Source organism: Phacochoerus africanus, chromosome 2, assembly GCF_016906955.1.
Source record: "Phacochoerus africanus isolate WHEZ1 chromosome 2, ROS_Pafr_v1, whole genome shotgun sequence".
NCBI classification, from domain to species: Eukaryota; Metazoa; Chordata; class Mammalia; order Artiodactyla; family Suidae; genus Phacochoerus; species Phacochoerus africanus.
In genome coordinates, this window is record NC_062545.1 from 62,838,145 (window position 1) to 62,910,233 (window position 72,089).

At 34.7% G+C, this 72,089-nt stretch overlaps 1 protein-coding gene across 2 annotated transcripts; it reads left to right on the forward strand.

Moving 5' to 3' along the window:
- Window positions 1-2,778: 2,778 nt before the first annotated feature.
- MANEA (mannosidase endo-alpha) lies at window positions 2,779-57,237 on the forward strand. Of its 2 annotated transcripts, none has more exons than XM_047761283.1 (5): window positions 2,779-2,947; window positions 13,550-14,128; window positions 27,374-27,483; window positions 50,738-50,814; window positions 51,908-57,237. In XM_047761283.1, the coding sequence occupies exons 2-5, from the start codon at window positions 13,588-13,590 to the stop codon at window positions 52,581-52,583; spliced, it is 1,404 nt and encodes a 467-aa protein (XP_047617239.1). In that variant the 5' UTR covers window positions 2,779-2,947; window positions 13,550-13,587; the 3' UTR covers window positions 52,584-57,237. The 2 variants fall into 2 exon arrangements, with proteins under 2 accessions (XP_047617239.1, XP_047617246.1); XM_047761290.1 differs by lacking the exon at window positions 2,779-2,947 and adding an exon at window positions 24,041-24,121 and having other exon boundaries at window positions 14,057-14,128.
- The last annotated feature ends 14,852 nt before the right edge of the window (window positions 57,238-72,089 follow it).

Consider the following 72,089-nt stretch of genomic DNA (forward strand, 5'->3'; position numbering starts at 1 on the left):
TGTCTACATAGACCTCAGTAAATCTTTGCCAATTCTATTCCAATTAAATCCAAATAGGGTTTTTTTTAATGGATCTTGGTTGACTCATCTTAAAATTTATATGAAAAAGCAATGAGCCAAGAATAGTTAAGGCAATTTTAGAGAAGAATCATAAAGAAGAGGGGCTTGCAAAATGTTTGAATACATAGAGTTGAATGCAGGGGAATTCATTGTTATTATCTGTACTCTCTTGCTTCTACAATGTTTCATAATTAAACTTTAAAACTTTTAGAAGAAAATAAAAGAGAAGAGCTTCTGGTGTCTGGTTGGGAAGACTTTTGTGAGCAAGAAAGAAAAAAGCACAAAATTATAATTTAAAAAATCATCAAATTCAACTAGCAGTACCTTAAAATATACAGCTTTTGGTCATCAAGACACCATAAAAAGTAAAAAGACATGCTACACACTAAGGGAAACTATTTGTAACACATATAACTGACAAGAGGAGAAGTATTTCAACTTTTAACATATATTAAGATTATCTACAAATTAATTTTCAAAATTATCCAGTCAATAAAAAAATGAGCCAAAACTGAGAACAGGCATTTTACAGACATCCAAAGAGTCACTAAGAATGTAAAGATTCATAACCCTATTAGCAAGGGGGAAAATGCCAATTAAAAGATCAATTGTGTGCTACCAACAGGCAAAGTTTTTAAAGTAACAATAATTATAATAATAATAATAAAGCATGGCTGTTATGATAACTATGTGCTAGCCTCCATGTGAAATGGATTTGTGTGTAAATGAATCTCAAAACCTGAATGTGTAGTGAAAAGATGTTGGAAAAAAATTCAGTATAGCTCATTACATAAAAGACAACAACAGCATACTTATGTTTTTAGGGAATTATACATATATACCTATTTTCAAAAAATCAAGGAAATGAGCAATATAAAATTTAGCATAACAATTATTTCTGGCTGGTAGGGAAAGAAATACTTTGGAGCATTCTTAGCTGGCTTCAAAAATGCTGATATTTTTGTGAATCTTCAGCTCTGTAGTGGGTACATGAGAATTTTATTATTCTTTTTAATTTTTTGAATTTATTATATTTATAGTTGTACAATGATCATCACAATCCAATTTTATAGGATTTCCATCCCACACCCCCAGCACATCCCCCCACCTCCCTAATTACCTCCTTTGGAAACCATAAGTTTTTCAAAGTCTGTGAGTCAGTATCTGTTCTGCAAAGAAGTTCATTCTGTCCTTTTTTTAGATTCCACATGTCAGTGAAAGCATTTGATGTTGGTGTCTCATTGTTTAACTGACTTCACTTAACATGATAATTTCTAGGTCCATCAAAGTTGCTAAAAATGCCAGTATTTCATTCCTTTCAATGGCTGAGTTATATGCCTGTGTATATGTACCACATCTTCTAGATCCACTCCTCTGTCAAGGCGCATTTAGATTTCCATGTCTTGGCTATTGAAAATAGTGCTGCAATGAACATTGGAGTACATGTGTCTTTTTGATTCATGGTTTTATCTGGATAGATACCCAGGAGTGGGATTGCTGGATCAAATGGTCGTTCTATTTTTAGTTTTCTGAGGAATCTTTGTACTATTTTCCACAGTGGTTGCACCAATTTACAATCCCACCAACAGTGTAATAGGGGTCCTTTTTCTCCATACCCTCTCCAGCATTTATTGTTTGTAGATTTTTTTGATGATGGCCATTCTGGCTGGTGTGAGGTGATACCTCAGAGTGGTTTTGATTTGCATTTCTCTAATGAGGAGTGATGTTGAACATCCTTTCATGTGTTTTTTGGCCATCTGTATGTCTCCTTTGGAGAATTGTCTATTTAGATCTTCTGCTCATTTTTTGATTTTTTTTTTTTTTTGGTATTGAGCTGCAGAAGGTGTTTATAAATTTTGGAGATTAATTCCTTGTCAGTTGATTCATTTGTAAATATTTTCTCCCATTCTGTGGGTTGTCTTTTCGTTTTGTTTAGGGTTTCCTTTGCTGTGTAGAAACTTTTAAGTTTAATTAGGTCTCATTTATTTTTATTATTCTTTTTTAAAATGTGCACATATGGGATACATTCATATATGTATATTTCAGAATTAAAATTTGTTTAAAAAAATCCACCGAGATTTTAAGCAGAGCCTTTAACAAAATTGTTTACATCAGCAACTTTATACTGTGAGCGAGGATTTCCTAATTACTATGTAACCAAACAAAACAGAGAATTCCCTTGGCTTCTGAGGCTGATGCAAGGTGAAGACCTTCACCTGTAACCCCTTATTTCAAGAGTTGTTCTTCACAGCTGCCTCACTGTTCTCAACGATTTAAGTATTCCCACAGAAATTCGATTTTATACATTTGCAAATTAAAACTGTCCTCTCTGTCGACTTTTAGCTTCCAAGTAGTTTCTTTATCCTCTCTTTTTTTTTTTTTTTTTTTTTAAGGCAAACGGTTGCTTAATTTTAAAAGTTTGAAAACATCCAGTGTACTCAGAGCTTTTGCAACTTTTGGACACCTCACATCAAAAAACAGCACTCCTCTATTAGTGAAAGCTTCTGAGCGGAACCTTAGAAGACTTGGTTTCTAAGAGAGGAATGGGTCATTTCTAGTTGGGGAAAGAGAAGAAAGTCCAGCCCAATGCCACCCTGCCCCTCTGCTCCACTCCTTGGATGCTCAGAAAAAGCTCTCCCCCTTTCACGCATTCGCATTCGTGTTCCTCACAAACCAGAGGCGCCTGTGCCTTGAAACCAGTGCCCCACCCACTCAAAGTCCCGCCCCTCCAGGCCCCGCCCTTCGAGGCTCCCGAAAGCCCTGCGCGCGCCCTTTGGGCGGCGGGGCTGGCTGGGCTCGCAGAAGAGCGGCCGCGGCCTCTGTGTGTTCTTCGCTTTCAACGTTTCTGGCGGCCGAGTCTCTACCGGTGGCTGGATTCCAGACCCTGGTGAGTAGCTGGTAGATTCAGGGCCTTGCAGACGTGTGGCGGCCGGCATTGGGCCCACCCGCAGCGCCTGCGCGCTCACCTGCCTATCAGTCTGCCAACGGCCTTTGACCCCGTGCCCAGAAGGGCGGCTGTGGGCGGAGTCGCGCTGGGAGCCTTGGGACCTCGGGACTTCCCACTCTGTCACTCTTACCCCGTATTTTGTCTGGGTTATGTTTATTGCCTTATGTCCTACTTTATCCCGACCCCTCCGGCCTCGTCTCCACCACTTCTTTGTAGCTGAACCTCCTGTCGCCTTGGTTTTCCTTTCCTTCCCCAAGTTGGGAAGTTCCGGAGTCACGGAAGCTTTTCAGCACCCAGTCCTTCTGTCGGCAAACTCGGCCTTGAGCCTTGGGGCGAGTGGAAAGGTCGAGGCCTGTTGGGCTGCAGCAGGAAGGTGGTGATGGCCGGTCCCTAGACACCTGTGCACCAGGAGAGAGGAGATCGAGGATGGCGAGACCGTCGCATTGATAGTTTTTCCATTCACCTGTTCACGTTTGGCACTATCGTCTTAGACTTATCTTTTACTAAGTCTCAGGATGCATCCATACTGGAATAGTACCTTTTCCCTTTTTTCCAAAGGACCAAATTGAATTCAGGCAGTTAGGATAGTTTGTTTTTGTTTCATTTTCGCAAGACCCTACGGATAAGATTTAAGGGAAATTGGAAGTGCTTAAAGAAATAATTAAAACAAGGGAGGCTAATGTTAATTATATGACTTAAAAAAAAAAAAGCAAATGGAACAGGGATGAGTACATTAAACTATTTTTTTATGTTTGTTATTTAGACAGTAGTTTGGAAGAAAAATACAAAATAACATCTAGATCTTGGTAATATTAAGTCACGTTGTTTGCACATCATTTTTATGACACTGTGTTACTCCATTCATATTGAGCTATATGTAAACCTCGAAAAAATAGTTTTGTGCAGTGAATCTTGTGGGTTTTCAGGACCTACACATAAAACATTACCAGAGCTCTTGCTGTTAGTCACATGATGAATAGTAAGTGTATAAGAAAATAAGATTTCTTCAGATTAAATGTGGACTGCAGTTTATGAGTAGGTAATGGATAATCATTGTCTTCTAAGCCCATAATCTTTAAATCAAAACGTGACCACATGTCACCAGTTTTCATTTGTCACACAATTTACAGTGTTAATAATCTCTATAAACTTGATTTGTCTGAAATGTAGGATGATGGAATGACATAAGAGCAAGAGCTTGAGTTCTAGAGCGGTACTTGCTCTGCTCCACACTAGTTGCTTAACCTCAGACAGGTTACTTAGACACTTGTTAGCCCAGAGGCTTGGAAAAAGTTCCCAACTGCTCTGTACTTTGGTTCTGTCATCTGTAAAATGGTGTTGAAAAGAAGTTCTACTTCATAGATTGCTAAAATTAAAATGGATGAGATGAGATTATGCCTAACTCATTTCTGTTGACAAAAGGGTACAAGTGTTTACATTAAAACCAATTTGGGAAGGAACCCTTGGTACAGAAATTGATTTTGAAAATTCCAGGTGTGTCTTCTGGTATTAGTTATGTTTATCTTCAGTGGTTTCTTAGAAAATAATATTAGGAAAAGGGAAAAAAAAATCACCAGAAATCTGTATAAGAACAGGATAGCAGCAAATACTTTTTGAAATTGTAATTGATATCACACTGATTGTGATCACTTATACCTCACCAGGCCTCCAAGTCCAAAACAAACTTTTCAAAGATTAAAAGACCTCCGAGTCACAAAGCACAGTGTAGAAACCACAGAGTTTCAAAAGAACCTATTATGTATTACTTCTCTGCATTATTATGTCATGTAAACTGCCCTTTGAAGATAACAAATTTTCGTTATCTAATACCTTGGGTAGGTTACTGCGTTGGGAAACTGTCTATCTGCAGTTAACTTGTAACTGTTTTTTTTCTTTCAAGTGATTGCTGAAACTTTTTTGTTGTTGAAGCCAAATAAATAGTTGCTCCACTCCTTTCCTACTAAAGATCATTAGACCTGTTAGGCATCTTAAGTTTCCTAGCTTTGCTAAGTTGGACTTGGTAATATTTTATTGAAATGGGTTTTTGGTATTTTTGGATCTATTTATCTGTAATTCTTCCTATATATGTTCAGTATAGACTTTAAACATGTCCAATGTAGGTATAGTTAATAGAATCTTATTTATATGCATACTTCCCAGAGAGATACCAATATTAAAAATACATATAAATAAGTAGCATGATACAACACATAAAGAAAGAAATGCCAATTTAAAAAGTAAGTAATGCTGTTACAGTAAATTATATGGGAAAGTGAGTTCTTTTCACTTTGGAATCATTAGGCGAGGTGTCACGAAGAGACAACATTTCAGCTTTGTCTTGAAGAATTAGAGTAGTATTTCAAAAGGTAGCCATATGGAGATGAAGTATTTATTTTATGATTTTTATTTATTATAGTTGATTTAGTGTTCTTTCTATTTCTACTATATAGCAAAGTGATGAGGTTATACATATATACATACCTTATTTTTCTCACATATCCTCAATCATGTTCCATCATAAGTGCCTGGATACAGTTCCCTGTGCTACACAGCAGGATCTCATTGCCTATCCGCTCCAAACTCAATACTTTGCATCTACTAACCTCCAAATTCCCAGTCCATCCCACTCCCTCCCCTTTCCCGTTGGCAGCCACAAATCTGTTCTCCAAGTCCATGTGGTATATATACACAATGGAATACTACTCAGCCATAGAAAAGAACAAAATAATGCCATTTGCAGCAACATGGATGGAACTAGAGATTCTCATACTAAGTGAAGTCAGAAAGAAAGGCAAGTACCATATGATATCACTTATATCTAGAATATAATATATGGCGCAAATGAACCTTTCCACAGAAAAGAGATATTTAGAGAGAGTAAACTATGCATTGGTTATTGATTGCTTGCCAGATACTCATCTTTAATAACAATCATCGGAAAAAATAATCGTTCATATTTATTCAGTGTTACAACAAGCCAGAAATGATTCTAAGTGTTTTGCAATACTAACTTCTTTCATCCTCACAGAAATCCTATGGGTGAGGTAATGACTCATTACAAAGGTGAGAAAAGGAGCAGGGAAAAACCAGGTCACATAGAGGTGAAATAGCTGAAAGATGCCCAGCGAGAATTTGAACTCAGGCATTTGACTGCAGAGCCCATACTTTTAATCACAATGGTCTGCTGCCTTTATTTAGGTTGAGATGACTTTCTGTTCATTGAGATCTGGAGGTGGGGTTGGGGCCAGGGGATCCCCTATAATGATGTGATAAACAGTTTTAGTGAATGAATTAAATAAGTAATGTAAAAGGAAAAGAGCGAGCAGCTTAAGAAATTAGATTTATAGGCAAGAGGGCGAAAAAGGCAGCTTTTATAAACAGGTGTTTTGTGTTCATCCTGTAGCTCTGAGGAATAAATATAAAAATATCTCACAACTATTCATTTCCTACATTTCTTCACTGTTCATTTTTAAAAATCCAATTAGTATTTACATTTGATTTAAAATTACCCTTTTGCATTTTATTTCACATATATTTCTTGTGTGATTTACAGAGAACTTTTTAGGTAGCAGGTAATTTTTTTTTTTTTTTAAGATTAAAAAAAAAAGAACTCAGGGTCACAGAGTTAGGTCAACATAGCTGACTTGAACTTAGATCTTCAAATTCTAAAATCAATATACTTTCCACTGTATATATCTTGACTCTTGCATGCATTTCACTCCTTTCAGGTGATCAACATTTCAAAAATCAATGTCTTAGTAATTTCTAAATCCAGTAATTATTTCTTCTGTTCTCTGTGGTTTGTCATTATTCATTAGAATTAATTGTTTCTTTATGAAATACCTAACCCCCAAAAAACTTCTTCCTTAAGAAATGTTCTAATTTTAGAAGACAGCGTAAGAAAATATCACTGAAAAATGATTGCTCAGAGGTAATCATTCTATGTGTTTAAGTAGACTTCCTCTATATATCTTTAATATAGTTGAGATCATAATTACGTCCCTTTTTTTTTTTTTCTATTTCATGGCTTGTCAAAATTCTCACTTTCTTTAAGCAAAGGAAAAGATTTGTTTATATCTTGACAACTTGGAGATTTTAGGACTGCAAATCATAGTAGCAGGGCAGAATGTTTATATCATCTCTTTATTCCTCTGCACAGGGCTGTCACATACATACATAGGCTGTCACTTTCTGCATTCCTGCAGTGCAGAGCTTGAGGGACTGTGGGAGTTTGCCCTTTTTGGAACTAAGCAGGTGTTATGTTAACTGTTCATGTTCTCCCGTTTGCTGATGATAATCTTTTTTTTTTTTAATTTCAATTTTCAAATAATTTTAGACAGTGAAGAGTTTCAAAAATAATACAAACATCTCAACAGTCCCTGTTTATTTTTCCTGCATATTCACCAAATTGTAATATTTTGCCACATTTGCTGTATTTTTACACACAGATTCATATATTACATTGTATATAATTTTACATAATATGTGTAATAGTTCTACATATGTATTTATGCATACATGTATATGTACACACATATATGTATGCGTGTGTATGAGAGTGTCTTAATATGGTGACTAATGTTTCCTCATGATTAGATCCAGATTAATTTTGATTGAAATATAACAGCAGTGATTCTGTTTTCTTCTTAGGGCATCCTCTCTGTAGACTCATATCTATTTATTCAGAATTAACTGATGAAGTTAATTTTGATCACTTGTTTAAAGTGGTATCTTCTGGGTTCTGCACTAAGTTACTGTGTCTCCCTTCATAGTTAATTAGCTATCTTGAGGGGAGATATTTTGCTGATATGTAGATATCCCGTTCCTCATAAACTTTTAATCTCTCATTTAATATCCATTTCCATTAATGAGTCTTTCTTGATACAGTTATTATCATGGTAGTAGTCACATAGTGATAGTCTAATTCCATTATTCTATCTAAATTTATAAGTTGATATTCTGAGTCTTCTTTATTCCATATATTTATTTTCACATTTAAAAAATCAATATAGAGTCATGAATTCCTATTTTAGTATCTGTAATTTATTATTAATTATTTTGATGCTAAAATTGTCCCAGATTTAGTCAATAATTGCCCCCTTGAAGTCGGCTCCTGTGTCCTGTGAACATATCTCTGCATTTTTTGAGTACTTACCAACTTTCAGGCAAGATGAGCCAGGTTCTTATCATACTTTCCTAGCCACATCTTTTGGGTTTTTTTTTGGTTTTTTTTTTTCTTTGGTCTTTTTGTCTTTTCCAGGGCTGCACTGCGGCATATGGAGGTTCCCAGGCTAGGGGTCGAATCAGAGCTGTAGCCGCCGGCCTACACCAGAGCCACAGCAACGTGGGATCCAAGCCATGTTGCAACCTACACCACAGCTCATGGCAACACCAGATCCTTAACCCACTGAGCGAGGCCATGGATTGAACCCACAACCTCATGGTTCCTAGTAGATTTGTTAACCACTGAGCCACAACGGGAACTCCCCTAGCCACATTCTTGAAATCAGCATTTCTCTAAGGAACCTGGTTCTGTTAAATAGAGAAGGGTATGTAAAAATCACAATCTTGGCATCAGATGTGTTCATTGTTGCCAAGGTTTCTTTGGTCGTATACTCTCTCAGCAGAGTTAGGAAATAATGTGAATATATTTACATGTGTGCACACAAACACATACCAATTTATCGATCTTTTAAAAGCTATACATCCATACTGATACTGCCAATTATAGTCTGACAACGCAAGTTTCATTTTAACCTCCCATTTTCTACATTTGTAATGCGTTTTTTTTTGTCAGTAAAACACCTGGGCCCCATTTCCCAACTTAGACTGCTTATTTTTACAATACTCATTATGTATTTAAGAATTGCTAACCAGTATCATTGCAAAAATAATCCACCTACTAATGGGAATTTAACATTTAATTTTTTTTTGTTTTGAGTATATGAAATATAACATGGTTCAAAATGACAGAACTACATAAAAAGGTATACTCAGAGAAAAGTTAACTTTCATTCCTCAGCCCTCTATCCTCTTTTCATCTTTCCATATCTTCCACATGGTTTCCCTCTACCCACTGTAGATAATCAACCTTATTATATTCTTGTTTTTCTGTTTCTTTTGCTCACTTTAGAAAATGTATCTTTTTATTTGCATTTTGCTTTTTTCAGTATATCCATAAAATCCCTTTATGTCAACTCAGAGCTCTTCATTTTTTTCTGAGTATTCAACATTGTACAATTATAAACAATGCTGTATATAAATTTATTTACTACTATGTTGTGTATTTTCAAGGTAAATTCCATGAAGTAGGGTTGCTGAGTCAAAAGAAAATGGTTGTGTAATTGTTAGATATTTTCAGATTCATAAAAAGGTTGTACAAATATGTATTCACTAGCAGTGTATGGGAATGCTTGTTTTCTTACTGTCTTGTCACCAAGATGTGTGTGTGTTTTTAAGATTTTACTGGAATATAGTGACTCACAGTGTTGTGTTAGTTTCAGATGTCCAGCAAGGTGAATCAGTTATACATATACATATATTCTTTTTCAGATTTTTTTTTTCCCATATAGGCCAGAGTATTGAGTAGATCCCCCCGTGCTATAGGTAGGTTCTTGTTACTTAACCATTATATATATAGCAGTGTGTATATGCCAATCCCATCCTCCCAGTTTATCCCTCCCTTCAGCATTTCCCCTTTGTAATCATAAGTTTGGTTTTAAAATCGTAAGAGTCTGCTTCTGTTTTGTGAACAGGTTTTTTTGTATCATCTTTTATTAGATTCCACATGTAAGCAATATCATGATATTTGTCTTTGTCTGTCTTACTTTACTTAGTAAGGTAATTTCTGTGTCCATCCATGATGCTGCAAATGGCATTATTTTTGTTCTTTTTATGACTAATATTCCATTGTATATATGTGGCACATCTCTTTTATCCATTCCTCTGTTTATGGACATGTAGGTTGCTTCCATGTTTTAGCTGTTAGAAATAATCCTGCAGTGAGCATTGGTGTGCATATATCTTTTCAAATTATGGTTTTCTCCAGATATATTCCCAAGAGTGGGATTGCTGGATCATATGGTAGTTCTGTATTTAGTTTTTTTAAATGAAAAGACAACTTATGGAATGGGAGAAAATAGTTACAAATGATGCAACTGACAAAGGCTTAATTTCCAAAATATGCAAACAACTCATACAACTCAACAATAAAACAAAAAACCCAATCAAAAAATGGGCAGAAGACCTAAATAGACATTTTCCAAAGAAGACGTACAGATGGCCAGTAGGCACATGAAAAAAATGCTCAGAACAAATGGTGGGGGAAAAAATGTAATTGTAATGTATACATGTAAGGATAACCTGACCCCCTTGCTGTACAGTGGGAAAATAAAAAAAAAATTATAAAAAAAAATGCTCAGCATCACTAATTATTAGAGAAATACAAATCAAAACTACAACAAGGTACCACCTCACACTGGTCAGAATGTCCATTATTAATATGTCTACAAATAATAAATGCTGGAAAGGGTCTGTCAAAAAGGTAACCCTCCTGCACTGTTGGTGGGAATGTAAATTGGTATAATGGCTATGGAAAACAGAATGGATATTCCTCAGAAAACTAAACATAGAACTGTTATATGATCTAGCAGTTCCATTCCTGGGCATATATCTGGACAAAACTGTAATTCAGAAAGTTACATGCACCCCTATGTTCAGTGCAGCAGTATTCACAATAGTCAAGACATGAAAACAACCCAAATACCCATTGACAGATGAATGGATTAACATGGGGTACAAATGTACAATGGAAAACTATTCAGCAGTAAAAAGAACAAAATAATGCCATTTTGCAGCAACATGGATGCTACTAGAGATCTCACACTAAGTGATAAAAATGATACTCTGTGCCAATATGAACCAAATAAAATCTGTTAAAGCTATACTAATATCAAACAGTGGGCTTTAGGTCATAACCTTTCAATAGAGAAGGAAAGGAACATTTTATTATAAAATAAGATTTAAAACTTTAGGAAAATAAAAGTCCTGAATTTGTTTCCACATAACATCAATGAAAATTATGTAATGTAAGCAGTTACAGACATGCCTAATGATAGTTGGTAATTTTTAACATGAGTCAAAACAAGATGGGTGAGGATAAGAAAAATATAACCAACATGTTAGCATATTTGGTTTGATAAACAGGTAGAACTCTGTAACACTAACTGCAGGATACATATTCTTTTCAGGTGCATGTGGGGTACTTAACAAAATTGTTTATTGTTGAGCCTTAAAGAAAGTCTCTACATATTTCAAGGGATTGAAATCACACAGGGGGATGTTTTCAGTTTACTCACACTAGAAATCAATAACAAAAAGAATCTCATGGGAGATTTTCCCATTTTTATAAATTTATGATTTATAAGAATAAATCATAATGAATATATTTTGAACAAAGTAGTCATGAAAATACAGAAGTGAAAAACTCATACTGCTGAAGATGTACTTAGAGGTAAAGTTGTAATATTAACTGCATTTTTAGGAAGGTACAAAGAAATTTGGAGATGATAGCAGTAGCAGAGGTATAGCATTTAAATCTTCCTGAAATTGAGAGTTCCCTTTGTTGCTCAGTGGGTTAAGAACCTGACATAGTATGCATTAGGATGTGGGTTTGATCCCTGGCCTTTCTCAGTGTGTTAAGGATTCAGTGTTGCCACAAGCTGTGGCATAAGTTGCAGATGTGGCTTGGATCCCATGTTGCTGTAGCTGTTGCATAGGTCAGCAACTGCAACTCCGATTTGACCCCCTAGCCTGGGAACTTCCATATGCTGCAGGTATGGCCCTAATACTAACAAACAAAAAAAACCAACTTCCTGAAATCATTAAAAGAATAAAATGAAAACAAAACTACTATAACAAAAACTGAAGTGAGAGTTGATCTCCACAGATCCCCAAAATACAAGTTAATGGGGTCAGCTTTCTAGTAACTAAAAAGGACATATTGTTTCTCTGTGCTGGTGAAAACAGAGGGAAGCAGTAGTTTAACTGCTTGAGATCTGAGGACAGTTCAACTTGAGTAGTGCCTGCAGTGGAGGATGGGGGCTTTGAAGTCATATTTCTTCATCTTTTTTAAAAATTTAATTAATTTTATTACATTTATAGTTGTACAACAATAATCACAAGCCAATTTTATAGCATTTCCATCCCAAACCCTAGCTCACACCCCCATCCCCACCCTGTCTCCTTTGGAAACCGTAAGTTTTTCAAGGTCTGTGAGTCAGTTATCTGTTATGCCATTTTCTCTATGAAATACAAGGCATGGTTGTGTGAAGAGAATAAAGGAAATTGGTAATGTAGAAGTAGGGTTGATGAAAAATGAGAAGGAATGAAATCATTCTTTTGAGATTAGGTAAGTGTAAGTACTAGGGTGTAGTAATAGATTTGTTAAGCTGTCTTAAATATCTGAAATTTATAATCATAAATTCAGAGGGAAAAGTCAGAGTGATGTGTGTTTTTCTCTAGTATCATTTTTTGGTTCTGGATCAAGGTCAAGAAGGGCATCGTTTATTCGAGATTCTACCAGGTAAGTATTAAGAAAGGAGAGAAATAAAGGAAATTATGGATATATTTGTCTCTTGGTATCTGTGAGGGGAGCTGGGATTAGTTCTAGGAGTGGGTACCAAAATTTATGTATGCTCAAATCACTTAGTAAAATGGCATAGTACAGTTGGTCCTCTGTATCTGTGGGTTCCTCCTCTTTGGATTCAGCAAACCCATGGATCTTGTGTGCCAACTGTATTTGCAAGTGAGGAATTTCAATGCTGGATTGTAGGCTACAAACTGCTTCACTAGAGATAAAACAAAACAAAACAAAAAAATAATGAAGAAGTGGTGGAATCAGTGGATTAGACATTTCAATAAGGTCAAGGAATTGATTGACTGAATAAGAGTACTAAAACAGAGAAGGTTAAAGCTTTGAAGGTTATGTTTAGAAAAATGTAAAAAAGTGAAGTACATATTTTGGAGTGGATAATTAAAAATGACAAGATCAAATTTATGTGTATGGCACATGAGTTGGTGAAGTGGGATGGAAGAACAACAGGTCATAAGAAATGAGAGGCAATAAAAGAATGAGTTTGTTGTAATTCCATTTAATGACTAAGCTTTTAATATACTTTTAAGCATTTCCTTTTTAAACAAAGTTTTAATTTTATATTTATATTTAGAAATCTTAGTCTCTCTATATCAAATATTCCCTTTTTACATTCAGTACATATAAAATCTCTCCAAATGATGAAAAATATATTTACTTAAATAAAATTCCTAAAATCTTTATCTGACAAAATGTAACTGTGGTATTTCCAAATAAAAACTATTCAGTCTAGCTGTAGATTCTTTTGTAGATATTAGTATTTGATTACATAATTTGTCACAATATACTTTAAAACTTTTCATTGTAACACTATTTTAGTTTTCATTTTGAATACATTGGAAAATATTGTTAATACCACTTACTAATTAACATTTTCCAATACATTACAGCCAAACATTTACCATTTTGGATTTTAAAGCATGACATCATGGCAAAGTTTCGAAGAAAGACTTGCATCGTTTTGTTACTTTTTATTCTATTTATTTTCTCCCTGATGATGGGTTTAAAAATGCTGAGACCAAATAAAGCTGCTTTTGGAGATCCTTTTGGACTTGACCTTCTTCCAGAAATTCGTCAACACTCTCATTTGGTGAAAACTTTTGATTCCCAAAAGAGTGACAAAATCAACAGTGAAACAAACAACAAGAATTTAAAAAGTGTTGAAATCACCATGAAACCTTCCAAAGGCTCTGAACCTTACCCAGAAGAACGGCCACCTCTGAATTATTATTTGCATGTATTTTATTACAGTTGGTATGGAAATCCACAATTTGATGGTAAATATATACATTGGAACCATCCAATCCTGAAGCATTGGGACCTTAGAATAACCAAAAAATATCCACAAGGGACACACAACCCCCCAGATGACATTGGCTCCAGCTTTTACCCTGAGTTGGGAAGTTACAGCTCTCGGGATCCTTCTGTCATTGAAACTCACATGAAACAAATGTACTCAGCTTCAATTGGTAATTATTTTAATGTGTCTGTTTAGATGTGTTTTGTGTGTATGTATATGTGTATAAATTTTTGTAGAACGTTAATTCCTAACTACTCTTCATTATGTTATTAATTACAATTTTAAACTTAAAAACTATGAATTAAACAATGTTAAGCATCTTTTAACACTGACATGTTCATACTAACATTTCTGGATATATTTTTTTATTGATTTCTAATTTAATGCTCCTTCTGAATTTTATTAAATTATGACTGACATAAGGTACAATGAATTCTCTCACTTTGATATACATCTATTTAAATATCACCCCAATTATGAAGTTAAATATTCACTAGCCCCCCCAATTTTTGTCTTGTATTCTTTATGTAGCTCTTCCTACAACCCAGGAAACTATGTATCTGGGTTGAGTAGTAGTTGTAAATATTCCATTATTACATAAAATAGAATCTAACACTTATGTGTGTGTGTGGCAGTGTATGTCTTTTGTTCAGAATGCTATTTTGAAATTTACCCATGTTGTTAACTATACCAAAAATTTAGTCATTATTATTACTGAGTAGTATTCTGCTGTATAATAGTTAGCTTCTGCAGTCATCACCTTGATGGATAACAGTTAGCTTCTGCAGTCATTCATCTTGATGGATGTTTATGCTATTTCAAATTTTAGACATGCAGTGTATAATTTGGTCTTTTTAAAAACTAGTCTGACAATCTCTTCTTTTTTAACTCCTCTGTTTATTTCATTTCTATTTAATATATTAATGGTATGGTTGATTTTAAGTATTTCATTTTGCTATTTAACTATCCCTTCTGTACCCCTCCTTTTTTCTACCTTTTCTTGTATTGAAAATGTTTATTCCATTTTATAATCTCTGGCTTATTAGATATTTTCCTTCATTTTATTTAGTGATTTCTTTGAAGTTTACAGTATACACCTTTAACATAACTGATGGGAAATCAAAAATTATTCATATTGTTTTCACCACTTCCCCTCAAATTTCTCTTCCCTCTAACTCTGGCACTCCAATTACACACATTTACATAGAGCAGTGTTGTCCAAGAGGTAAATAATATGGAAAAGTTTGTATTTGGGTGCCTGAAAATTCTTCAGTTAATTAATATACCCTTTATAACCTTTCCGCCCCGTTTTTGTTTCCCCTAGGATGTGTCACTTATGTACGTTTATATATTTATAATACATATAAATATAAAAATATACCACTGACATACTGTATATAATTTTTTATTAAAATATAGTTGATTTACAGTGTTTCTTCAATTTATGTTGTACAGTAGAGGGACCCAATCACACACAGTTCCCTGTGCTGTACAGTAGGGTCCCATTGCCTATCCATTCCAGAAATAACAGTTTGCATCCAAAAACCCAAACTGCCTATCCATCCCATCCCCTCCCCCCTCCCCCTAGGAATCACAAGTCTGCTCTCCTTGGCCAGGATCTGTTTCTGTTTTGTAGATAGGATCATCTTGTGCCATATTTTAGATTGCACAAATAAGTGATAACCGTATGGTTTTTGTCTTTCTCTTTCTGGCTTACTTCACTTAGTATGAGAATTTGTAGTCCATCCTTGTTGCTGCAAATGGCATTAGTTTGTCTTTTCTTATGGCTGAGTAGTATTCCATTGTATGTATGTGTCACATCCTCTTAATGCATTCATCTGTCAATGGACATTTAGGTTGTTTCCATGTCTTGGCTATTGTGAATAGCACTGTGATGAACATAGGGGTGCATGTATCTTTTTGAATGTATATGTTATAATTTTTTTTTTTTTATTTTCCCACTGTACAGCAAGGGGGTCAGGTTATCCTTACATGTATACATTACAATTACATTTTTCCCCCAGCCTTTTTTCTGTTGCAACATGAGTATCTAGACAAAGTTCTCATTGCTATTCAGCAGGATCTCCTTGTAAATCTATTCTAAGTTGTTATAATTTTAATTGTCATTAAAGAAAGAAAATCTTCAGTTTGTATTAGTTTTATGGTTGTCTAATGTTTATAAAGAACTTCCTTCCATATATTACTTTACTGATAAATAATATTTATGAACATGAGTTGCTTGAAAACGTCAGCAATACAGTTTTAATTTTAAATGTTGACAGTTTCACTATTGACGCAAATATTTTATTTCTCTGGTAGATTTTATATTGGGGAAAATTTTTTTCTTAATTTTATAATGCTTTTTATTTTTTCCATTATAGCTGGTTTACAGTGTCCTGTCAATTTTCTACTGTACAGCAAGGTGACTCAGTTATACATACATGTGTACATTCTTTTTTCCCACATTCTCATGCTCCATCATAAGTGACTAGACATAGTTCTGAGTGCTATACAGCAGGATCTCATTGCTAATCCATTCCAAAGGCAATAGTCTGCATCTATTACCCCAAGCACCCCATGCATCCCACTCCTGCCCTCTCCCCCTTGGCAACCACACGTCTGTTCTTCATGTCCATGATTTTCTTTTCTGTGGAAAGTTTCATTTGTGCCATATGTTAGATTCCAGATGTAAGTGATATCATATGGTGTTTGTCTTTATGATTTACTTCACTTAGTATGAGAATCTCTAGTCCCATCCATGTTGCTGCAAACGGCATGATTTCATTCTTTTTTATGGCTGAGTAGTATTCCATTGTGTATATATACCACATCTGAATCCAGTCATCTGTCAATGGACATTTAGGTTGTTTCCATGTCTTGGCTGTTGTGAATAGTGCTGCAGTGAACATGCAGCTGCATGTGTCTTTTTCAAGGAAAGTTTTGTCTGGATATATGCCCAAGAGTGGGATTGCTGGGTTATATGGGAGTTCTATGTATAATTTTCTAAGGTACCTCATACTGTTTTCCATAGTGGCTGTACTGATTTACATTCCCACTAACAGTGCATGAGGGTTCTACTAGGGAAAAATTTAAGAAAACACTTGTTGGTAGTAAAAGTGACAGTACAATTCATCTGTGAATAAATTATTTCCTTTTCAGTTAAAAGGTGAACTATATAGTTGCTAATGTTTTGTTGAGAATTTGTGCATCTGTGTCCATCAGAGTTATTGCTCCATTCTTGTAGAGTCTCTGTCTACTTTGGTATCAGGAAAATGTAGGCTCATAGAATGAATTGGAAAGTGTTCCCTCCTCTCCAGTTTTTTGGAAAATTTTGAGAAGGACTGGCATTAATTCCTCTTTAAATGTATAGTAAAATTCACCAGTGAAGCCATGTGATCTTGAGGTTTTCTGGGTTAGGTAGCTTTTGTACTAGTTCAGTCGTCTTGCTTTATAGGTCTGTTTAGACTGTTTCTTCCTGGTTCAGGCTTAGAAGGTTATATAGTTCTAGAAACCTATGTATTTCTTCTATGGTTTCTATTTGGTTGATGTGTATTTGCTTATAGTAGTCTCTTGTGATTCTGTATATTTCTGTATAATTTCTTTCATTTCTTATTTGAGTCATCTCTTATTTTCTTAGCAGTCTTTGTAAAGGTTTGTCAGCTTTATTTATCTTTCTGAAAAACCAACTCTTAGTTTTGTTGATTTTTCCTTTGTTTTTTCGGACCATATTTTTCTGCTCTGATCTTAATTATTTCTTTCCTTCTACTAACTTTGGGCTTAGTTTGCTCTTTTTCTAGTTCCTCGAGGTGTAAAGTTAGGTTGTTATTTGTAATTTTTCCCATTTCTTAACACCTCCTTTTGTCACTATAAGCTTCCCTCTCAGAACTGCTTTTGCAGCATCCTAAAGGTTTTGCTATGATGTGTTTTTATTTTAATTTGTTTCAAGATAATCTTTGATTCCCATTTTCGTTCCTTTTTTCACATTGGCTGTTCAAGAGTTTGTCGTTGAGTTTTCATGTATTTGTGGATTTTCCAGATATTTTGATTATTATAAGTATAGCTTCCTGGCTTCCTTTTGGATTTTACATGCATGGGATCTTTTCATCCCTTAACTTTGAGCATATACGCATCCTTAAAGCTTTGTTGTTGGCATTCTACAGTTGAGTCTTTTTTTTTTTTTTAAATCCTTCTAGCCACTTATATACCTTTGAATTGGGAAAATCAATCCATTTACATATAGAGTAATTATTAATATGTAAGGACTTATTAATGCCATCTCACCAATTGCATACTGGTTTTGTATTTCCGTTATTTTTTCTCTTTCTGCCTGTATTTGTAAATTGGTTATTTTCCATGATGGTGTGCTCTTCCCCCACACCCCTTTTTGTCTTCTGTGGATCTGCTCCAGTTTTTGCTTTGTTGTTACCAAGGGTGTTACATAAAGCATCTTACTCCAATTCAGCTTATTTTTAACTCTCTGAAGTTTTAACTGTACTGCTCTTCCCTTTATATTATTGATGCCACAGTTTACCTCTCTTTTGTTGTATATTCATTAACAGCTTCTAGTAGTTATACTTATTTTTCCTCTTCTTTCATTTAACCTTTATACTATAGTTGAATAGTTAACAAATTGCCCTACTACATAACTATAGTTTTTAAATCTGTGTATTTCTCATCTTTACCAGTGTTGTATAATGTTTTTATATTTTCATGTGGCTTATTATCTTTTTTGCATTTCAGCTTTAAGAACTCCTTTCAGCATTTCTTTCAAGGCCAGTCTAATGGTAGTGAATTCCCTAAATTTTGTTTTCCTAGGAAAGCCTTTTCTTTTCTTTTATATCCAAAGGATAACTGTGCTAGATTAAGTATTCTTGGCTGGCCATTTTTATCTTTCAACTCTTCAAATATGTCATCCTACTGTCCCTTGGCCTGAAGGGTTTCTGTAGAGAAATCTATTGATAGCCTAATGCCTAAAAGGTTCACATCCTTTTTTTCCCTGCCATTAATATTTTGGAGAATGTCTTTTTGTGTTGCAGTAATAGGATGATCTATTAGCTTTGTAGACTTGTATGTCCAGGTCTTTCCTTAGATTTTGGAAGTTCTCAGCTATTAGTTCTTTAAATTAACTCCCCGCCCATCCTTTCTCTGTCTGGAATCCCAGTTATCCTGATATTTTTCTTCTTGATGGATATCCATGGATTATGTAGACTTTCCTTGCTCTTTTATAATCTAAATTCCTTCTTCTCTGCTATTTCAGGAATTCTATCCTCCAAGTCATTTATTCTTTGTTCATTTGCTCTGTCCTACTGCATATTTTCTCTATTGCATAGTTTCAGTTTGTTCTTTGAGTTTTTAGCTCCAGAATTTTGTTTTTTTTTCCTATAATTTCTTTCTCTTTAATGAAGAATCATTTTATTCAAATATTTTATTCTCAATTTATTTGAATTGTCTTTCTGAATTTTCTTGAAACTTGTTGAGTTCCGTCAGAACAGCTAATTCGAATTCTTTTATTTTTTAATTTTAGATTTATTTTTTAATTTGTAATTTTTTTAATATAATGATTTTTATTTTTTCCATTATACCTGGTTTACAGTGTTCTGTCAGTTTTCTACTGTGCAGCATGGTGACCGAATTACACATACATGTATACATTCTTTTTTCTCATATTATTATGTGCCATCATAAGTGACCAGACATAATTCCCAGTGCTACACAGCAGTATCTCATTGCTAATCCATTCCAAAGGCAATAGTCTGCATCTGTTAACCCCAAACACCCCATCCATCCCACTGCTTCCCCCTCCACCTTGGCAACCACAAGTCTGTTCTCCAAGTCCATGATTTTTTTCTGTGGAAAGGTTCATTTGTGCCATATGTTAGATTCCAGATATAAGTGATATCATATGGTATTTGGCTTTCTCTTTCTGACTGATTTCACTCAGGATGAGAGTCTCTAGTCCCATCCATGTTGCTGCAAATGGCATTATTTTGTTCTTTTTTATGCCTGAGCAGTATTCCATTGTGTATTTATACTATATCTTCCTAATCCAGTCATTTAGCTTGTTTCCCTGTCTTGGCTATTGTGAATAGAGCTGCAGTGAACATGCAGCTGCATGTGTCTTTTTCAAGGAAAGTTTTGTCTGGATATATGCCCAAGAGTGGGATTGCTGGGTCATATGGGAGTTCTATGTATAATTTTCTAAGGTACCTCTAATATGTTCTCCATAGTACCAGCTTACATTCCCATTAAGATTGCATGAGTGTTCCTTTTTTTCCACACCCCCTCTAGCATTTGTTATTTGTGGAATTCTTAATGATGGCCATTCTGACTGGTGTGAGGTGGTATCTCATGGTAGTTTTGATTTGCATTTCTCTAATAATCAGGGATGTTGAGCATTTTTTCATGTGCTTGTTGGCCATCTGTTTCTTTTCCTTGGAAAAATATCTATTCAGGTCTTTAGCCCATTTTTCCAATTGGCTTGTTTTTTTTTTTTTTGCTGTTGAGTTGCATAAGTTGTTTGTATATTCTAGAGATTAGGCCCTTATCTGCTGCATTGTTTAAAACTATTTTCTCCCATTCTGTAAGGTGTCTTTTTGTTTTCTTTTTAGTTTCCATTGCTGTGCAAAAACTTGTCAGTTTGATTAGGTCCCATTGGTTTATTTTTGCTTTTATTTCCGTTGCTTTGGGAGATGGACCTGAGAAAATATTCATAAGGTTGATATCAGAGAATGTTTTGCTTATGTCCTCTTCCAGGAGTTTGATGATGTCTTGTCTTATATTTATGTCTTTCAGCCATTTTGAGTTTATTTTGGTTCATGGTGTGAGGGTGTGTTCTAGTTTCATTGATTTGCATGCAGCTGTCCAGGTTTCTCAGCAATGCTTGCTATAAAGACTGTCTTTTTCCCATTCTCCTTAAACTTTTTTGAAAGGTTGAAGAAGGAACACTGCCAAAGACATTCTGTGATTCTATCATCACCCTAATTCCAAAACCCCAGACAAAGATACCACCAAAAAGAAAAACTATTGGCTAATATCTTTGATGAATATATACACAAAAATTCTCAACAAAATTTTAGCCAACCGAATCCAACAACATATAAAAGAGATCGTACACAATGACCAGGTGGGATTCATCCCAGGTGCACAAGGATGGTTCCACATATACAAATCAATTAACGTCATACATCACATTAACAAAAGAAGTCAAAAACCACATGATCATCTCAACAGATGCAGAAAAAACATTTGACAAAGTCCCACATCCATTAGGATCAAAACTCTTACCAAAGTGGGTATAGAGGGAACATTCCTGAATATAATCAAAGACATTTATGACAAACGCACAACAAATATAATACTCAATGGAGAAAAGCTGAAAGCCTTCCCACTAAAATCTGGAACAAGACAAGGATGCCTGCTCTCATCACTGTTAATTTGAATCTTTATTAGTTAGATCATATATTCTGTGCCTTCTAGCTTGGTCCTGGAAAATACTATTTTCTTTTTGTGATGCCATGTTACCTTGATTTTTTTATAGTTTGTCTGGATATGTGTTGGTACTGTCCCATTTGAAATAGTACATATCTCCTTAACTCTGCTTGTGCCTTTAGCTTATGACATGTTATCTTTATAGTGTTGATATTTAAGTTTTTTCCCCTGTGAAGGTGCACCTCTTTCACCATACTTCTTACCTCTTGTGGGCAGACTTTTATCCTTTTATGTCTATTCAGCCTTTTATATTTCACCAGGGTGGCTGTTGGAAACCTGTTTTGCTTAAAGCCACTAAATTTGTGTTAATTCATTACAGTAAGAACAGAAAACCAATACTCTTAGCAAAACATAATTCACTCTATGTCTTTAAAATTATCTTCCCTTTACTTCAGTTTAAGCAATAAATATTTATAGAGTTTCTACCATGTTCCACTCTTGGGCTAGATTCTAGGCACAAAAAGATAAATAAGTCACACTTCCTGGACTTACCCTTGTTTTCTTCACTAGTACTTCAAAGGCACTAGGTGAAAACTAAAAATATTTTCTAAAGATAGAAATTATCAGTTTTTATAAGGCCACAATTCTTATTTCTGTATCTCTTGCCTTTAAAATTTATACATAAAGGTAGATGAAATAGAACTTATAATAAGATGAATTAGGTATTTGAAGTTTAAATGAGCCTATTAATATCTAACACACTGTCATAAATTTTCCTTTTAGAGTAACTGTGTTTGTGTTAAGTATAAAATGCATACCTATATAGATTGGTGATAGTTTCATACTGCTTTAGATATCTGAGTTTAGTTTTACTAAATGCTTTATCTCTTGGGTGTATACTGTGTTGTTTTTTGTTTTGTTTTTGTATGCCTTGTAATTTTTTCTTGAAAGTGTTTTATGTTTTGTAGGCTCATAGAGACTGTGGAAAGTATTTTTTTATCTCTGGAAAATGGGCCTGCCTTTCTTTGTACTAAGCCTGTAACATGAGCATTTCTCACTTTATTTGTAAAGAAAACTGTACTATCTCCATTGATATGTTCTTCCACTTTTATCAAAAATCCAGTGACTGTATGTATTTGTTTGGGTTTATTTCAGGACTGTATCCTGATCTTGATTTAGATGTCTCTCCTTTCATCAATACCACACTTTCTTGATTTTTTTTTTAGTTTCCTGAAATCAGGTAGAGTGTGATTCCTCTTTGTTCTCTTTCAAAATTGCTTTGACTATTTAATTCCTTTGCCTATCCATATCAGCAGTCCATATCTTCAAAATACCCTGGTAGAGTTTAGAATGGGATTCCCTTAAATGAATAGATCAATTTGGAGAAAGTTGACATTTTTAAAATATTAAATGAAATTACCAATATTGAACAATAAAAAGCTGAATATTCCATTCCATAAGCATGATGTATCTTTCCATTTATACAGGGCTTTGTTTTAAACTTTCTTTGGATTTTTATAACTTTCAGCATACAGATCCAAGACATATTTCTTACATTTATTTCTATGTATTTTGGGGAGATTTGCCATTATAAATAATACCATTTCTTAAATTTTTTTTTTTTTTGCCCATCAAAAATATAGAAATATGATAGATCTGGAGCTTGTGATTTTGATACATCCAACTTATTAACAAGGAAGATCTCAAACTCCTTTACAACTTGAGGAACTAGAAAAAGAACGAACTAATTATAGAGTTGGTAAAAGGAAGGAGATAATAAAAGATCAGATCAGAGATAAATGAAATAGAAAACAAAATCAGTAGAGGAAATCAGTGAAACCAAAATTTGTTTTTGGGAAGAGATTACAAAATTAACAAACCTTTAGCTGGATGAATTAAGAGGAAAAGCAGACACAAAAATGAGTGTGAGGACATTGCTATTGATTCTACAGAAACAAAAAGATTATTAAAGAGTACTATGAACAGTTTTACTCCAGGAAATTAGATAGCCTGGATGACATGGACATATCCCTTGAAGGCCAAAACCTACCCAGACTGAATCATGAAGTAAACAAATTGAATAGACTTATACAATTCCTAGCTATTATTTCTCTCTATATAACTTTTACTTCTGACTTTCCAAATTATATGTATGTTAGAACTTTGATATTTATCACAGAGCTCCTGGATGCATTGTTTTTTGGTTTTTGCCTCAATATTTTTTCTCATTATATTTCTGTTATGGTGATTTCTTGTGACTCTGTCGAGTCTGTTCTTGAGTCTATTGAATGCACTATTTTTGTCTTTTAATGTTTTTTCATTTCTTTTAAAGCTTTTTCATTTCCAGTATTTCTATTTGTTTTGTTTTGTTTTGTTTTAGTTTTCATCTCTGCCGATATTTCCCACTTGACCTTACATGTTGACTAGCTTTGGATCTTTTAACATTTAATTATAGTAATTAAAAAATTCTTTGTTTAATGACTTACTATCTATTTCAGATCTGAGTCTGGCTATAGTGATTGCTTTAGCAGTGCATTAGTTTTCTTGCTTTTTATATGCCTAATAATTTTTTTGGCAAATGTGTCAGCCTGTATAATGATTATAGTGTTTATGCCTGGAAACGAGCTTGCCTTTCTTTCTGTTGAATCTGTAGTCTGAAAGAATGTTTGAGATGTTTGAAAGAAGCACTAAATAAATTCCCTATATATGAGAAGCTATCACAAACTCTGTGCAGGTAAATATACTCAATTTTATTTATTGTTTTACCATCTTATCATTAAATGTTTTTTGCAGTCACTTTTTGGGGAAGGTCTTGCTCTGCATAATGCCTTCTCTCATGTATAGTTTTTATGAACTGAATTTATTCCCATTTTACAAGTGTGAAAACTTGTAATATAACTTACCTAAAAATAAACACCTATCAAATGACAGAATTAGGATTGGATTTCTCCAGGTCTGTCTGATTTTATAACTTGTGTCTTAATTATCACCCTGTTTGGAAGTATCATTTAGCTTAACAAAAATATTATTGCTGGATTTCAGGTGTATTGAAGGTCCTTGATAAGTGCTATGGAAAGGATGACATGATCACTATGAAATGATCTTCCCTTAATATTGCTAATATTCTAAGAATGGACTTTTAAAAGGGTATCCCTTTTCACTAAGCAATTGGAATGGTAGAAGTACACAGTAATAGATTTTAATTGATAAATGATACTTGGTTAATGTATTTTAGAGAAACCTTTTGGGTTACTATAAAGGATTCATTAACATTTTAAATGGGCCAGTCCTCCTCAGGCCAATCATTGGCTTGGTTCCCTGGCCACCACTTATTCAGTGATGACAAGTGACACAGTCAAAAGACACTGTACAAGAATAAACTGGATTGTGGACCACAATATGGGGATATGATTCAACATATAGAAGTGATTACTGATACAATAAAGCAGCTGAAACACAATAATAGGATAAGGAAGAACAAGGAGCATTCTCCCCAGGGCTCAGAGTATACCTTCAGCAAGGATAGGGAGGAAGAAATATCACTGGACAAGAAAAAGGTAGTAAGGTGTTTAGAGAATCAGAATACTTTAGCAAGGCTGTCTACTCTAACTTTCTGTGATAATGAAAATATTCTATACCTGTGCTTGCCAGTAAGGTAGAAAATATTAGCCACTTTAAATTCACTTTAGAACTAGAGGACTTCCTAAGCATTGTCTACCTGGGATTTAATCCACTGTTTTGAGGGCTGGTTTACTTCTGCCAATTATGCCTAGGGCAAACAGATTTCCTTTCTCAGTTACTTCTCTGACTTCACATTTTTGCTTCATTTTGGACAGGTACTTCTTTACTCTCTTCAGCTCTTTGGCTTTTGAAAGTTCTTGTTCCCATATTTTAAGAGTTTGTTTTCATAGCGAATATTAGTCTAGATAATCTAATTGACTATTAGAAACAGGATTCTTGTTTGTAATTTAATGGAAGTATGCTGTGCTCATACTTTTCCTGAGCTCTGTGGTATAATTTTTTCTTTTGTATGTTTCTCCTTTATAATTTTTTTCTTATGTTCTATTTCTCCATTTTTCTGTAGGATTTCTTCATAGGTTTCATGTAAAGAAAATTTTTATTGTCACTCTTCATTAATGATGTTCATCCTATAAGCTGGGGAAGTAGGCAGCTGATCAGTTAGCTCCAGACACTTTTCTCTTTTTTTCTCTTTTTAATTATTTTTATTTTTAGAGCCACACCTGCAGCATATGGAAGTTCCTGGGCTAGAGGTCAAATCGGAGCTGCAACTTCCTGTCTATGCCACAGCCACAGCTCTCGGGATCTGAGCTGTGTCTGGGACTTATATCACAACTCACAGCAACACCAGATCCTTAACCCACTAAGTGAGGCCAGGGATCAAACCTGCATCCTCATGGATACTGTCAGGTTCTTAACCTGCTGAGCTAGAATGGGAACTCCCACCTTTCTCATTAACATTTTTTTTCCTGTATATGATTGTTTACTTTGCTAGCCAGAAGCTTCTCTAAAGCCCCAGGTATTATAGATTCTTTTTTCTACCTCTTTGTGTTCTTGTTGCCATTTTTATTTTCAGGTTATATAAGGGACAGAGGTCTTTTTTTCCCATTAAATTACCTAGAAGGTCTGTTCTCTAGATGGGACTGCTCTGTTTGTGTGGGGCGTGGCTACCACAGAGTTTAAGTCGTGCAATTTAGTTTTCTGCCAGTTTCTGACTTTGCGTTTTCTGCATTTCCACATGCTTGTCTTTTGGTAACATTTTTCCCCCGTCTTAAGGAGTCTGTTGGATGATTTAAAAATTATTACCATACTTTCAGTGTCCTCTTCTTTGTGTATGTAATAAGGCTCTGAATTAGTTGCTTTAAAGGATTTCCTCTCCAGTTAGTAATTTCATTGCAGGCTTTTTGTTTCTAAAACTTTCTTTTTGTAGTCTATTATTCAAAAGTAAATAGGTACTACAAAGATAAACTAATTTTAAACGTTCTTGGATCTCTATTAGATGATATTTATCCTCATAAAAATCTTCATTTGAATGTTTATTGCAGTTTTATTTATAATTGTCAAGACTTGTTAAAAAATTAAGATGTCTTCAGTAGGTAAATAGACAAACTGTGGTACATCCGTATAATGGAACATTATTCAGCAATAAAAAGAATGAGCTGTCAAGTCATAAAAAGACAAGAATGAAACTTAAATGTTTATTTCTGAGTATAACAAGCCAGTCTAAAATGTTACTTTATTTCCACCTATATACCATTCTGGAGAAGGCAAAATATATAGAGATAATAAAAAGATCAGTTATTTTCTGGAGGAGGGAGGAGGAGTTCAGTGAAGTAAGTGCGGTTTCTAATATATTGTGAAATGATCGTCACAGTTAGTCTAGTTAACTTCCATCACCACACATTATTTTTTCTTGTGATGAGAATTTTTAAGTTCTATTCTGTATGAAACTGTAATGGTGGACTTATGACATTATACATTTGTCAAAAGCCATAGAACTATACAATACAAAGAGCAAACCCTAATGTAAACTGTGGACTTTAGTTAATTTTAGTTAATAATGATGAATCTACATTGGTTCATCAATTGTAACAAATTTACCACAGTAATGCAAGCTGTTAATATTAATGGAAACAGTATGTGTCACAGGAGGTGAGTAGGAGAGCAGTATATAAGAACTCTACTTTCTGTACAGTTTTTCTGTAAATCTAAAACCAATTCTAGTAAGTAAAATCTATTAATTAAAAGATTACAGTGATGCCTAAAACAGAGTTTAAAGTTTTGAGTATACAAAGTAATCAGTTAACCATAAGTGGTATCTTAGTAAAATAACAAAATAACATTATTTGAAAATGTTACTTTTTATTGTTAACAATTTTGCCCCCAATCTGCCTTTTTTTTTTTTAATAACACCTGTAGTCATTTCTGTTCCTGTGTTTATTTTTTTCTTTTTGGTTATTTCTATTAGGTGTACTAGCCCTATCTTGGTACCCACCTGATTCAAATGATGAGAATGGAGACGCTACTGATTACTTGGTACCAACTATTTTGGATAAAGCTCATAAATATAACCTGAAGGTATTTTATTTATTTCTATTGAGATATAATTGACAGTTTAGTTTAAGATGTTCAACATAATGATTTGATATATGTTTATGTTGTGGAAATGATTGTCACAGTCTAGTTAACTTCTATCACCACACGCTATTTTTTCTTGTGATGACAATTCTTAAGATCTGTTCTTTTAGCAACTTTTAGATATACAATATAGTTTTATTGACTGTAGCTACCAAGTTATACTTTACATTCTGAAGGTTTGCTTATTTTATACTTGGAAGTTTGTGCCTTTATCTTTACCCACTTCACCAACCCCTGTCTCAGGCAACTGCAGAACTGTTCTCTGTTATGTATGAGTTGGTTATTTTTTGTTTTTTTCTGTGTGTGTGGTTTTGGTTTTGATTACACATGTAAGTGAGATCATGTGGTATTTATTTTTCTCTGACAGACTTCCTTCACTGAGCATAATGCCCTCAAGGTCTATCTGTATTGTCATAGATGGCAACATTTCCTAGGTTTTTTTTTTTTTTTTTTTGACTGAATAATATTGGGGGGGTATGTGTGTGTGTCTGTGTGTTATATACCATTTCTGTTTCCTTTTATTCATTCATCCATTACAGATACTTATGTTGCTTCCATTTCTTGGCTATTATAAATAATGAGGCAATGAACATCAGGTATTTTGCAAGTTGGTGTTTTTGTTTCCTTTGGATAAGTTGCATCAACTTATATTCCTACCAAAAGCACACAAGGGTTCCCTTTTCTCCACATGCTCACCAACACTTGTTATTTCTTATCTTTTTGATAATATCCATTCAAACAGTTATGATATAATATCTTATTGTGGTTTTGATTGGCATTTTCCTGATGATTAGTGATGCTATGTACCTTTTCAGGTATCTCTTAGCCATCTATCTGTATGTATTCCTAGGAAAAATGTCTATTCAGAACCTGTGCCCATTTTTTTTTTTTTTTCAATCACATTGTTGGGTTTTTTTTGCTAGTGAGTTGTATGTGTTCTTTATGTATTTTGGATATTAAGCCCTTTTCAAATACATGATTTGCAGATATTTTCCTCCATTTGTTATGTTATCTTTTTGTTAATGGTTTTCTTTGCTTTTTACCAAAGCTTTGTAGTTTGATGTAGTTCCACTTGTTTATTTTTGCTTTTGTTGTCTTTGGTTTTAGTGTCAAATCCAAAACATCATTGCCAACACCAATTTCAAGGAGGTTGCTACTTTTGCTTTCTTCTAGGAGTTTCGTGGTTTCATGTCTTATGCTTAAGACTTTAATCCATTTTTTAGTTAATTTTTGTGTATGGTGTAAGATTGTGGTTCAATTTTATTCTTTTGCATGTGGCTGCTTAGTTTTTCTAACAACATTTATTGAAGAAACTATCCTTTTTCCATTGTGTATTCTTAGCTCCTTTGTTGTATATTAATTGACCATAGGTGCCTGGTTTTATTTCTGGACTCTCTAGTCTGTTACATTGATCACTGTGTATGACAGTGCCAAACTCTTCTAATTACTCTAGCTTTGAAATATAATTTGAAATCAGGGAGTGTGATACCTCCAGCTTTGCTATTTTTTATCAAGATTGCTTTGGCTATTTAGGGTCTTCTGTGGTTCCATACAAGTTTTAGGATTGTTTGCTCTGTGAAAAATGCCTTTGGGATTGCATCGAATCTATAGATTTCTTTGAGTAATATGGACGTTTTAACAATATTAGTTCTTCAAATCCATGAGTATGGAATATCTTAACACTTATTTCTGTTTATTTAATGTCTTTCATTAACAGCTTTTAGTTTTCAGTGTACAGATCTTTTACCTCCTTGGTTAAGCTTATTTCTGGGTATTTTATTCTTTTTGATGCAGTTGTAAATGGGATTGTTTCCTTAACTTGCATTATTAGTGAATAGAAATGCAAATGGTTTTTGCATATTGATTTTGTATCTGGCAAGTTTACTGGATTTCTTCATTTTAACAGTTTTTTGATGTAGCCTTTAGTTTTCTATATGTCACATACTGTTATCTGCAAACAAGGACAGTTTTAATCCTTCCTTTCTGATTTGGATGCCTGTCATTTGTTGTTGTTGTTGCATTATTGCTCTGGCTAGAAGTTCCAATACTATATTGTATAAATTGGTGACAGTACCCTTTAGTTATTGTTGATCATGGAGAAAAACATTTGGCTTTTCTCCTTTGAGTGTGATATTGTTTGGGAGCTTGTGATATATGGCCACTATTTTGTTGAAATACTTTTTCTCTCTACTCACTTTGTCGAGAGTTTGTATCATGAATAGGTGTTGAATTTGTTGAATGCTTTTTCTGCATTTTTGAGATGACCGTATGTCAAAATAATTCATATTACTTTGTGAATGTTGTGTATCACATTGATTGATTTGCCAGTGTTAGGCCATCCTTGCACCCCTAGAATAAAACCCACTGGATCATGGTATATAATCCTGTTATTATATTGTTGAATTCAGTTTATTAATATTTTGTTGAAGATTTTTGCATCTCCATTCATCAGAGATATTGGCCTGTGGCATCCTGTCTGGTTTTGGTATCAGGGTAAAGCTTGTTCCATAAATGACTTTGGAAATGTTCCCTCCTCTTCCAATTGTTAGAAGAATTTGAGAATATTGGTATCAATTCTTTGAATATTTGGTTGCATTCACCAGTGAATCTGTCTGATCCTGGATTTTGAATTTTTGTTGGGGTTTTTTGATTACTGGTTATCTCCTTTCTAGTAATTGGTCTGTTCAGATTTTGTTTGTGATTCAGTCCTGGAAGCTTGTATATTTTTAGGAATATATCCATTTGCAATGTCAGTGAAGTATTAAAGTCCCCTATTATTATTGTATTGCTCTTTCACCCTCATGTCTGTTAAAATTTGCTTTTATATTTCAGTGCTACTATGTTGAGTGCTTAGCTATTTACAAATGTTATGTTTTTATTATGTTGATCCCTTTATCATATGTAATGACCTTCTTTATCTTCTCTTACTACAATCTTTGTTTTATGTTCTTCTTTGTCTTACATAAGTATTATATATACTTATATATATAATACTTCGGTTTCTATGAGCATGGAATATCTTTTTCCGTCCCTTAGTTTTCACACTGTGTGTGTGTGTGTGTGTGTGTGTGTGTGTGTGTGTACATCTAAATGAGATTCTTGGGGGTAAAATGTAGATGACTTTTTAAAAATCCATGTAGCTACTATTTTTTTTTGCCTTTATTTTTAGGAATTTTGTCCATTTATACTTAATTATTGATAGGTATGAAGTTATTGCCATTTAGTAATTGTTTCATAGCTGTTTTGTGCTTTATTTTTGCCTTGCTACTTTTCTTGCTTTCTTTGTGATTTGATGATTTTCTGTAGTGGCAGTCATAGATTCCTTTATCTTTTGTGTACTTACTTTAGGTTTTTGCACTATAATTACTGTAATGCTTACATAAAACAATTTGTACTTGTAATGGTCTAATTTAAGTTGATAAATTAAATGTAACAAGTCTAAAGCTCTAAATTTTTACTTTCCCCCTTTTATATTTTTGAAGTCACCATTTCCATAATCTTATCCTGCATATTCATTAACAAATTATTTTAGTTATAATTATTTTTACTGTTTGTCTTTTAACCTTCATACTAGCACTTCATAAAAGTGGTTAATCTATCACCTTTATAATATTAGATTTTTCTAAATTTTACTATGTGTTTATTTTTACCAGTAAGGTTTATACTTTTATGTTTCTTCCTGTTACTGATTAGCCCTCTTTTGTTTCTTGAAAAGTCCCTTTAACATTTCTTGTAGGATTGGTCTGTTGATCATTACTGTTTTATTTTTCTGGAAATCTCTTTATACCTTCCTCAATTCTGAAGGATAAATACCATGTAGAGTATTCTTTGTTGGCTGTTTAATTTTTTCAGTGCTTTAAGAATGTCATACCATTCCCCTCTACCATTTTCCTGCTAGGAAATATGCTAATAGTGTTATGAAGTTTCCTTTATATATTGGAAGTTGTTTTTCTCTTGCTTCTTTAAAGATTCTGTCCTTTTCTTTAACTTTTCACAATTTATTTATAATATGTATATATTGGTGTTGGTCTCTTTGGTTCATCCTACTTGGAACTTCCCTAGCTTCCTGGATCTGGATGCCTTTTTCCTTCCCTGGATTAGGAAAGTGTTCAGCCATTATTTCTCCATATACATTTTCTGCCTTCTTTTTCTTTTCCTTCTGCAATCCCTGTAATATGAATGATGGTCCTCTTGATGTTTTCCTATAAATTCCTTAAACTATCTTCATTCTTTTCTATTACTTTTTCTTTTTACTACTCTAGTTGGATTAGTTCAGCTGCCCTGTCCTTGAGTTTACTGATCTTTTCTTTTTGCTTCTTCTGGTCTGCTTTTGAACTTCTTGTTATAGGTCAGCACAATAGTTGTATTCTTCTACTCCATTTATTTCTGAGAGTACTTTCCTGTGTTTTCTGTTTGTTGAAATTCTTAATTCTCACTTTTTTCATGTTTTGTTCTCCTGGCCTTGGTGAGCATCTTTATTAGTTATTTTTGAACTTTTTTGTCATGTAAATCATTTATTTCTTTTTCATTTAGTGTTTTCTTAAAGTTTTTACCTTATTTTGTTCAAAACATAACTCCTTTGTTTCTTCAGTTCCCCTAACACTTTGTGTTGGTTTCTCTGTATTAGATAAAACAGCCTCTTCTCCCAGTCTTGAAGGTATTACCTCATGTAGGAGATGAACTTTAATGTTCAACCCTCTCCTATTTCTTGGTTGTCTTTGATACCCTTGTGATTGTCTAAGCAGCCTACTTCATTCTTAGAAGCTCTCAGCAGTTGAGGATTTGCCAAGACCTTCCATTGTCCTAAAGGGGAGGGTCTCAGTTAGTGCCTAAATTCAGGCTGATTGGAAGCCAGACTGCAGACAGCACTTTTAAGTTATACACATATTCCTCTTTCCATGGAAGCCTGGGAGATAGATATTTGGTCTGCTCCCTCTGTATTATGCTCTTCCTGATAGTGAAGAACAATTTCTTCCTTTGTGCAATGCCATTAGATCCTTGTATATAAGACGCATTAGCCACCAGAGCCAGACTATCAAGGCTTGTTTCTTCTGGGCAACAACCACAATGTGTGACCTTCAAAGAGCCAGGTGGTCAAGATGGTGTCCACTACCTTTTTAGCAGCAGCCACAAAAATCAGGCCACCAAACATGTACACAAGTTTCTTTGCAGGAGTTATAGTGATCTGGAGTGAGGCAGAGGGAAAACAACAAGTTAGCTCTTGCCAACCTCCTTGTATTTGGAAAGTATTAAGTAAGCCTCACTGTATGCTTTACCTTAGATGCCTGCCTCTTAGGCTGAAGCTTTTAGATAAGCATAGGTCTGTTTTACAGAAAGACTACACATTTTAGTTGGCTGCCTTTGTGCTGGGCCCTGGGGTGTAGGCACAGTGAATCCTTTAAATTATGTTTGTCAGTTCACTCTAGTCTTGTGGACACAAGCCTTGTTCACTTTCAAAGCTGAATTTTTTTGGAAACTTGTCTCTCAGGCATAGGCCTTAAAAGTGGGAATGCCATATGCCACAGGAGCGGCCCAAGAAATAGCAACAACAACAACAACAACAACAACAACAAAAAAAAGGAGTTCCCGTCATGGCGCAGTGGTTAAGGAATCCGACTAGGAACCATGAGGTTGCGGGTTCGGTCCCTGCCCTTGCTCAGTGGGTTAACGATCTGGCGTTGCCGTGAGCTGTGGTGTAGGTCGCAGACGTGGCTCGGATCCCACGTTGCTGTGGCTCTGGTGTAGGCCAGTGGCTACAGCTCCAATTTGACCCCTAGCCTGGGAACCTCCATATGCCTCAGGAGCGGCCCAAGAAATAGCAACAACAACAGCAACAACAACAAAAAAGTGGGAATGCCAGATGTAGAGTTCGAATCCTATGCTCCTCAAGAAAAAGCTCAGAGTTATGGATTCCTTCCTGATTGTGGATCTCCTGCCAGAAGTGTAGTTTATGGTTACATTGTGTTCCTCTCATGCCCACTTGAACATGGGTCTTTTTTTGTTTACCCAGTACGCAGGAGTATAAGAGTCGCTCAGCTAGTTTTTGGATTTCTTTCAGAGAAAATTCTTCCCTATATAATTGTAGATTTGGTGTGTCCCTTGGAGGAGGTAGGTTAAGGATTCCGCTGCATTGCCATCTCGAACTAGAACCACTAGAGGTATCTTCTTTTCAAGCTACTCATGAATTATTCTTTGGACATGAGAATAGTAATTACATTTTTGGAGTGGTTGTTTTAATTAAAAACTTGATGTGAAAATAATGACTTAAAATCTTTTTTAATAGTGCATTTTTCATAAAAAATTCCTGAGTTCCAAATTTCATTTGGATTATAAACTTAAAAGTTCCATTATTATTTTCTATATATATTGTTATTCATGTACTTATTTTAGCAGAAAAGAAAGACGATTGCAGAGCTCTTTATGAATAATTAGTGAGATTTACATATCTAAGTGTCAAACATGTACTAAAAGCAGATTTTATTAACTATGTCAATATAAGTATTTCTAAAGTAGTTAGAAAACAAACTGCTGCTGAAAAATTTGCCAAAACCTGATTTCTGAGAGTTGTGGCGCATTAGAAACATGGATCCAGCTAATATCCATGAGGATGCAGGGATCTGGCATTGCCATGAGCTGTGGTGTACGTTGCAGATGAGGCTCAGATCCTGCATTGCTGTGGCATAGGCTGGTGGCTGTGGCATAGGCCGTTAGCTGAGGCTCTGATTCGACCCCTAGCCTGGAAACTTCCATGTGCCGCAGGTACAGCACTTAAAAAAAAAAAAAAAGAAGAGAGAGAGAAAAAAGAAAAGAACATAGCAGTAGATAAACAAAGATGTCTTTGGCATTTCATTGAAGGAAACGAAAGACTTCCATAAATGGATAAACGGGGGAATTTTGTAAGATTCAGTAACAAAAGTGGCCATTCATCTCTCAAACATTTGTCTTTTATTTTTAATATAATTTATAAATTTAATGCAATCCCAGCTAAAAGGTTCAGTGAGATTTTAAATGAATTTGACAGGCTAATTGTAAAGTTTATAAATGTGTTTAAATAATGTAAGACTTTTTAAAACTATTTAGTTTATTGGAGTATAGTCTGACAAAGTTGTGTTAATTTCACATGTGCAGCAAAGTAAATCAGTTTTTATTTCCTTTTCCGATTCTTTTCCTATATAGGTTCTTACATAATATTGAGTAAATTTTCCTGTGCTATACAAGTAGGTTCTTGTTACCTATTTTATATATAGCCATGTGTTAGTCCAAACCTCGTAGTTTATCCCTCCCCCTACCATGTTTCCCCTTTGGTAATCATAAGTTTTTGGTTTTGAAATCTTTGAGTCTGTTCTTGTTTTGCAAGTTTTTTTGCATCATTTTTATTAATTTCCACATATTAGTGATCTCATATGATATTTATCTTTCTCTGACTTCCTTCACTTAGTATACCTTCACTTAGTATAACCTTCACTTAGTATAATTTCTAGGTCTAGCCTAAAAAATATTGAGGGAAAACTTGTCTTTGCAAATGACAAAATGTATTTTAAAATGGCAAAAATTAAGAGTATGGCATTAGCATCAGTATACACAGAGAAATCTGTGGACCATACGAAGTCTAGAAACAAGGCACTTTGTATGAGAATCTAATATGTAATTCAAGAATCATTTAGGTCAAGTATAAAAGGGATGTTTACTAATGATTTTAGCTTCATGATACTGGTTTAGTTTTTTGCATTATCCACTCTGCTGTTCTGTTTCCTTGGGTAATAATTTTCATGTCTAATGATTTTACTTCTCATATTGTTCATTCTTCTTCAGGTTTATTCTTTTCCAATGCAGTGTGTTTGCAAATCTTATTGACAGCGTGAATTAGAGTATCTTATTAACTAGAGACTGTTTACCCTGAGTTTGCAAGTTGCTATCCCTCTTAAAAAATTGCTGAAGATTTTCATTTGATTTGAGACTTCTTGCAGTTTATATTGTCTAATTGAATACAGGCTGATTAGTATAGATAGTTGAGTAAGCTCTTTAAGAGATCATATGGCTCATAGTTGAAACATTTATTCCAAATAGAAATGTGAAAAATTACTTTTAATATTCCTTTTGCAGCTTAAAGACTCAGTAGTTACTAGGGATAGAAAAGGGAAAATAAATAAGGAAATGGGCAAGGATTTATATTTTATTCTTGTCAATGAATCCTTCCCCTTCTACTTTACAATCCTGAAGCTAAGGCCGCATCTCTTAAATTAGCTGACTGGCAAGAGCTGTCATCAGCCATGTTCCTCAGTTTTATTTATTGAGCTCTTACCAGGACTTGAAATCTGCAGGTAGACAGAGCTGCAGGTTCTGGTATCAAGTCTCAGACTGGATAAATATGATTTATTTTCCACAAAACAAGGCCAAAGTCCACTCTTCTGTCTAGACCCTACTATAACCGTGGAAGATAGGAGGTGAGTAGCCTTCCAACTCAGTAGATCTGGCAATTTTAGTGCTTTCAGGAGGTTTTTAAAGAAAAGTGAAATGTTCTGATGCAAGATGATAGCTTGATTTTTCGCCTGTTTAAAGCTTCTGTGTAGAAGGAAAATGCAGCAAAGGTCTAGTCACCAACAACATACTTGATCTCACCGGGCTTCGGATTGCATATATCATGATGAGAATTTGGAACTGACAGGGTAATACTTTCCAAAATTTTTAGAACAATTTCTTGGCCTCGTGTCTGGGAATGAACTCTATACAGTTATTTAAAAAAAAAATAGACTGGGAACTAAGAGACTGAAATTCTTATTCAAGCTGAGTAGCTCTGGAATCTTATGTAAGTTACTTATATAAGATTACTTATATAAGTTACTTCGGAGTTCCCCTTGTGGCTTAGTGGTTAACGAATCCAGGTAGGAACCATGAGGTTGCGGGGTCTATCCCTGGCCTTGTTCAGTGGGTTAAGGATCTGGTGTTGCCGTGAGCTGTGGTGTGGGTCACAGACCCAGCTCGGATCCAGCATTGCTGTGGCTCTCATTCAGGCCTGCAGCTGCGACTCTGATTAGACCCCTAACCTGGGAACCTCCATATGCTGCGGGAGCGGCCCTAGAAAAGGCAAAAAGATCAAAATAAATAAATAAACAAATGTTACTTCATCTTCTTGGCTTATCTGATGCCTTTATAGAATGATAGGATGAAACCATAAGATGGTTTTATTTAATGGATTTTTGTGTGATCTCTGTTGTGTTGATGTTGAGCATGAACATTTTTTATAATTAGATGATGTGTAGTAAGTTGTTTTTGTAAAAAATGGAAAACTTTACTTCTTAATATAAGGAAAACAGTTACTAATTAGGATAAGGAAAACAATAATAATTAGAATATTGAAACTTCTAAGGCAATATGATACAAATAAATGAATAATATTGTGAGTGCTATGCTGATGAATTAGGGCCTATAAGGTACATAACTGGCCACATATGAAAATTCAAATTAAAATAAGTGAGTCCAATATTAACAACTATTTTTGGCTTGCTAATCTTCAAAGCCCTTTTTCCTTCTAATTTGGTTAGTACAAATTTACTTAGCCCCTTTCCCCAAAAAACAGCCCTTCAATTTATCGATTCTATTGTTAAAATATTCTAATGATTATGATTTATTCTGATAATAATGATTCTCCTCCACCTTTGATTAATGTGTTTCACATGCTTTTGCTTGGGTTTGTTTTAATCTTCCTATTTTTTGAGCTGAATTTTTTTTTATTTCATTCTTTTTTTGCTTAGGAATAGACTTTTTAGGAAATTATTTTTTTTCACAGTTAAGCTTTTGTTATAGCTCATTAGTTTTGATTACATAATGTTTAAATAACATTCATCACTAAATATGTTGTAATTGTAATTTTGATTTAAAACTTCAATTAAAAGTCACTTAGGTGAGTGTTTTTTTAAGTCACAAACAAGATAACAAAAATGTTTGACACTTTAGTGACTTGTTTTATATTGTCTTTAGCACATGTATACTGATTTGTTTTCTTGGAAGAGTAATTGAGTAAAACTAAAATGTAAATCATGATTTTTCAAAGAGATTTAGATATCTGCTCTTTATATGCTGGTTTGCATATTCACTAGAGCAAGCACTTGTAGCCCTTTTAACAGTCATTGAGTAGTCTGGTTTTGTAGAGACTACAAAAATCAGCTGGATAAAAATCAGAACTCAATGATTAACTATCACTGAGTAAGCTGGTTTTGTAGCGACTGTAAAAATCAGAACTTGATTTTGGATGTTTAGTCAGGGTAGAGCTGACTTGCTTTGCCTAATAAGATGTAAGAAAACATCATCTAGTAGTTCGTCCAGTGGCACAGTGGGTTAAAGATCCCATATTACTGCACCTATGGCATAGGTCACAGCTACAGCTTGGATTCAATCCCTGGCCCAGAAACTTCCATATGCCACAAGTATGGCTGAAAAAGGGGAAAAAAGAAAAGAAAACAATCTATATCTTTTCTGAGCAGAAGAATTATATGTGCTTCCATGGACGTGTTCCTCTCCTATGACAATGTGCCCGAGGTGCTCCTTCTGCTTAGGACTCAGAGTGACAGACATATGAAGCGGAATTGAACTTGGTCCACAATAGGGAGTAGAGCTATCATAGCTAGTCCATAAACCTATGTGCAATAAACAAATGTTTGTCTTTGAAAGCTACTCAGATTGTGGGTTGTCATTACAGCATCAACATCTCATACCTGACTGAATTAAAGCATCCAGTTAGATAAAAGAAAATCAGATCAATAGAATGATTCTTTTTCTTTGCTCAGGATTATAGGGAAAGAACTAACTCAGCCACTGGTGGTATTCTTGCTTTTTAATAAATTTAGTATGCTGTTTTAAAAGAGCAAATTTTTTTCTTTATGTATAAATCACATTTCTCATACTATTGTTTTATCATCATCCATTATTTATTTGGCTTATTGCTCTAGTCATCATTATATCTGCTTCTCAGGCTTATGCAGATTTTTGACCAAGTGAAACTAACATGTAGTATGTCTGTGGATTTTTCTAAGTGATTTTTCAGCTCCATTTGAAAAATATTTTACCATCACTGACCTCTTTTTTCCTTTATTATTCTTAAATTAACAATCTGAATGTATGGTGAAAACTTAGTGAATCTTACCTAAATGTGGTATATAAATGGCAGACCTAGAGTTTAATTTGACTATTTTCTCTTGCATGGAATCATTCACTCATTCATGTATGCATGCGTTCTCAGGGCCTGTTAATTAGCAGGTACCATTGGAAGTGCTCGTAGTACTGAGAAGGACAAGATGTCTCTGAGACCTTGCAATCCACTGGTGGTCAGAAACAAATACAACTGATTGCAGGAAGAGTATAATGACACTACACAGGAGTAGGAAGATCTATCTCATTCTAATTGTACTGCGGGATGGAGGGTATGCAAGAGTGAAGGAAAGAATGGAGGAGTTTGAGAAGGAGAAAAGCATGATCAGATTTTCATTTATTTTGAGGTATAATTGATGTAAAATTGTGTAATAGCATTGATTTGATACATTTATGTTGCAATAAATTTTTATAAATTTTGGGTATTAACCTTATCCAACACATGGTTTGCAGATATTTTCTACTGTTCTGTAGTTGTCTTTCATTTTGTAATTACTTTAGCAGTGCAGAAGCTTTAGAGTTTGATGTAGTCCCACTTAGTGGTTTTTTTATTTTGTCATATGTGCTTTTGATGGCATATGCAAAATATCATTGACAAGGCCAATGCCATGCAACTGCTTATGTTTTCTTCTAGGAGTTTTGCAGGTTTAAGTCTTTAATCCATTTCAAGGCAATTTTCATGGGTGGTGCTAGATAGGGGTCCAATTTTATTTTCCTGCATGTGGTTATCCAGTTCTCCCAACACCATTTATTGAAAAGTCTGGCATTTATTATTGTATATTGTTTGATCCTTTGTCATAGAGTAATTTGCTGTCTATATATATATTTATTTCTGGGCTCTCTAGTCTGTTGTTTTGATCTATGGGTCTGGTTTTATGCCAGTACCAACTGTTTTGAATTCTTTAGCTTTGTTCTTTTTTCTCAAGATTACTTTGACTATTCAGAATCTTTTGTAGTTCCATACAAGTTTGAGGATTTTTATTATTTTTGAGAAAAAAAAATGCCCTTGTATTTTGATAGCAATTGTGTTGAATCTATAATTGGCTTTGGGCAGTAGTGATGTTACAACAATATTAACTCTTCCAATCCATGAACATGACATGTCTTTTCTATTTTATTGTGGCTTCTTTGATTTCCTTCAGCAAAGTCTTGTAGTTTTCATTGTATAGGTCCTTCATTTCTTGGTTAAATTTATTCCTAGTATTTTATTGTTTTTGAATGTATAATGAATGGGATAGTGGTTTTTTTTTTTCAGATGTTTCATTGTTAGTATAATATAAATGCAGGTGATTTCTGTGTACTGATTTTATGTCCTGCAATTTTACTAAATTCAATGGTTTCATTGAGTCTTCGGGGTTTTTAATATATAAGATATCATCTGCAAATAGTGATAGATTTTCTCCTTCCTTTCCTATTTGGATCCCTTTTATTTCTTTGTCTGGTTTGATTGCTCTAGCTAGGACACTGCCAGTATGGTGTTGAATAAGAGTAGTAAAAGCGAGCACCCCTTATGTTCCTTATCTTAAAGAAAAATTTGCTTTCACTTTTCACTGAGTATACTATTAGATGGGGGTTTAGTATATGTTGCATCCAGTATTATTAGGTATACACAATCTGTTAAGAGATTTTTATCATGAAAGAATGTTAAATTTTGTCAGATGCTCTTTCTGCATTTATTGAGATGATGTACTTTTAATCTTTCATTCTGTTAATGTGCTATATCCCATTTATTGATTTGCATATTTTGACCAATCCTTGAATCTCAGTAATCAAACTTAGTAATCAAACTTATAGTATACATAATCATTTTAATTAAATTCTTGAATTTTATTTGCTAGTATATTTTGTTGAGAATTTTTACATCTGTGTTCATAGGGATATTGGTCTATAGTTTTCTATTCTTGTAGGGTTCTTTTCTGGCTTTGGTATCAGTGTAATGTTGGCCTTATAGAATGAGTTTGGAGGTGTTCCCTTTCCAATTTTTTAGAAAAATGAAAAAGATTGGCATAAATTCTCCTTGAAATGTTTGGTAGAATTCACCAGTGAGGCCATCTGGTCTTGGGTTTTTCACAGTTGAGAGGCCTTTGATTACTGATTCAGTCTTAAATGTTACTGGTGTCCATACTTTCCATTTCCTGGTTCATTCTTGGAGTGTTAAATGAGTCTAGGAAATTATCCACTTCTTTTCGATTATCTAATTTTTTGGCTTATAAATGTTTATGGTAGTCTTTTACCATCACATGTATTTCCATATTGTCAGTTGTAACTTACTTCATTTCTGACTTTATCTCAATTTTCTCCCTTATTTTCTTAGTTATCCTTGAGGCTTGTCCATTTTTTTTTTTCTTATTAAAAAACTACCTTCTTCTTGATCTTTTTTGGTCTCTATTTCATTTATATCTGCTAGGATCTTTATTCCCTTCCTTCTCCTTACTTTGGGCTTAGTTCATTGTTTTTCTAATTCCTAGCTTTCTAGTTAGAGATACAAGGTTAAGTTGTTTATTTGTGATCTTTCTCATTTCTTAATATGTGCATGTGCATTTTTCACTCTCAGAGCTTTTGTAGTGTTCCATAGGATTGTGTATATTACATTTTCATTTGAAATAGTCTTTATACTTCTTTAAAATTAAGTTACAATTGATACACAACATTGTTTCATGTGTCCGTGGTAAAAGATTTGATGTTTGAAATGATCACCACAGTCAGTCTAGTTAACATCCATCACCATATATAGTTCCAATTTTTTTTAGTGTGATGAAAACTTTAAGATCTACTCTCTCAAGGATTTTCAAATGTGCAGTACAGTAATCATGCATTATAGCCATTAGGCAGTACATTACAGTTCCATGACATACCTATTTTATAACTGGAAATTTGTATGTTTTGAATACCTTTGCCCACATTCTACCCCCAGCCTCTGGCAAACACCAGTCTGTTCTCTGTATCTGTTTATGAGCTTGGGTTTTTTGTTGCTTTATCTTTTTCATGTATAAGTAGATATCCCACAAATGTGGCAGAGGCCTCAGCTGCAGCTCTGATTTGACCCCTAGCCCAGGAACTTCCATATGCTGCAGGAGCGGCTCTAAAAAGTTAAGTAAATAAAATAAATAAATTTCCAGGTTATGGAATTTTTCAGTGATTACTTCTCCCTTCCTTCAATAGGTTTTCAGCACACACACACACATATATATACCACTTTAAAAAAATCCATTCACTGATCAACATTCAGTTGTTTTGATATCTTAGCTATGTAAACAATGCTATAGGAGTTCCCACTGGGGTTACTGGGTTAAGAATCCAACTGCAGCTGCATGGATTGATGCGGAAGTAAAGGTTCAATCACCAGCCTGGCATAGTGCATTAAAGGATCTGGTGTTGCCACAGCTATGGCATAGGTCATGGCTATGGCTCAGATTCAGTCCTTGCCCTGGGAACTTCCATGTGCTGTGGCTACAACCATTTAAAAAAAAAAAAAAAAAAGCAATGCTGCAGTGGCCATTAGGGTGCATATATCTTTTTTGGGTTAGTGTTTTTGTCAAATAAATACCCAATAGAGGAATTGCCTGATCATATAATAGTTCAGTTTTTAACTTTTTGAGTACCTCCCTCCAGTTTTCTGTAGTGGCTGTACCAATTTACATTCCCAACAGTACACAAGGTTTTCCTTTTTTCTACATCTGTTGATATGGAGGAAAATGACAAGAAAAACAAAAAAAAATTTTTTTAAATACAGCATCATTGACATAGCACATAGAAACATTTCCATAAAAATCAGCAGCTTCTACTCATTTAATTTTTCAGCCCTTTTATAATTTACATTCAGACTTTTATATTCCACTGCAACTTCTACCTTTTCCATCCCTTCACTTTGAGAATGTGTATGTCCTTAAAGCTCAACTGGCTCTCTTGATAACACCATACAGTTTGGTCTTTTTTTTTTTTTTTTTTGGCTTTTTGCTATTTCTTGGGCCGCTCCTGCAGCATATGGAGGTTCCCAGGCTAGGGGTCGAATCGGAGCTGTAGCTGCCAGCCTACACCAGAGCCACAGCAACGCGGGATCTGAGCCGCGTCTGCAACCTACACCACAGCTCACAGCAACGCCGGATCGTTAACCCACTGAGCAAGGGCAGGGACCGAACCTGCAACCTCATGGTTCCTAGTCGGATTCATTAACCACTGCACCATGACAGGAAATCCTGGTCTTGTTTTTTTAACTCATCGAATCACTATGTGCTTTTTGAACTGATGATGTATTTACATCAAGTAATAATTAACATGTAATCTTATTAATTGCAATCTGCTTTTGTATTTCCATTATTTCTTTTTCTATTTCTGCCTAAACTCATAAATTGGTTATTTTCCATAGATGTATGTTCTTTTTCCCCTTTGTCTTTTGTCTACCTGCCCCAAATTTTTGCTTTGTGGTTATCAAGAGGGTTACATAATATATCTTATAGGTAAGTCCATTTTAAGTTGATAGAAACTTATTTTAACTCCCTAACATCTCCACCATTTTGTTCCTCCCTTTTGTACATTGAAACAATTTACCTCTTTCTTTTTAGGACCACACCTGTAGCATATCAAAGTTCCCAGGTTAGGGGTTGAATTGGAGCGGCAGCTGCTGGCCTCTACCACAGCCACTGCAACGCCAGACCTGAGCCGCATCTGTGACCTACACTGGAGTTTGTGGCAACGCCAGATCCTTAACACTCTGAGTGGCGCCAGGATCAAACCAGTGTCCTCATGCATATTAGTCAGTTTCATTACCACTGAGCCACAGTGGGTACTCTTACCTTTTTCTTATTGTACATTTATTAACAACTTATAGTAGCTATCTTTATTTTTCTTACTTTTTCATTTAATCTATTCTATATAGTAGGATGGTGTGCTAAGTATCCAACTAGAGTTATAGTTTTCTATGTCTATTTCTCATTTTCACCAGTGTATCCTGTAATTTCGTATGCTTTCATTCCAGCTTGAAGAACTCCTTTCAGCATTTCTTCCAAGGCAGGTCTGGTGGGGGTGAACTCTCAGATATTGTTTGTCTGGGAAAGTCCTTACTTCTCTTTCATATCTAAAGGATAACTTTGCTAGATAAATATTCCTGACTGGCCCTTTTTATTTTTCAACTATTCAAGTATGTCAATCCCTGGCCTGTAGAGTTTCTTCAGAGAAATCTGCTGATAGTGTAATGGTGTCCTTTGTAAGTTCTGTTTTCCTCCCCTGCCTGCTTTTAATGTCTTAGAGAATATCTTTGCATTGAGATAATAAGATGATCTATTAGCTTTTGTAGACTCGTATGTCCATAATCTTTTCCTCATGTTTTGGAAGTTCTCAGCTATTATTTCTTTAACTCCTTGCTCACCCCCTTCTCTATATGAAACCCATACTATTCTGCTATTTGTTTCTTTGATGGATATCCATAGATCACATAAGCACTCATCATTCTTTCTCTATTTAAGTTTCCTCTTTTTTGTAGTACAAAATTTCTGTGCTCCAGATCAATTATTCTTTCTTCATATCCTCTGCCCTGCTACAGATTCTCTCTGATGTGTGCTGTCCAGCTCCAGAATTTTTGTTTGGGTCTTTTTATCATTTCTTTCTCTTTAATAATCATTTTTTTCATATATTTTTTCCTGATTTTATTAAATTGTCTAAGTTTTTTCCTAACCTGTTGAGTTTCTTCATAACATTTTTAATTATTTATCAGGTAGAATGCACTAATTTATGCTTTGAGTTTGATTGCTAGAAATATATAATTTTTATTTGATGCCATGGTTCCTTAATTTTTTCATATTCCTTTTAGATATGCATTGTTGTTTTTGCATTTGAAGTAGTAGATACCTTCCTCTTGTTGCCTTCAGCATGTGGTATGTTATATTCCATATTGTTGCTATCATCTCTGAGTATTTCCTCCATTTTTGTGAATTTGTACACTCTCTAGTCTTCTTGCTTCCTCTTTTGGGTGAATTTTTTGACCTTTTATGTCCTTGGTGGTGCTTACAGTTCACTACTCTGGCTCTGGGAAACCTGTCTTTTGTTTTCCAAAAGGTTGCTTTAGCTCAAATTTGTGGTTTCTGAGCATTCTCTCAAATCTGCTGGAGTTCTCTTGCACTGGTACCTGGGAGCCCACACAAAAAGCCAACATAGAGTGGGGGAAGTATGAGTTTAGCATTAGGTGCATTGGGATTGCCTGCAGATCCAGTAGGATGATCCCAATGGCTCCTAGGTGGACTTCTGCTAAGAATAATCCCTTACAACAAATTGAAGTTCCTACCTGCATCTTTCCTAATGTCCTTCTAAGCCGCCAGCCTGCAGTTATAAAACTCCCAACTTAGTATTACAAGTGTCAGTGAAGAGAATGGGTTTCTCCAGCCACTCCCATTTAACTGGGATACCTGAGCATTCACTTACTGCTTTTCTTTTACCCTTTCTGCTTTTCCTTGGGCAGAACATGGTGCCAGGAAAGTTTCAGACCAAACTTGGATTTTTTTTGGTCTCTCTTTGGAGGACTACACTTCTGCAAGTCTTCTTTCTCATATATGAATGCCTCCTGGGTCTTCACTGACCCAGTTTTTGCTTGGCAGTGACAAAAGAGGCCTGGGCAGTTTGGCTGGCTCCTCCAGTTCCCCAGCTCAGAGGTTTGATTCTCTCTTACCAGCTCTGTAGCAAGTGAGGCAACTCCTGGGTTCCTTGGAGTAAGATACTGGTTCTTAAAACACCATGAAGGCACTTTTGCTCATGTACAAATGTCTAACTTGTTGACTTAAAAAGTGATAAATAGGAACAGTTTTATGCCATCATGTCACTGATAGCACTCTCCAGGATTATCAGATTTTTCACTTTAGAAAGTTCACTTTGGGTTTATGGTCAAAATTAGAAGCATGAAATGAGGAAATATCTATTACTCTTACATCCCCATATAAAGATAATGCAAACATTTGATGATACATATATTGTTCTATAATTTTTAAAGTCCTTGTAGTATTGTTCTAATTTTTCCAAATAGAATGGTAAAATGGTGACTCTCACATCATTAATTAAATCTAAAAAATACTACTTCATTTAAGTAGTTAGAAATAGAGGAGTTAAGATGGCAGAATAGAAGGATGTGTATACCTCTTCTCATGAAAACACCAAAATCACAACTAACTGCTGAACAACCATCAACAGCAAAGACTGGAACCTACAAAAAAAGATAGTCTACATCTAAAGGCAAAGAAGAAGCCACAAGGAGATAGAAGAGATGCTGTCATGATATAGTCAAATCCCATACCTACTGAGCAGTTGATCCACAAACTGAAGAAAAATTGTGTCTCAGAGATTCCTCCACAGGAATGAGAACTACTTAGCCTGAGGGTCTGGCATCGGAAGGAGGAGCCCACAGAGCATTTGGCATGGAAGACCAGCAGAGCTTAAGTGCAGGAGCTCCACTCTTAGAGGGAGCACACAAGGTTTCACATACACTGGGACTCAGGGCAAAGCAGGGATCCTATAAGTGCCTAGGCCAGACTTACTTGTGGGTTTTAGAAAGTTACAATCTTTCAAGACTGACCAAGGAAAAAATGGAAAATATGAATAGACTAGTGACAAGTACTGAAGTTGAAAGTGTGATTAAAAAAACTTCCAACAAAAATCCAGAACCAGATGAGTTCATAGGTGAATTCTATCAAATATTTAGAGTAGAATTGTATCCTTCTGACCCTCTTCCAGAAAATTGCAGAGGAAGGAACACTTCCAAGCTCATTCTATAAGGCCATCAACACCCTTGATACCAAATCTGGACAAAGATACCACAAAAAAAAAATAAAATTATAGGCCAATATCACTGGTGAACATAGATTCAAAAGTCTTCAACAAAACACTGGCAAACTAAATCCAACAATATATTTAAAAGGATCATACACCATGATCAAGTGGGATTTATCCCAGGTATGTAAAGAATTTGTAGTATCCGCAAATTGATCAGTTGGATATACCACATTAACACACTGAATAATAAAAACCATGTGATAATCTCAATAGATGTAGAAACAGCTTTTGACAAAATTCAATACTCATTTCTGATAAAAACCCGTCAAAAAGTAAGCATAGAGGGAACATGCCTGAACATAATAAAACTTGTATATGACAAACCCACTGCTAACCTCACACACAATAGTGAAAAGCAATGCATTTCCTCTAAGAAGAAGACAAGGATGTTCACTCTCATTACTCTTATTCAACATAGTTTTGAAAGCCCTAACCATGGCAATCAGAGAAGAAAAAGAAATAAAAGGAATCCAGACTGGAAAAGAAAAAGTAAAATTCTCACTGTTCGCAAATGACGTTGATATTCTACATAGAAAATCCTAAAGATGCTACCAGAAGGCTTCAGGAGCTCATCACTGTATTTGGTAAAGTGGCAGGATATGAAATTAATATACAGAAATCTCTTGCATTTCTATACATAACAATGAAAGATCAGAAAGAGATATTAAGAAAACAGTCCCATCTACCATCACATCAAAAAGATAAAATACCTAGGAATAAACCTACATAAGGAGGTGAAAGACCTATACCCTGACAACTGTAAGTCACTGATGAAGGAAATTGAAGATTACTCAAACAGATGGAAAGATATACCATGCTCTTGGATTGGAAGAATCAGTATTGTCAAAATGACTGTACTATCCAAGGCAATCTACAGATTCAGAACAATCCCTATCTAATTACCAATGGAGTTTTTCACAGAACTAGAACAAATTTTAAAATTTGTATGGAAACACAAAACATTCCTCAGTGGGACACAGAAGGCACAGACATTAATTGACCATCTTTAACAGTGATAGGAATATACAATGAAAAACAGTCTCTTCAATAAGTTGTGGTGGGCAAATAGGACAGATACATGAAAAGGAATGAAATTAGAACATTGTCTTAGACCACATACAAGCATAAACTCAATGGATAAAGAGTTACATGTAAGACCAGATACCATAAAACTCCTAAAGGAAAGCATAGGCAGAACACTGATATAATTCGCAGCACTATCTTTTTTGTTCTACCTCCTAGAGTAATGAAAGTGAAAACAAAAATAAACAGGTGGGACCTAATTAAGCTGAAATTTTTGCACAGCAAAGGAAACCATATCCAAAATGAAATAACCTACAGAATGGGAGAAAAACTTTGTAAATGAAGTGACTGACAAGGGATCAATCTCCAAAATATACAAACATCTTATACACCTTTGTATCAAAAAAAAAAAAAAACCCAATCAAAAAATGGGCAGAAAGATCTAAATATACATTTCCCCAAAGAAGACATACAGATGGCCAAGAAGCACATGAAAAGATGCTCAGTGTCACTAATTATTAGAGAAATGCAAATCAAAACTAACAGTGAGGTACCACCTCACACAGGTCAGAACGGCCATCATTAATGTCTACAAATAACAAATGCTGGAGAGGGTGTGGAGAAAAGGGAACCCTCCTACTCTGTTGGTGGGAATGTAAGTTGGTGTAACCTCTATGGAGAACAGTATGGAGATTCCTCAGAACACTAAATATAGAACCACCATATGATCCAGCAGTCCTGCTCCTGGGCATATATCTGGAGAAAATCATAAATTGAAAAGGTACTTGCACTCCTGTGATCATTGCAGCACTATTCACAATAGCCAAGACATGGAAGCAACCTAAATGTCCATCAACAAAAGAATGGTTAAAGAAGATGTAGTACACATGTGCAGTGGAATATTACTCAGCCATAAAAAAGAATGAAATAATGCTATTTGCAGCAACATGGATGGACATAGAAGTTATTATACTAAGTGAAGTAAGTCAGAGAAAGACAAATATCATATGATATCACATGTGGAATCTTAAAAAGTGACACAAATGAACTTTTTTACAAAACAGAAACTGTCAGACTTTAAAAACAAATTTATGGTTACCAAAGTGTGAATTGGGGGGGCAGATTGGGATTTGGGGATTAACATACATATACTACTATATATAAAATAGATAAACAACAAGGCCCTCTTGTATAACAGAGAAATCTACTTAGTATTCTGTAATAACTTACATAGGAAAATAATCTGAAAAAGGATGGATAGTATGTATATATATAACTGAATTGCTTTGCTGTACACTTGAAAATAGCATATTTTCATCAACTATACTTCAATATAAGATAAAAATTAAATTTAGAAAAGTTAGGAATATGAGGGAAAATTTTAAATGTTATCAGTAATGGCTTTTTGAACTCTTATAAATACATTGATCTGTACTTTATAGAAAGAAGGATGCCATTTATAGTTTGCAACTTTAAAAGAAAATTTAACATAGGATATTGGCTTATATATGATGCGCTTTATATATAAAATGGAAAATTATTGAAAAGAAGAAACTTCAGTTGCATCTAAAGGGAAATTACCCAAGGTGGCAGTATGTAAGAGTATGATAATACCTATACCCTTGTCAGTTTTCCGTCAATTGAGTTAAAAAGCAAATAGCAGAGCTACTGTAAAACCTAACTGTCCAGCCAATACTTAAGATATACTGCAGAAATGAAATTGACCTTACTTTATTAGTAATGAGAATTTTCTTTGTACAATATTCTGAAATCTCATTTTATTAAAGGTAGGAAATGATAGTTTCACTAAATGCTGACGTTAAAATTAATTCTATGGAAACTAGTAGCACTGATTAATGTAAAATACATTTCACTTTAATGGGGGAGTTGAAACAAAGGCATTTTATATTGCAGTAGCATAGAAATCTCTAATTCCATACATGCTTCATAGAAAACAAACTCTATCAGTAAGTTTATTAGATTGCCATAAAGATTTTAATTCTTTTTTTTTTTTTTTGTCTTTCTAGGGCCATGCCCACAGCATATGGAGGTTCCCAGGCTAGGGGTCTAATAGGAGCTGTAGACGCAGGCCTATGCCAGAGCCGGAGCCACCCCCACACGAGATCCGAGTCGAGTCTGCGATCTACACCACAGCTCATGGCAATGCCAGATCCTTAACCCACTGAGCAAGGCCAGGGATTGAACCCGCAACCTCATGGTTCCTAGTCAGTTTCATTAACCACTGAGCCACGATGGGAACTCCAAGATTTTAATTCTTAATGGTAAGTCAGTAAAATTAGTAATAATAGTGAAAATTCTCATATTTGTTTTGCAGATCTTAGTACACATGATACTTCCCTTAACTGACCATTTACTCTACTAGTTAGAAATTATATACAAAATGATTTTGCTAATGATAGTTTTTCTTGATTTATATATAAGTAAACCTTCTTTTAGTTAAAAATTTAATTTTCTGTGCACAGTGTTTTAAAAATATTTTTGGTTACTGCTTTCTTTTATTATGGTAGAGATATATAAACTGCATCAATAAGAAGCATTCTGAAAATTATCCATTATAGTACCAGTTTCAGATTTTTAAGTAATTTTGATCTTAATTATTTGAATGGTAGTACGTATTGAATATAAATTATTTCATAAAATGCCATTTTAATGGTGTAGGAGAATTTGTCATTTAAAGGAATTTGTTTTGGTTTCATTTAAATGTCAACTTAATGTTTCCACCTGAAAAAAGAATCCAGGCTTTACTAGATCATGATTTTGTTTCACCTTTTTTTAAAGAAAGATATGTCTAAATATAGAATATATCCCTATGTAACATACAGGAAGAAGTATTGCACAGTGGTCAATAGTTTGAATTCAGGTTGATCTTATTCCTCCAGTTGGCTGGGTGAAAAGTCACTGAACCTATCTTAACTTCATTGCTTCATATAGAAAATGAAGATACTAATAGTAATAGAGTTGTAAGAATTACCTGAAGTTAAAAAAGATAAAATATTTAGGATATTATTTAACAGAGAAAGCTCTTGTTATTAAGTGTTATTACGATTAAAATTCTCTGGCACTTAAATGTTCACTAAGTATTCATATAAAATGAAGGTTATTAAATCAGTTTATTAAAAATGAGGGCTATGCTTTTCATTTTTATTTTTACATCATAGATAATTTTTTGTCTAATCAATGTTTTCTGTTTTAGGTCACTTTTCACATTGAACCATATAAGAATCGAGATGATCAAAATATGTACAAAAATGTCAAATACATTATAGACAAGTGAGTTTCTTTTGTGCTATAATTACTGTTATATGATCCAATGATAATTATTAAAACTATAAGTTATATTTGAGAGATTTGAATGACAGTCTGACATAATAAAATTAATTTAAACTAATTTTTTAATGAATATTACAATCGTTTTAGGGAATATTTCTTAATTTCATTATAATTCACTTTCTATATGAACAGTTAAAGGGTGCTGTTTCTACTGTTTTATGTGTTTATTAGACTATGATTTCTGTCATTTGACATTTTAAATTGATATTATTCTTTAAATCTTATGAATATAGAGTTGTCTTTTTATAAGGAAGTTCAGAGTATAAAATGTGAACTGCTGGGAGTTCCCGTCGTGGCGCAGTGGTTAACGAATCCGACTAGGAACCATGAGGTTGCGGGCCTGCCCTTGCTCAGTGGGTTAACGATCCGGCGTTGCTGTGAGCTGTGGTGTAGGTTGCAGACGCGGCTCGGATCCCGCGTTGCTGTGGCTCTGGTGTAGGCCAGTGGCTACAGCTCCGATTAGACCCCTAGCCTGGGAAGCTCTATATGCCACAGGAGTGGCCCAAAGAAATAGTAAAAAGACAAAAAATAAAAAATAAATAAAAAATGTGAACTGCTTTTACAGCAGAGAACCCACATCTACTATTTTCATGTATATTTAGGATGATTACAAGGAAAGCATTAATGCAGTTTCATTTTGTTTGCGGTTTTACTGATAATTGTCTGTGACAGATATACTCTTACAAAGAAGCATGTCAGCACTAATGGGACATTTATCACTTATATGAAAAAGCAGTATTTTCATGTAGAAAATGGGCTTTTTATTGTGTTAGTCATTAATTCTAAACCTCGATATAAGATAATTAATTTCTTGTTTGGTAATGTCTTAATGTGTCTAGTATCTCATTTCCCAATGTATAAAATTAAAAATGCATTTTTAATGATTATATTTACATAGCTAATTCCCCAAAGAAGGTGAACAATATGCTTAAATTTCACTGATTACCTTCATTTTCAATACATAAAATGTTATTGTCCATGGCAAGTGAGTTAGGAATATTCATTTTTGCTTTTACATATGTTTGTATTCTAGGTATGGAAACCATCCAGCCTTTTATAGGTACAAGACTAAGAACGGCAAAGCTCTTCCCATGTTTTATGTCTATGATTCCTATATCACAGCACCTGAAAAATGGGCCAATCTATTAACCAGCTCAGGGTCTCAGAGCATTCGCAATTCTCCTTATGATGCATTGTTTATTGCACTTCTGGTAGAAAACAAACACAGATATGAAATTCTTCGAGGTGGTTTCGATGGAATTTACACATATTTTGCCACAAATGGCTTTACTTATGGCTCATCATATGAGAACTGGGCTAAACTAAAGTATTTTTGTGATCAGTTCAACTTAATGTTTATCCCAAGTGTGGGCCCAGGATACATAGATACCAGCATTCGCCCGTGGAACACTCAGAACACTCGCAACCGAATCAATGGAAAATATTATGAGACTGCTCTGAATGCTGCACTCCAGGCCCACCCCAGTATAATTTCCATCACCTCTTTCAATGAATGGCATGAAGGAACTCAGATTGAAAAAGCTATTCCCAAAAGAACCAGAAATACTGTGTACCTGGATTACCGGCCTCATAAACCAAGTCTTTATCTAGAGTTAACTCGCAAGTGGTCTGAAAAATACAGTAAGGAAAGAGCAACTTACGCATTAGATCACCAGCTACCTGTTTCTAGTGCACTGACTAAAGTTTAATAATTATAGAAATCATCTAATTTGAATACATTCCTTTTGTTTTGAGTTATGGAAAGAAAACTCAAAATCAGTATGTACTTTTATCTCTAATAAAGAATTTGTACATTTTTAAAGTTAGTGATATTTGCCAACTTTCACATTGTTGCACTGAGAGAATATCTGAGAGAAAAGTACAAATAACATTTCTTGTGGCATAATTTGCTAAATTTCTGACTGAAATTGAAATCCTGCTTTGATAGCTGTTTTTATTTCACAATGGGTAATTGCTTGTGTTACATAAGTCAGCATACAGTTAAAACCTACTTGTAATCTGGGCCCAAAGAAATAGTACTATGTGTATATTTGGTTTGTCTTTTGAAAAACAAAGATCTAAAAGATAATATACATGATTCATTTATAATTTTTTTCAATGATCCAATCAACTTTCCCACATTAGCATACAGACTGGGTAACTCTCCAATAATAATTCTTAAGAAAAATAAAATCACATACCTTAAGCAATACTGTGAACCATATTTTGTTAGGAAGGTCTGCTTTCTGCAGCACAATATGTATCATCATTTGCAGATTTTTTATTTCCTACAGCATGCGAGGTGTTTTGCATGTCTAATGTTATAATGCCTAATCCAGACTTTAGAATAAGGAAAATCCTTTCATAAAGGTTAAGGATTGTTTCTCAGTTATTAACAAAAAAAATAGCTGTTTCACAATTATTATGACAATATAATGTCCCAAATAGTATTTTTAGGACTCTATCAATCTTTAACTTGTAAATCTATTATTCATGTTTTAAACTTCAATATTTTAACTTTAATGTTATCAGAGACCAAGTATAAACATTGAATTACTTTAAAATTAAGCTATTTTTTACTAGAAGTCAGAGAGAAAATTACTTAGCATTTTAGATTTTAAGGACATAGAAATGAAAATTCCTTTATATCTTAAATTCATGCTTAAAGTTCTTAATGTTTAATGCTTAGTGATGGAAATAATATTTTATTTAAAATACAGTACTTTAAATTATTGTATATAATAATATCCCCATTTAAAAATACTACTTGGTATGGACTTTTAACTTTTTAAAGTTGTTTTTATGCTACCTATCAGGTTAAAGACTTGTGATCAGTTGTTTTCATATTGTGAACAAATTAATCACCTGTATGCTAAAAATGAATCTCTTTAAACTCAAGACAGTTAAAAGGCAGTCTATAGTTAATATTTGTAGCTAGAATTATAGTTTAAAAAGTCTAATATATATGTACTAGCATTTTTTAAGATATTTAGTAAAGATAAGTAATAGGGAAATACTAAACAATAATACATGTATGTATTCAGAGTATAAAACATTTCACTTGGAAATAAATTAGTGTTGGAATTGATCATGAAATAACTCCTCAGACAGTGAAATTCATTTTTAAGCAGTACTTTTGAGGTAAACTATCTTTTCTTTAAAAAGAGACATGATTACTATATTAAACTTATTTGTAACTTAAGAATTTGCCATTTTTTCAGGGAATATTCAGACTATTAGAAATTAGTATAGAAGTAATTAATCATTTATTCTCTAGAGGAAATTACAAGAATAAGTCACTATAATGTTATAACTAAGCATCTTCATTGGAACACTCATACAGCTATATAACCTGTGGATTTTTTTTCTTACATCCAATTAGCATTGTAAGTTATCTTAGGGATAAACTTTAAATATGTCACACCTAATAATTTCCATGATATACATATTTTATTAAATTTTAGTTACAGAGGTATCTACCCCACAGGGATTTTTGTCATTGCTTAATATATATTTGAACCCACCATGACATACAATTTTATCCAATAGTTCTGAGATTAAGAGAAAGCGTATAAAAAACAAGGTCAGCAAATCCTCAACATGGACACCACCATTTCTCTCCTACTCCCACTGCAGACACTGATCATCTAGGACAGGAGACTTTGCCACTGAGCTTTGTTGTAGTGCCCAACAATTACCTCAACCAGCCAAAGTTCGAAGTGGGATAAAATAGTCTTCATTGCAAAAAGTTATTCTTAAGGGAAGAATGTTTGGAATCAGCTCACAAGATAGTTTATTAGTTTTTAATTATTTGAATATCATGTTTCTGTCTTAAAAAAAACAATTATTAGAGGAGATTATCTCTAATAATTTTGTTATTCTTAGGAAGGAATGCTTTCAAAATCTTCCTCAGGTCTTATTACAGCTGCCTTTACCATTTGACTTATAGTAAGTTTAGATTGAATGAGCACAAGTAAATAAAAGCAAAGAATTGATTTCTTAATTTAAAAAACTGTATGTAGGTTTCAATTCAGTAAAGTAACTTAAAAGAAAAAGCAGTGTAATTTATGCAGTGCATGAACATAATGAATTTTATAGTTTAATCAGTCTGATTTGACTGTATAGAAACCAAATCTTTCTTTTACTGCTCCCTTTAAGGACTGATATTGTCAAAAACTGCTGTTATTAATGTTGATCTCAATTGTATACTAACTTTTTTTTTTTTACCTTAAGAGTATGTAATTTAAAATGACTATTTTGTTATATGAAGTAGTTAATTTTCAACTAATAAAAGCATACATGAAATAAATCATATCAGATATAAATATATATTTCTTTTTATTTATACAATGTTTTATTTAATTTCTGATTAACAGCTTAAAAGTAGTATTCAGTCAGCACTATATATTTTTGTTACTTGAATATGCCTGTATTTAAAAATCAGACATCTTTAATAAGCCTGTGAATTTGTGTTATACACACAAAAATGTGATTGTTTTTAAAATTTGAAAGATGGCTTATTTTTTTAATTCTTTGAGCATAATCATATTTAGCTCGGCCATCCTTTAAAAAGTTGACGTTCCCCTAAAACAACAAAAGTAACCAGCCTCCAGAGGACCTACCATGTTCATAACCAAGCACTTTTTGATGATCACGGTTACTCAATTTAAACACAATTACTATTCCTATAAACTCTGTAGTGCCTACAGAAACAGTCCTTGGAAGTCCTTATCTAAATTTTGATAAGGTTGAACACTTATGTCCTATAGTATAGGAGCAATACTTTATTTACAGTCAGTAAAATTTCATATTTTTATAAGTATATACTATTTCAGAATGAAAAATTGAGTCAGCTTTTTGCCTCAGCTATTCCTTTTTAAAAATGTACTTTAAATTTTATACTGACTTTATTAAATATCAACATAAAGGATAAATGTGCTCATATGCTTAATTTAAGATTATTATCCTGGAGAACTCAGGTACTACTTTGAATTACTTACAGAGACTCGGCCTTAGTCAAATCAAAGAATTTAGTGGTAGTGCTGTGACATTCCAACTATCAGCAAAGAGGGGAATATTTTTCAGTGTGATTAGCTTTTGTGGTTATTCCATAAATTACTATTTCATTTATGATATCAAAAGACAATAATTTAAGACCTAATAAGCCATTAGTCATAGATCTAATATTTACTAAAATCAGAATATAGAAATTTTTTCATATTGTATGTTCTAAACTTCATTTAAGGCATCATATATTGAATTTCACATTTCTCAACTTATATTAAAAGAAACATAAATATAACCATAAAGTAAAAAACCTTGTTAGGTCTATCCAATTGAAATAAATATACAAAATAATGATATACCATGGTAACGATAATTCTATATACAATTCAGCTTATGGTGTGTGATTGGATCATTATGCGTTCATATTTTTATTTTGGCTTTTTAAAAGAATAGTTTAAAAATCTAAATAACAATATTATAAACAACTTAAAGTAGCAGTCCTCAGCTACTCAATAGCATTTAAAATAAATATCCATGTATAAAAGTATTTTTGAGTCAGTTTTACAAAAGCTACTTTTTTTAATGGCTGCACCCACAGCACATGGAGATTCCTGGCCTAAGTGTCGAATTGGAGCTGCAGTTGCTGTCTATAGTACAGCCAGGGCAACACCAGATCCAAGCTGCATCTGTGACCTACACCACAGATTGTGGCAACATTGGATCCTTAACCCACTGAGCAAGGCCAGAGACTGAACCCTTATCTTCACACAGACAATGTTGGGGCCTTGCTGAACCATAACAGGAAATCCACGAAAGCCACTTTCAAAACACTGTATATCACAATGTTAATTTGATTATAGTATCTAACGATGTGAGCTTTATCCTGATCTTGAAAATATGAAATGCAAAAGAGAAAAATACTTAGAAGAAATTCAATTGTAATACATGAATTACATTTTAGAAATTTATGTTTGAACACAGTCACTTAAGGTAGTAGCCACACTTTGTACATACTAAATTTATATTTATTGAATGCTGTCATACCATATGCCATTTTAATTACCCAAACATATCATTCATGTGCCAGACTTTTAAGCTATTAATATCAAAATGAAACAGTCAAATCTGATTTAATGTAAAAAGTCAAATGCACATCTGATTGCTCCATTCTTGAAAATTTGCTATGCTGTTGTATTAAAGTACATTCTTAAAAATTATGCTCCTGAATTTTTATATTGTAAGAAAAATATTTGGTGACAGTCATTATATGAACAGTAGTTGAGCTCAAATTCTGTGTTATTTTTCTTCATATGCACATTATGTGTTTGTAGCTAAAGGCTTAATTTAATCCTAAAATAAAATGTTCTGTTAATGCACACTAATTTTCTCATTTCATTTTTTTTTACTTGAATCATTCTTAAATAAAATTTAGGTGTTTCCTCTTACTAGAATGTGTGTACACTGACTTTGCAAAAAGAATTTGATATTTTTCATAAATAATTACAAAATTAATAAATTAATAAGGATGGAATTTTGAAAGCAATTTACATATACAGTACTAGCTATGCATGGTTGAGTGCACTTTTAGTATTGAGAAAGATATTATATACCATATAATAAAGAAGCACCTTTTGGTGGGTGGGATCAAGATGGTGGAGGAGTAAGATATGGTGCTCATCTCCCACAAACACATGAAATACAGACATTTAGAAGTAGAACGATTTACACAGAACATCTACTAAATGCTGGCAGAAGACTTTAAAGCTCCAAAAGGGTTAGAAACCCTCCACATAACTAGGTAGAACAAAAGGGGAAAAAAAGAGAAAATAAAAGGAATCAGGATGGGGCCAGCACTCCTGAGAGGGAACTGGAAAGAGGAAAGGAACCCACACTGTGGGAAGCCACCTAACAAGGAGATCAGCGGAGAAGGAGGGACTTTAAAGCCTCAGAAAATCACAGCTACCAGGTTGAGGAGGGCAAGCAGAGAGCTGCACAAACCATTGGTGCCACTGCCTTGGACACCAGAGCCTGGGACGGTCAGATGGGGGCTGGGCACTCAAGATTCAGACTCCGGAGGTCAATTCTGCAGAGAGGACTAGGGTTGGCTGAGTGTAGACAGCCTGAGGGGTTAGGGAGTGGTGCACCATGGCTAGGAAGTGGAGCACCACAGCCAAAGGAGCATGGGAGGAGGCCTGGGCCTGAGGGAGGAGCAAGTTGCCGTTGGGGAGGAGGGCAAGAGGAGGAAGATGAGAGGAGACCACTATAGGAATATCTTTCTCTGTGCACCTGTAGGCTCTTGACAGCAGTGGGGGTAAACCCACACTGCCATCTCAGACTTCAGAGGTGGGAGTGGCCCACCACCACTAAGGGTCCATGAACAGGCACCACCTACAGCCCCAGGACTGGTGGAGAGGAGGGCACTGTGACCAAGCGACACCCACTGATGCTCTGACTCCCCTGGGAATGCACATGCCCTAATTCTGCCACTGCCAAAGGCTCTGGACACTACCTATAACTGCCTAAGGGTCACTGACACTTCTGAGGGCCCTGCAACAAGGAGTAGCCTGTGCCACATCCCTGCATGTCCTTGCTACTGTCAAGGGCCCAGCAACCAGGTCCTTGCTACTAGTCAGGCCCACTGCTTCCGTCTACCTGACAGCAGCTGCAGGCCATATACCAGCATGAGAATAACAGTCTGCACACACTGAGAAAAGAGACAGCAGGCATCCAAACCCAAAGCAGGGCCCCCCACCACCACACACAGTAAGCCCCCCAAAACACCCAGGGATGTTCTTGTATATAAAGAGCACACCAAGACCATAGTACTTATTTTCCCTTAACTCACAGAATAAGAAAAACACAAACAAAATGAAGAAACTCAGGAACCATTCCCAGTTAAAAGAACAGAAGAATTCCCTTGACAGAGCAAACAATGGAATCTGCAGTCTAACAGACACCAGGTTCAAAAAGGAGATAATGAAAATACTGAAGGTGCAGATATGAATAGTAATGCAGATTACTTTACAAAGGAAATAGAAAATATAAGGAGCAGCCAAGTAAAATTAGAAAATTCATTTGAAGAGTGGCAAGGCTGAGTTAAAGGCACTGAAGAGCAGAATGAATAGTGCAGAGGAATGAATTAGTGACTTGGAAGATAGAATAATGGAAATCACTCAATCAGGACAGCAGACAGAAAACCAAATGAACAAACATGAAAGCAATATAAGAGATCTATGGGATAATACAAAGCAGGCCAATCTATACATAATAGTGTTTCCAGAAGAGAAGAGAAAAGGCGATTGAAAATATATTTGAAGAAATTATGGCTGAAAACTTTCCAAATCTAAAGGAAACAGGTTTTTTTTCTTTTTGGTGTTTTTACCTTTACTAGGCCTGCTCCCATGGCACATGAAGTTTCCCAGGCCAGGGGTCTAACTGGAGCTGTAGCTGCCGGCCTACACCAGAGCCATAGCAACATGGGATCCGAGCTGCGTCTGCAAACTACACAATAACTCACAGCAATGCCGGATCCTTAACCCACTGAGCAAGGCCAGGGATCGAACCCTCAACCTCATGGTTCCTAGTTGGATTCGTTAACAATTAAGCCAATGTCGTGAGACATGTTTCTATAATATTTTCTTAGTTTCTATGCTGAAAACTCCATCTTGTCCTGCTTTACTTTACCCCATCTTCCTGCTTGAAAAACAATCACAGTGCTGGTGAATGACTTAAGCTTAAGCACAAAGACCTAAAGGTATGAGTTATTCATAGGGTCAGCTGAATGAGGACATAATGTGTTGGTATAGGCATGCTGGACTTGTGCAGATTGGCACTACATTTGCACAGCATGACACATCCTCTTAAGAACAAAAGAAAGAGGAGCCTCATGGCCCCAAGGGGTTTATGAGGGGGTCATTAGCAGGATATGCATTAGCAAGGAGAACCAAGGTGCAAACCTAGGCAGCTGGTTGCTGCAGATATGCAGCCATCAGCAGAAGCACAATAGTGATTCTCTAGATGCTATGCATAGATAGCTGATGCCAAGCTTCTTCAAATGCTAATGATTATTAAATGCCTAAAGGTCAGAATAAAAGCTTAATCAGCAACTGGCTATGTGACTTTTAAAATAACTTAAAAAAACCTATATCCTGCACCTACAATACCCTCCTCTTTTGACTTAATCCTCAAGAACACAATAAAAGCAGTGTGGTTTCTTGAGGCGGGGCTCTTGGTCCCTGAGACCTTGAGTCCTCCAGTTCCCACCTTTACTTAAGATAAATGTCTCTTTGTCTTGTTATATGTTAACTTTTTTCCTTACGTTTCACAGCACCTGTTCTTCAGTCCCATCCTGCTGAGCTCGTCTTGGCAAGCCAAGACAGAACCTCGGAAACAGATATAAGATTCAGGAAGCACAGAGGGCCCCAAGCAAGTTGAACCCAAACAGATCCACACCAAAACAAATTATAATAAAAGTGGCAAAAGTTAAAGATGAGAGGATTCTAAAAGCAGCAAGAGAAAAACAAAGAGTTAATTATAAGGGAACCTCCATAAGACTAACAGTTGATTTCTCTACAAAAACACTACAGGCCAGAAGAGAGTGGCAAGATACATTCAAAGTTCTAAGAGGGAAAATTTTGCAGCTTAAAATACTCTACCCAGCAAGAATATCATTTAAAATGTAAGGAAAAATAAAGAATTTCTCCAACAAATAAAAACTGAGAGTATAGCAACACTAAACCCATTCTGAAAGAAATGCTGAAAAGGCTCCTTTAAATAAAAAAGAAGATATGGGATGGAGGAAATCACAGTTGGAAAGTGATTACTTAAATAAGCCAGTATACTGGGCTAAAAGAAGGAAAAATCTATTGCAAAAGTATCAATAAACACAAGGAACAGAAAAAACATAAACATGAAGATCTTTAAAAAGGGACATTAAAACCATAAATTGTGGGTATAGGAGTAAGAAAATCTTTACTTTTTTTTAGAATGTGTTTGAGGCTTTACGACTATCAGGTTAAAGCAAGCAGATATAAGAAAGAGTTAACAGCTTGAAAAACAGGGCAACCACAAATCAAAAGTAAAAAATACATTCACAAAAAGTTAAAAAAAAAAAAAAAGGACACAGGCATAAAATAAAAGGAAATCATCCAACCAAAAAAAAGAGAGGAACAGGATTTCCCGTTGTGGCTCAGTGGTTAATGAATCCGACCAGGAACCATTTGATCTGTGGCCTTGCTCAGTCGCTTAAGGATCCAGTTTTGCTGTGAGCTGTGGTAAAGGTCGCAGACATGGCTTGGATCCTGCATTGCTGTGGCTCTGGTGTAGGCCAGCGGCTACAGCTCCAATTAGACCCCTAGCCTGGGAACCTCCATATGCTGCAGGTGTGGCCCTAGAAAACACAAAAATAAAAAAGAGTGAGAGAGAGGAACAAAGAAGAAACATAGACTCAAATGGAAAACAATGTTTAAAATGGTAATAGATACATATTTATCAATAATTACCTTAAATGTCAATGGACTGAATATGCCAATCAAAAGACATACAGTGGCAGCCTGGATAAAAACCAAGACCCTATAATATGCTGTCTAAAAGAGACTCAACTTAAGGCAAAGGACACATGTAAATTGAAAGAGAGTAAATGGAAAAAGACATTATATGCAAATGTAGAAAATAGGAAAGCAGGAGTTCCAATACTTATATCAGACAAAATAGACTTTAAAATGAAGGCCATAAAGAAAGACAAAGAAGGACACCATTTAATGATAAAAGGATCCATTCAAGAAGAGGATATTATAATCATCAGTATATACCCCACTAAGACAGGAGCACCCTGATACATACAACAAATACTAACAGACATAAAAGGAGAAATTGATGGGAATACAATCATAGTAGGAGACTTTAACACCCCACTCACATCAATAGATAGATCCTCTAAACAGAAAAATCAATAAGGCAACAGATAAATGACAAAATAGAAAAGTTAGACTATTTTCAAGACATTACATCCCCCAAAAAACCGGAATATACACTCTTCTCAAGTGCACATGGAATATTCTCAAGGATTGACCACATACTGGGGCACAAAACTAACCTTAACAAATTTAAGAGTATAGAAATTATTTCAAGTATCTTCTCTGACCACAATGGCATGAAACTGGAAATCAACCACAGAAAAAGAAATAGGAAAAAAACTGACTACATGAAGACTAAAAAACATGCTACTAAAAAAAAACAATTGGTTGATGAGGAAATCAAGAAGGAAATTAAAAAATACCTTGAGACAAATGACAATGAAATACAATGATTTGAAATCTATAGGATGGAAAAAAAAAGCAGTGCTTAAAGGGACGTCCCTGGGCCTTCCTCAAAAAGAAGAAAAGTCTCAAATCAGCAACTTAACCCACCACCTAAAAGAATTAGAAAAAGATGAACAAAAAGACCTAAAGTCAGAAGGAAGAAGGAAATCATAAAGATCAAAGAGGAAATCAATAAAATAGAGATTCAAAAAACAATAGAAAAAATTAATAAAACCAAGAGCTGGTTCTTTGAAAAGGTAAACCAAATTGACAAACCTTTGGCTAGACTCACTAAGAAGAGGACAGAAAGAACCCAAATAAACAAAATAAGAAATGAAAAAGGAGAAATCACAACAGATACTGCAGAAATACAAACAAAACATAAGAGTATACTATGAACAATTATATGCCAACAAATTTGAAAACCTAGAAGAAATGGACAACTTTATAGAGATATATAACCTGCCAAGATGGAATCAAGAAGAAATAGATCATCTGAACAGACTGATCACTAGAAAAGAAATTGAATATGTAATAAAAACACTCCCTACAAACAAAAGTCCAGGACCAGATGGCTTCACATGCAAATTCTACCAAACATACAAAAAGGAATTTATACTCATCCTTCTTAAAGTTTTCCAAAAGGTTGAAGAAGAAGGAACACTCCCAAATACATTCTATGATACCACCATTACCCTAATACTAAAACCAAACAAATATATTACCAAAAAAGAAAATTATAGGCCAATATTTTCAATGAATACAGACACAAAAATTCTCAACAAAATTTTAGCCAACTGAATCCAACAATATATAAAAAAGATCATATACCACAACCAAGTAGAATTCATCCCAAGTTTACAAGGATGATTTAACATTTGCAAATTAATCAGCATACATCACATTAACAAAGGTCAAAAACCACATGATCATCTCAATAGATGCAGAAAAAGCATTTGACAAAATCCAACATCCATTCATGATAAAAACTCTTACCAAAGTAGGTACAGAAGGAACATATCTTAACATAATAAAAGCCATGTATGACAAAACTACAGCTGATATAATACTCAGCAGAGAACAGCTGAGGGTCTTCTCACCAAAATCTGAAACAAGACGAGGATGCCCTCTCTCACCATTTTCATTCAATGTAGCATTGGACATCCTAGCCATAGCAGTCTGACAAAAAAATAAATAAATAAATAAAAGGTATCCAAATTGAAAGAGAAGAGGTAAAACTGTCTATCTATGCAGATGATATGATACTATATATAGAAAGCCCTAAGGACTCCATGCAAAAACTATGGTACTGATCAATGAATTCAGCAAAGTATCAGAATGCTAATTCAGATTAACATTCAGAAATTGATTATATTTCTGTATACTAACAATGAAATATTAGAAAAGGAATATAAGAATACCTTTTAAAATCAAACTCCCAAAGATTAAATACCTAGGAACAGACCTGACCAAGGAGATAAAAGCCTTAATACTGAAAGCTATAAAACATTAATCAAGGAAATTAAAGAGGATTCAAAGAAATGGAAAGATATTTCATGCTCCTGGATTGGAAGAATTAATATTGTTAAAATAACCATGCTACCTGAAGCAATCTACAGATTCAATGCAATCCCCAATCAAATTACCCATGACATTTTTCACAGAACTTGAACAAATAATCCAAAAATTTATATGGAACCATAAAAAGATCCAGAATTGCCAAAGCAATCCTGGGCGGGGGCGGGGGGGGGGGGGGGGAGAAAAAAAAAAAAAAAAAGACCAAGCAGGAGGCATAACTCTCCCAGACTTCAGACAATATTACAAAGCTATAGTCATCAAGACAGTGTGGTACTGGTACAAAAACAGACATAAAGACCAATGGAACAGAATAGAGAACCCAGAAATAAACCCAGACCACCTATGTCAATTAATTTTCAACAAAGGAGGTAAGAATATAAAATGGGGAAAAGACAATCTCTTCAGCAAGTTGTGCTGAGAAAGCTGGACACAGGGCATGTAAATCAATGAAATTAGAACACACCCACACCATGCACAAAAATAAATTTAAAATGGCTTAAAGACTTAAACATAAGACAGCATAAAACTCCTAGAAGAGAATATAGGCAAAGCATTTTCTGGCATCAACCATACAAATGTTTTCTTAGATCAGTCACCCAAGGCAATAGAAATAAAAACAAAAAATAACCAGTGGGACCTAGTCAAACTTACAAGCTTTTGCACAGCAAAGGAAACCATAAAAAATGAAAAGACAACCTATAGAATGGAAGAAAATAGTTGCAAACAATGCAACATACAAGGGCTTACTCTCCAAAATATACAAACAACTCTTACAACCCAACAGCTAAAAAATAAACAACTGCACTGTTGGTGGGAATGTAAATTGGTACAACCACTATGGAAAACAGTATGGAGGTTCCTTGGAAAACTAAATATAGAACTACCATATGATCCAGCAATCCCATTCCTGGGCATATATCCGGAAAAACTTTCACTGAAAAAGACATATGCACCCCTATGTTCACAGCAGCACTATTCACAATAGCCAAAACATGGAACTAACCTAAATGTCCATCAACAGATGAATTGATTAAGAAGTTGTGGTACCTATACCCAACAGAAAACTATACACCTATTTTAAAAAGGTCCAAATAATGCCATTTCCAGAAACAAGCAGGAAGCTAGAGATTTTCAGACTAAGAGAGGTAAGTCAGAAAGACAATTATCAAATGATATCATTCATATCTGGAATCTAATACATGGCACGAATGAACCTATCTACAAAAAAAAAAAAACTTTGGACATGGAGAACAGATTTATGGTTGTGAAGGGGAAGGGGGAGCGAGTGGGATGGACTGGGAATTTGGGGGTTAGTAGATGCAAACTATTGCTTTTGAAATGGATAGGCAATTAACTCCAGCTGCGTAATATAGGAACTGTATCCAGTCACTTACAATGTAACATGATGGAGGATATGTGAGAAAAAGAATGTATGTATATGTGTAACTGGGTCACTTTGCTGTACAGTGGAAATTGACAAAACACTGTAAATCAACTATAATAAAAAACTGGAAAAAAAAGAAACATCTTCTTTCCTATGCAAGGCAAACTGTACCTTGTTGATACATTTTAAAATATATTTCTCATATAGACCTAGTACCTAGAGTTAAAAATGCAGAAACCCGCAGGAAACTGTCAGGTAATATAAATAAATCCATCAGGGTTAAACTGTATACAGTCCTAAGGACTGTGGACAACTGGCACCTAATGAGAGTAGTTGTTAACACCTCTTGTAGTGTTGCCTCTTTTAGCTATAGGTCCCTAAAATGAGCAAGAATGTAGGCCTGCATGTAAATTTTTCTAATGATAACATATTGGGAATATTGCAAAAGATTTTTTGAATATTTGCTGGTTGGATCCAGTTTGCTTGTCACTAATTTGTGATATCTGATGTAAAGAATGAAAACTGCATTATTTAAAATGTCCTCATTATTTTATTACACCCAAGGGTATTTCATCTAACTAGTTATTATGATGGTTACTGGATATATTACAAGTATAAAACAGTACAACACAAGCCAGTGAAAGTGAATCCATGTGGCTCTTTCCCCAGGCTTAATCTGATCAGAAATTAAACACTGCTATACTGGTGGCCACAAGTTTAATTCTAAACTTTTGAGTAGCCATACTAAAAAGGACATCTAATCATCCACATATTGTGCAATTTCCATAGTGTAAGATAGAAATGTTTCTCAAGAAAAAGTGCAGCTGCTTTGATATTAAGACAGGAACTTCTTCTGAGGACTACAGTATCATACTATACTATAATAAACAATATCTTTTTCAGCAACTTTCCCTATAATGAATCAAGATCAAATTTTATAACTTTCTTATATTGTTATAGTATGTGATTATAGTATCATGCCAAAGCATAATTAAATAAAAGCAGTTATATATCTCTATATCTATCCATCCATCTACATCCATCCCAAAGAGTGGACGCCTCAAGCAATTCTTGCAATTTCTTTTTGGGTATTCATTAAGTATTTCTTGACTTCCTGCCAGAGTATAGTGGTAAAGGGGATATGCTCTTAAGTAAGGTGCTATCTTTCATCTTTCAAGACAGTTTTTAACTGATAAAGCCTTATGTTTTAGGTGATGTCATTTATATTTTTGATTCCTTATGGCTAATCAGCTGTGATAATGATAGAGCCTTTCTCATAAATAATCAAGATGAAAGGCAATTAAATATATTTTAGCTCCAAAAGGGGAAAATGAAATTAGCTATATAGAAAAAGATTTACATTTGCTGAATCAGTAGTATATTAACCATAGCTCATCATTCATTAACAACAACCAAAAAAAACTCCAAATATTTACTAAAAACTGATCTGTGCAGTTTCCATGTCTTTAAAATGAGGGGATTGGGTTGAATTATGGCTAAGACTGCTAATCACCACTAAAATTATTTTTGTTAATGTTATTAACAGCATAAAAGAAGAAAAAGTCTGCATTTCTATAATTAAGACATAAAATCACCCAGGAGGAGAAAGAATTCTATAAAATCATACCAACCTTAAAATTAACATTTGCCATCTACTCTGTACCTTTTTTTTGTCTTTTCCAGGGCCACACCCGCAGTATATGGAGGTTCCTAGGCTAGGGGTCTAATCAGAGCTGCTGCCAGCCTACATCGCAGCCACAGCATAGTCAGATCCCAGCCGTGTCTGCAACCTACACCACAGCTCACTGCAACACTAGGTCCTTAACCCACTTAGCGAAGCCAGGGATCGAACCTGCAACCTCATGGTTTCTAGTCGGATTGATTAACTGCTGAGCCATGACGGGAACTCCCTACTCTGTATTTTATTCTAATCTTTTCCTTTCAAATAACATTGTTATGGATATTAAATATGTTAGTACAAGCAAAGTGCCTGAAACATGGTAATGTTCAACAAGAATTGGGCTTTACTGTTATTTTTACACCCAAAATAGGAACACCCCAATGTCCTTTAGTGGGTAAATGGATAAATGACCACTGGTACAGTCATACAACATTGCATGGCAATAAGAGGTAACTAAATACTGATACATACCCCACATGATTGAATCTCAAAGGTATTATTATGAAGTCAGCTTCCACAGAATTAAGTACATTATGATTGTATTTATAAAGCATTCTGGAAAAGACATACCTCTAAGACATTATAGTGTCACCAAGGTTTAGAGGTTGGGATCAGGGGGTTGATTACAAAAAAGCAGCACAAGGCAATTTTGTGGGGTGAGGGAATTATTCTATATCCTAACTGAGGTAGTGATTACCTGGGTCTATACATCTGCCAAAATTTAGAGTCCCCCCACACACTTACACAAAAAGAAAATGAATTTTCTGTGTATTAATATTTAAAAAACTCTTAATGTGGTACTACTACACACTCACACATATGGCTAAAATTAAAATAACTGAAAATGCTAAAGCCCTCATGCTTTCATGGTGGTAGTAAAAATATACATCATCTACTTTCAAAACTATTTGGCAATTTCTTTATAAAGTTAATAATATCTTTACCATATGTCCAACAATTCTACTTCCATTAGTAATAGGTTTTCTCATCTTCCCTCCTCATTCTCCAGTTCATGACACTGCCATTCATGCCACACAGCCAGAATCACAGGCAGAACCTCTGCCTTATCATATTTTCTCATGCCCTAAATCCCATCAACTATTAAGTACTATTTCCTTTTTTCCTCCTAGATTTTTCCTAAATATTTATGCTATTCTCTGTATGTATGATCTCTGATCACATCAGAAAATCGTTATTTTGCAGTTGGTCTATTATATCTTCTCGACTAGTTTATAAATCTACAGTGTTGTCTAATTCAAATAAATCTCTAGACTGGATGAGTCTAGGCCATTCTCTTACTTCCAATTACTTAAGTGACTCCCAATTGCCTGCCTAGAGATAAAGCACAAACTTCACAAGGTATACAAGATGTCCCATTGTTGTTCTGTGGCTACAGTGACAATCTTATCTCTTGCTTTTTTTCCCCTCAAAATTTCTGCTACAATATTTTACTTCAAATTATACTTAAGGGTATCACCATACAAAATTTGTTATTTAATAACCTCATGAAGATTGTTGTTGTGTTTTTTTTTTTCCAGGTGATATCACTTAGTTTACTCCTACTGAAAAAAAGGTTAGAATGGGACAGAAAACCAAAGAAGAAAGGAAATATTTCTAACAAGTATTTGATGTGTATCAAACACTGTATTAAGTATTGTGCATGTTATTTCACATAACATTCATTCAACATTCTGAGGCAGTTTTTGTTTATTTTGTAGTTAAGAAAACTATACGTACCAAAGTTGCCAATGTTCCAAGTTGAGAGAGCTGAACAATGGCACTCTACTATAATGTCAACTTCTCTGGTAATAATATTTCCCTACACCAACATTTTTTCTACATTCACACAGGTTAGGCAGTCAGAGTAGACTTCTATTCTAGCACCTATTACCTTGTGTTGAGAGAGGTTTCCTGTATCAGTATGTTTCTCTCAACTGCAAGCAACCAGAAGGAAGTGAATATCTCTGTTTTCATTCCTTTTAAGAATATCAAATACAGGTGTTCCCATCATGGCCCAGTGGTTAACAAATCCAACTAGGAACCATGAGGTTGTGGGTTTGATCCCTGGCCTAGCTCAATGGGTTAAGGATCTAGCGTTGCCATGAGCTGTGGTGTAGGTTGCAGATGCAGCTCAGATCTGACGATGCTGTGGCTACAGCGTAGGCCAGTGGCTACAGCTGCTATTAGACCCCTAAACCTGGGAAACTGCAAATGCTGCGGGTGTGACCCTAGGAAAGAGAAAAAAAAAGACAAAAAGAAAATTAGATACAAAAAGAAAAAACAACATAAAAACAGAATTTATTTATTTTTTTTTTACATACAGTCATAGAGCCAATGCTAAATTTAATGAAATCCAGCAATCCCTGTAGCTTTGAAGCCTGGACCTAACTAGTGAGTGTGTCCTTTCTGCCTTTATATTCCCAGTTCCTGGCATACAGTAGGTGTGTCTTTTTTTTTTTTTTTGCCTTTATTTAAAAAAAATTTTTTTTATTGTTATTTTCCCAACATGATTTTTTTTTTCCATTATACAGAACAGGGACCCAGTTACACATACATGTATGCATACTTTTTTATCCCATTATTGTGCTGTGTCACAAGTAACTAGACATAGTTCTCAGTGCTACACAGCAGGATCTCATTTTTAATCCATTCCAAAAGCAATAGTTTGCATCCGTTAACCCCAAGCTCCCAATCCCTCCCACTCCCTCCCCTTCCCCCTGGGCAACCACAAGTCTATTTTCCAAGTCCATGATTTTCTATTCTGTGGAAAGGTTCATTTGTGCCTTATATTAGATTCCAGTTATAAGTGATATCATATGGTATTTATCATTCTCTTTCTGACTGATTTCACTCAGGATGAGAGTCTCTAGTCCCATCCATGTTGCTACAAATGGCATTATTTTGTTCTTTTTATGGCTGAGTAGTTCCTAATCCAATCGTCTGTGGATGGACATTTGGGTTGTTTCCATTTCTTGGCTATTGTGAACAGTGCTGCAATGAACATGAGGGTGCATGTGTCTTTTTCAAGGAAAATTTTGTCCGGATATATGCCCAAGAGTGGGGTTGCTAGATCATATGGTAGATCTATGTATAGATTTCTAAGGTACCTCTATACTGATATCCATAGTGGTTGCACCAGCTTACATTCTCATCAAAATTGCATGAGGCTCCCTTTTCTCCACACCTCCTCCAGCACTTGTTATTTGTGAACTTCTTAATGATGGCCATTCTGACTGGTGTGAGGTGGTATCTCATGGTAGTTTTGATTTGCATTTCTCTAATAATCACGGATGTTAAGCATTTTTTCATGTGTTTTTTGGCCATCTGTATCTCTTCCTTGGAGAAATGCCTATTCAGGTCTTTTGCCCAATTTTCCAATTGGCTTGTTTTTTTTTTTTTTTTTTTTTTTTTTTTTGCTGTAGAGTTGCATACGTTTGTATATTTTAGAGATTAGGCCTTTGTCTGCTGCATTGTTTAAAACTATTTTCTCCCATTCTGTAAGTTGTCTTTTTGGTTTCCTTTGCTGTGCCAAATCTTGCCAGTTTGATTAGATCCCATTGATTTATTTTTGCTCTTATTTCTGTTCCTTTGGGGAACTGACCTGAGAAAACATTTGTAAGGTTGATGTCAGAGAATGTTTTGCCTATGTTCTCTTCCAGGAGTTTGATGGGTTTTTTTTTCTCTTATATTTAAGTCTTTCAGCCATTTTGGGTTTATTTTGGTTCATGGTGTGAGGGTGTGTTCTAGTTTCATTGATTTGCATGCAGCTGTCCAGGTTTCCTAGCAGTGCTTGCTGAAAAGACTGTGTTTTTCCCATTTTATGTTCTTGCCTCCTTTGTCAAAGATTAATTGACCATAGACGTTGGGGTTTATCTCCAGGTTCTCTATTCTGTTCCATTGGTCTGTCTTTCTGTTTTGGTACCAATACCACACTGTCTTGATGACTGTAGCTTTGTAATATTGCTTGAGGTCTGGGAGAGTTATGGCTCCTGCTTAATTTTGTTTCTCAGAATTGCTTTGGCAATTCTGGGTCTTTTGTGGTTCCATATAAATTTTTGGAGTGTTTTTTCTAGTTCTGTGAAAAATGTCATGGGTAATTTGATAAGGATTTCATTGAATCTGTAGATTGATTTGGATAATCTGGACATTTTTATAATATTAATTTTTCCAACCCAGGAGCATGGAAAATCCATTTCTTTACATCTTCTTTAATTTCCTTGATTAATGTTTTATAGTTCTCAGCATATAGGTTTGTATTTTTTTTTTTTAGGGTCTCACCTATGGCATATGGCTGGTCCTAGAGGTCAAATCAGAGCTGCAGCTGCTGGCCTACACTACAGCCACAGCAATGCCAAATCCTTAACCCACAAGTGGGACCAGGGATCAAACCCATGTTCTCATGGATACTAGTTGGGTTTGTTACTGCTGAGCCACAATGGGAACTTCAGTAGGTGTGATTTAATTGTTGTTACACTGAAAATAGGCTCATATGAAGCTTTGTGTATATATATATATATATATATATACACAAAAGAATGTGTAACACAAGGTTTCAGTTCATGATCGTATCACTTAATTCCTCTGGGGCTATTTGCAAGAAGATTGCAGATGTATTCCATGATTTGATGGTTGTAACCAAATAATATTGGCATGCAAAAATTTCACTTTATCTTCATTAACGAGACATTAAAGAAAAAACTGTAGCTCTGTTTCATAAGTTATTTTTAATGAGCCTTTTATACAAAGTCACTTTTAGGGAAATTCAGTAAAGCAAATAAAAACAATAAACAAACCAAAAAAAAAAACAAAAAACAAAAAAACCCCTCTATTGCTTAAATAAAAGAAAGGCTACTGGGGAGTTCCCTTCGTGGCTCAGTGGTTGATGATTCCGACTAGGAACCAAGAAGTTGCAAGTTGGATCCCTGGCCTTGCTTAGTGGGTTGGGGATCCCGTGTTGCCGTGGGCTGTGGTGTGGGTTGCGGACGCGGCTCGGATCCCGCATTGCTGTGGCTTTGGCATAGGCTGGCACCTACAGCTCCAATTGGACCCCTAGCCTGGGAACCTCCATATGCCGCAGAAGCGGCCCTAGAAAAAGGCAAACCCCCCCCAAAAAAGAAAGGCTATTGTGTTGATTTAACATAGTAGTGGCAGAGATCCTAGATGTGTCCCAGTTAAAAAGACTTTTAATCAACCATTCGCTCTAATAGTGTAATGTTTGAGACAGTCATAGCCTCTCAGTTATTTGCATAATCCCTGTGCTCTTTCC

What these genes read in the sequence shown, in the direction of transcription:
- MANEA (XM_047761283.1), top strand. Translation starts at nt 13,588, where the DNA reads ATGGCAAAGTTTCGAAGAAAGACTTGCATCGTTTTGTTACTTTTTATT. An exon ending in AATGTACTCAGCTTCAATTG is followed by an intron (nt 14,129 to 27,373) that starts GTAATTATTTTA and finishes TATTTCTATTAG; the next exon opens with GTGTACTAGCCCTATCTTGG. An exon ending in CTCATAAATATAACCTGAAG is followed by an intron (nt 27,484 to 50,737) that starts GTATTTTATTTA and finishes TTTCTGTTTTAG; the next exon opens with GTCACTTTTCACATTGAACC.